Source organism: Petromyzon marinus, chromosome 72 (assembly GCF_048934315.1).
Source record: "Petromyzon marinus isolate PM22_M1 ecotype Great Lakes invasive population chromosome 72, UKy_Petmar_22M1.pri1.0, whole genome shotgun sequence".
NCBI classification, from domain to species: Eukaryota; Metazoa; Chordata; class Hyperoartia; order Petromyzontiformes; family Petromyzontidae; genus Petromyzon; species Petromyzon marinus.
In genome coordinates, this window is record NC_133738.1 from 1,915,546 (window position 1) to 1,986,439 (window position 70,894).

At 54.6% G+C, this 70,894-nt stretch overlaps 1 protein-coding gene and 1 non-coding gene across 2 annotated transcripts; both read left to right on the forward strand.

Moving 5' to 3' along the window:
- Positions 1-13,880: 13,880 nt before the first annotated feature.
- On the forward strand, positions 13,881-23,866 carry LOC116958141 (uncharacterized). The gene is made up of 3 exons (XR_012930557.1): positions 13,881-13,954; positions 15,674-15,733; positions 23,183-23,866. It is a non-coding gene; the product is annotated as an uncharacterized LOC116958141 (transcript).
- A 9,968-nt stretch (positions 23,867-33,834) lies between these two features.
- Positions 33,835-51,903, forward strand: RPL18 (ribosomal protein L18). Its single transcript, XM_032980631.2, has 7 exons — positions 33,835-33,934; positions 34,141-34,227; positions 40,289-40,396; positions 45,970-46,068; positions 46,936-47,059; positions 50,239-50,308; positions 51,689-51,903. The coding sequence occupies exons 1-7, from the start codon at positions 33,932-33,934 to the stop codon at positions 51,762-51,764; spliced, it is 567 nt and encodes a 188-aa protein (XP_032836522.1). The 5' UTR covers positions 33,835-33,931; the 3' UTR covers positions 51,765-51,903.
- Positions 51,904-70,894: the final 18,991 nt, after the last annotated feature.

The window sequence follows — 70,894 nt, forward strand, 5'->3', positions numbered from 1 at the left end:
AGACTCACAGAGCCAGACTGAGGCTCCCATAGGGTTTATTGTTAATCACTGAGACTCACAGAGCCACACTGAGGCTCACACAGGGTTCAGTGTTAATCACTGAGACTCACAGAGCCAGACTGAGGCCCCCACACGGCTAAGTGTTAATCACTGAGACTCACAGAGCCAGACTGAGGCTCCCACAGGGTTCATTGTTAATCACTGAGGCTCACAGATTCAGACTGAGGCTCCCACAGGGTTCAGTGTTCATCATTGAGACTCAAAGAGCCAGACTGAGGCTCCCACAGGGGTCAGTGTTAATCACTGAGGCTCACAGATTCAGACTGAGGCTCCCACAGGGTTCAGTCTTAATCACTGAGACTCATAGAGCCAGACTAAGGCTCCCACAGGGTTCAGTGTTAATCACTGAGGCTTACTGAGCCAGACTGAGGCTCCCACAGGGTTCAGTGTTAATCACTGAGACTCACGGAGCCAGACTGAAGCTCCCACAGGGTTCAGTGTTAATCACTGAGGCTCACAGAGCCAGACTGAGGCTACCACAGGGTTCAGTATTAATCACTGAAGCTCACAGAGCCAGACAGAGGCTCCGACAGGGTTCAGTGTCAATCACTGAGACTCACAGAGCCAGACTGAGGCTCCCACAGGGTTCAGAGTTAATCACTGAGACTCACAGAGCCAGACTGAGGCTCCCACACGACTAAGTGTTAATCAATGAGACTCATAGAGCCAGACTGAGGCTCCCACAGGGTTCAGTGTTAATCACGAGACTCACAGAGCCAGACTGAGGATCACACAGGGTTCAGTGTTAATCATTGAGACTTACAGAGCCAGACTGAGTTCCCACAGGGTTCAGTGTTAATCACTGAGACTCACAGAGCCAGACTGAGGCTCCCACAGGGTTCAGTGTTAATCACTGAGACTCACAGAGCCAGACTAAGGCTCCCACAGGGTTCAGTGTTAATCACTGAGGCTCACAGAGCCAGACTGAGGCTCCCACAGGGTTCAGTGTTAATCACTGAGACTCACAGAGCCAAACTGAGGCTCCCACAGGGTCCAATGTTAATCACTGAGGCTCACAGAGCCAGACTGAGGCTCCCACAGGGTTCAGTGTTAATCACTGTGACTCACAGAGCCAGACTGAGGCTCCCACAGGGCTCAGTGTTAATCAGTGAGACTCACAGAAACAGACTGAGGCTCCCACAGGGTTCCGTGTTAATCACTGAGACTCACAGAAACAGACTGAGGCTCCCACATGGTTCAGTGTTAATCACTGAGACTCACAGAGTCAGCCTGAGGCGCCAACAGGCTTCAGTGTTAATCACCGAGACTCACAGAGCCAGACTGAGGCTTCTACAGGGTTCAGTGTCAATCACTGAGACTCACAGAGCCAGACTGAGGCTCCCACAGGGTTCAATGTTAATTCCTGAAACTCACAGAGCCAGACTGAGGCTCCCACAGGGTTCAGTGTTAATCACTGAGGCTCACTGAGCCAGACTGAGGCTCCCACAGGGTTCAGTGTTAATCACTGAGACTCACGGAGCTAGACTGAAGCTCCCACAGGGTTCAGTGTTAATCACTGAGGCTCACAGAGCCAGACTGAGGCTACCACAGGGTTCAGTATTAATCACTGAAGCTCACAGAGCCAGACTGAGGCTCCGACAAGGTTCAGTGTCAATCACTGAGACTCACAGAGCCAGACTGAGGCTCCCATAGGGTTCACTTTTCATCACTGAGGCTCACAGATTAAGACTGAGGCTCCCACAGGGTTCAATGTTATTCATTGAGGCTCACAGAGCCAGACTGAGGCTACCACAGGGTTCAGTATTAATCACTGAAGCTCACAGAGCCAGACTGAGGCTCCGACAAGGTTCAGTGTCAATCACTGAGACTCACAGAGCCAGACTGAGGCTCCCATAGGGTTCACTTTTCATCACTGAGGCTCACAGATTAAGACTGAGGCTCCCACAGGGTTCAATGTTATTTATTGAGGCTCACTGAGTGAGACTGAGGCTCCCACAGGGTTCAGTGTTAATCACTGAGACTCACAGAGCCAGACTGAGGCTCCCATAGGCTTCAGTTTTCATCACTGAGGCTCACAGATTCAGACTGAGGCTCCCACAGGGTTCAGTGTTATTCACTGAGGCTCACTGAGTCAGACTGAGGCTCCCACAGGGTTCAGTGTTAATCACTGAGACTCGCAGAGCCAGACTAAGGCTCCCACAGGGTTCAGTGTTAATCACTGAGACTCACAGAGCAAGACTGAGGATCCCACAGGGTTCAGTGTTAATCACTGAGACTCACAGAGCAAGACTGAGGATCCCACAGGGTTCAGTGTTAATCACTGAGACTCACCGAGACAGACTGAGGCTCCCACAGGGTTCAGTGTTAATCACTGAGACTCACAGAGCCAGACTGAGGCTCCCACACGGATCAGTGTTAATCACTGAGGCTCACTGAGCCAGACTGAGGCTCCCACAGGGTTCAGTGTTAATAACTGAGGCTCACTGAGCCAGACTGAGACTCCTACAGGGTTCAGTGTTAATCACTCAGACTCACAGAGCCAGATTGAGGCTCCCACAGGGTTCAGTGTCAATCAATGAGACTCACAGAGCCAGACTGAGGCTCCCACAGGGTTCAGTGTCAATCACTGAGACTCACAGAGCCAGACTGAGGCTCCCACACGGTTCAGTGTTAATCACTGAGGCTCACTGAGCCAGACTGAGGCTCCCTCCCACAGGGTTCAGTGTTAATCACTGAGACTCACAGAGCCACACTGAGGCTCCCACAGGGTTCTGTGTTAATCACTGAGACTCACAGAGCCAGACTGAGGCTCCCACAGGGTTCAGTGTTAATCACTGAGGCTCACAGAGCCAGACTAAGGCTCCCACAGGGTTCAGTGTTAATCACTGAGACTCACAGAGCCAGACTGAGGCTCCTACAGGGTTCAGTGTCAATCACTGAGACTCACAGAGCCAGACTGAGGCTCCTACAGGGTTCAGTGTTTATCGCTGTGAGGCTCACCGAGCCAGACTGAGGCTCCCTCCCACAGGGTTCAGTGTTAATCACTGAGAATCACAGAGCCAGACTAAGGCTCCCTCCCATATGGTTCAGTGTTCATCGCTGTGAGGCTCACTGAGCCAGATTAAGGCTCCCTCCCACAGGGTTCAGTGTCAATCACTGAGACTCACAAAGCCAGACTGAGGCTCCCACAGGGTTCAGTGTTAATCACTGAGGCTCACAGACCCAGACTGAGGCTCCCACAGGGTTCAGTATTAACCACCAAAACTCCCAGAGCCAGACTGAGGCTCCCACAGGGTTCAGTGTTAATCACTGTGACTCACAGAGCCAGATTGAGGCTCCCACAGGGCTCAGTGTTAATCAGTGAGACTCACAGAAACAGACTGAGGCTCCCACAGGGTTCCGTGTTAATCACTGAGACTCACAGAGCCAGACTGAGGCTCCCACATGGTTCAGTGTTAATCACTGAGACTCACAGAGTCAGACTGAGGCGCCAACAGGGTTCAGTGTTAATCACCGAGACTCACAGAGCCAGACTGAGGCTTCTACAGGGTTCAGTGTCAATCACTGAGACTCACAGAGCCAGACTGAGGCTCCCACAGGGTTCAATGTTAATTCCTGAAACTCACAGAGCCAGACTGAGGCTCCCACAGGGTTCAGTGTTTATCGCTGAGGCTCATTGAGCCAGACTGAGACTCCCACAGAGTTCAATGTTAATCAATGAGGCTCACTGAGCCAGACTAAGGCTCCCACAGGGTTCAGTGTTAATCAATGAGGCTCACTGAGCCAGACTGAGGCTCCCACATGGTTCATTGTTAATTTCTGAGGCTCACAGAGCCAGACTGAGGCTCCCACAGGGTTTGTTGTTAATCACTGAGACTCACAGAGCCAGACTGAGGCTCCCACAGGGTTCAGTATTAACCACTGAAACTCACAGAGCCAGACTGAGGCTCCCACAGGGTTCAGTGTTAATCACTGTGACTCACAGAGCCAGACTGAGGCTCCCACAGGGCTCAGTGTTAATCAGTGAGACTCACAGAAACAGACTGAGGCTCCCACAGGGTTCCGTGTTAATCACTGAGACTCACAGAGCCAGACTGAGGCTCCCACAGGGTTCAGTGTTAATCACTGAGAATCGCAGAGCCAGACTGAGGCTCCCACAGGGTTCAGTTTTAATCACTGAGACTCACAGAGCCAGAATGAGGCTCCCACAGGGTTCAGTGTTAATCATTGAGACTCACTGAGCCAGACTGAGGCTCCCACAGGGTTCAGTGTTAATCACTGAGTCTCACAGAGCCAGAATGAGGCTCCCACAGGGTTCAGTGTTAATCACTCAGACTCACAGAGCCAGACTGAGGCTCTCACAGGATTCATTGTTAATCACTGAGACTCACTGAGCCAGACTGAGGCTCCCACAGGGTTCAGTGTCAATCACTGAGACTCACAGAGCCAGACTGAGGCTCCCACAGGGTTCAGTTTTAATGAGTGAGACTCACAGAGCCAGACTGAGGCTCCCATAGGGTTCAGTTTTAATCACTGAGACTCACAGAGCCAGACTGAGGCTCCCACAGGGTTCAGTGTCAATCACTGAGACTCACAGAGCCAGACTGAGGATCCCACACGGTTCAGTGTCGATCACTGAGACTCACAGAGCCAGACTGAGGCTCCCACAGGGTTCATTGCTAATTCCTGAAACTCACAGAGCCAGACTGAGGCTCCCACAGGGTTCAGTGTTCATCGCTGAGGCTCATTGAGCCAGACTGAGGCTCCCACAGGGTTCAGTGTTAATCACTGAGACTCACAGAGCCAGACTGAGGCTCCCACAGGGTTCAGTGTCGATCACTTAGACTCACAGAGCCAGACTGAGGCTCCCACAGGGTTTAGAGTTAATCACTGAGACTCACAGAGCCAGACTGAGGCTCCCACAGGGTTCAGTGTCAATCACTGAGACTCACAGAGCCAGACTGAGACTTCCACAGGGTTCAGTGTTAATCACTGAGACTCACAGAGACAGACTAAGGCTCCCACAGGGTTCAGTGTTAATCACTGAGACTCACAGAGCCAGACTGAGGCTCCCACAGGGTTCAGTGTTCATCACTGAGACTCACAGAGCCAGACTGAGGCTCCCAAAGGCTTCAGTCTTAATCACTGAGACTCACAGAGCCAGACTAAGGCTCCCACAGGGTTCAGAATTAATCACTGAGACTCACAGAGCCAGACTGAGGCTCCCACAGGGTTCAGTGTTAATCACTGAGACTCACAGAGCCAGACTGAGGCTCCCACAGGGTTCAGTGTTAATCACTGAGACTCACAGAGCCAGACTGAGGCTCCTACAGAGGTCATTGTCATTCACTGAGACTCACAGAGCCAGACTGAGGCTCGCACAGGGTTCAGTGGTTAATCACTGAGACTCACAGAGCCAGACTGAGGCTCCCACAGGGTTCAGTCTTAATCACTGAGACTCACAGAGCCAGACTGAGGCTCCCATAGGGTTTATTGTTAATCACTGAGACTCACAGAGCCACACTGAGGCTCACACAGGGTTCAGTGTTAATCACTGAGACTCACAGAGCCAGACTGAGGCCCCCACACGGCTAAGTGTTAATCACTGAGACTCACAGAGCCAGACTGAGGCTCCCACAGGGTTCATTGTTAATCACTGAGGCTCACAGATTCAGACTGAGGCTCCCACAGGGTTCAGTGTTCATCATTGAGACTCAAAGAGCCAGACTGAGGCTCCCACAGGGGTCAGTGTTAATCACTGAGGCTCACAGATTCAGACTGAGGCTCCCACAGGGTTCAGTCTTAATCACTGAGACTCATAGAGCCAGACTAAGGCTCCCACAGGGTTCAGTGTTAATCACTGAGGCTTACTGAGCCAGACTGAGGCTCCCACAGGGTTCAGTGTTAATCACTGAGACTCACGGAGCCAGACTGAAGCTCCCACAGGGTTCAGTGTTAATCACTGAGGCTCACAGAGCCAGACTGAGGCTACCACAGGGTTCAGTATTAATCACTGAAGCTCACAGAGCCAGACAGAGGCTCCGACAGGGTTCAGTGTCAATCACTGAGACTCACAGAGCCAGACTGAGGCTCCCACAGGGTTCAGAGTTAATCACTGAGACTCACAGAGCCAGACTGAGGCTCCCACACGACTAAGTGTTAATCAATGAGACTCATAGAGCCAGACTGAGGCTCCCACAGGGTTCAGTGTTAATCACGAGACTCACAGAGCCAGACTGAGGATCACACAGGGTTCAGTGTTAATCATTGAGACTTACAGAGCCAGACTGAGTTCCCACAGGGTTCAGTGTTAATCACTGAGACTCACAGAGCCAGACTGAGGCTCCCACAGGGTTCAGTGTTAATCACTGAGACTCACAGAGCCAGACTAAGGCTCCCACAGGGTTCAGTGTTAATCACTGAGGCTCACAGAGCCAGACTGAGGCTCCCACAGGGTTCAGTGTTAATCACTGAGACTCACAGAGCCAAACTGAGGCTCCCACAGGGTCCAATGTTAATCACTGAGGCTCACAGAGCCAGACTGAGGCTCCCACAGGGTTCAGTGTTAATCACTGTGACTCACAGAGCCAGACTGAGGCTCCCACAGGGCTCAGTGTTAATCAGTGAGACTCACAGAAACAGACTGAGGCTTCCACAGGGTTCCGTGTTAATCACTGAGACTCACAGAAACAGACTGAGGCTCCCACATGGTTCAGTGTTAATCACTGAGACTCACAGAGTCAGCCTGAGGCGCCAACAGGCTTCAGTGTTAATCACCGAGACTCACAGAGCCAGACTGAGGCTTCTACAGGGTTCAGTGTCAATCACTGAGACTCACAGAGCCAGACTGAGGCTCCCACAGGGTTCAATGTTAATTCCTGAAACTCACAGAGCCAGACTGAGGCTCCCACAGGGTTCAGTGTTTATCGCTGAGGCTCATTGAGCCAGACTGAGACTCCCACAGGGTTCAGTGTTAATCAATGAGGCTCATTGAGCCAGACTAAGGCTCCCACAGGGTTCAGTGTTAATCAATGAGGCTCACTCAGCCAGACTGTGGCTCCCACATGGTTCATTGTTAATTACTGAGGCTCACAGAGCCAGACTGAGGCTCCCACAGGGTTTGTTGTTAATCACTGAGACTCACAGAGCCAGACTGAGGCTCCCACAGGGTTCAGTGTTAATCACTGAGAATCGCAGAGCCAGACTGAGGCTCCCACAGGGTTCAGTTTTAATCACTGAGACTCACTGAGCCAGACTGAGACTCCCACAGGGTTCAGTGTTAATCACTGAGACTCACAGAGCCAGAATGAGGCTCCCACAGGGTTCAGTGTTAATCATTGAGACTCACTGAGCCAGACTGAGGCTCCCACAGGGTTCAGTGTTAATCACTGAGTCTCACAGAGCCAGAATGAGGCTCCCACAGGGTTCAGTGTTAATCAATCAGACTCACAGAGCCAGACTGAGGCTCTCACAGGATTCATTGTTAATCACTGAGACTCACTGAGCCAGACTGAGGCTCCCACAGGGTTCAGTGTCAATCACTGAGACTCACAGAGCCAGACTGAGGCTCCCACAGGGTTCAGTCTTAATCAGTGAGACTCACAGAGCCAGACTGAGGCTCCCATAGGGTTCAGTTTTAATCACTGAGACTCACAGAGCCAGACTGAGGCTCCCACAGGGTTCAGTGTCAATCACTGAGACTCACAGAGCCAGACTGAGGATCCCACACGGTTCAGTGTCGATCACTGAGACTCACAGAGCCAGACTGAGGCTCCCACAGGGTTCAGAGTTAATGACTGAGACTCACAGAGCCAGACTGAGGCTCCCACAGGGTTCATTGTTAATTCCTGAAACTCACAGAGCCAGACTGAGGCTCCCACAGGGTTCAGTGTTCATCGCTGAGGCTCATTGAGCCAGACTGAGGCTCCCACAGGGTTCAGTGTTAATCACTGAGACTCACAGAGCCAGACTGAGGCTCCCACAGGGTTCAGTGTCGATCACTTAGACTCACAGAGCCAGACTGAGGCTCCCACAGGGTTCAGTGTTAATCACTGAGACTCACAGAGCCAGACTGAGACTTCCACAGGGTTCAGTGTTAATCACTGAGACTCACAGAGACAGACTAAGGCTCCCACAGGGTTCAGTGTTAATCACTGAGACTCACAGAGCCAGACTGAGGCTCCCACAGGGTTCAGTGTTCATCACTGAGACTCACAGAGCCAGACTGAGGCTCCCAAAGGCTTGAGTCTTAATCACTGAGACTCACAGAGCCAGACTAAGGCTCCCACAGGGTTCAGAGTTAATCACTGAGACTCACAGAGCCAGACTGAGGCTCCCACAGGGTTCAGTGTTAATCACTGAGACTCACAGAGCCAGACTGAGGCTCCCACAGGGTTCAGTGTTAATCACTGAGACTCACAGAGCCAGACTGAGGCTCCTACAGAGGTCATTGTCAATCACTGAGACTCACAGAGCCAGACTGAGGCTCGCACAGGGTTCAGTGGTTAATCACTGAGACTCACAGAGCCAGACTGAGGCTCCCACAGGGTTCAGTGTTCATCACTGAGACTCACAGAGCCAGACTGAGGCTCCCACAGGGCTCAGTCTTAATCACTGAGACTCACAGAGCCAGACTGAGGCTCCCACAGGGTTCAGTGTTAATCACTGAGGCTCACTGAGCCAGACTGAGGCTCCCATAGGGTTTATTGTTAATCACTGAGACTCACAGAGCCAGACTGAGGCCCCCACACGGCTAAGTGTTAATCACTGAGACTCACAGAGCCAGACTGAGGCTCCCACAGGGTTCAGTGTTAATCACTGAGACTCACAGAGCCAGACTGAGGCTCCCACAGGGTTCATTGTTAATCACTGAGGCTCACAGATTCAGACTGAGGCTCCCACAGGGTTCAGTGTTCATCATTGAGACTCAAAGAGCCAGACTGAGGCTCCCACAGGGGTCAGTGTTAATCACTGAGGCTCACAGATTCAGACTGAGGCTCCCACAGGGTTCAGTCTTAATCACTGAGACTCATAGAGCCACACTAAGGCTCCCACAGGGTTCAGTGTTAATCACTGAGGCTTACTGAGCCAGACTGAGGCTCCCACAGGGTTCATTGTTAATCACTGAGACTCACGGAGCCAGACTGAAGCTCCCACAGGGTTCAGTGTTAATCACTGAGGCTCACAGAGCCAGACTGAGGCTACCACAGGGTTCAGTATTAATCACTGAAGCTCACAGAGCCAGACTGAGGCTCCGACAGGGTTCAGTGTCAATCACTGAGACTCACAGAGCCAGACTGAGGCTCCCACAGGGTTCAGAGTTAATCACTGAGACTCACAGAGCCAGACTGAGGCTCCCACACGACTAAGTGTTAATCAATGAGACTCATAGAGCCAGACTGAGGCTCCCACAGGGTTCAGTGTTAATCACGAGACTCACAGAGCCAGACTGAGGATGACACAGGGTTCAGTGTTAATCATTGAGACTTACAGAGCCAGACTGAGGTTCCCACAGGGTTCAGTGTTAATCACTGAGACTCACAGAGCCAGACTGAGGCTCCCACAGGGTTCAGTGTTAATCACTGAGACTCACAGAGCCAGACTAAGGCTCCCACAGGGTTCAGTGTTAATCACTGAGGCTCACAGAGCCAGACTGAGGCTCCCACAGGGTTCAGTGTTAATCACTGAGACTCACAGAGCCAAACTGAGGCTCCCACAGGGTCCAATGTTAATCACTGAGGCTCACAGAGCCAGACTGAGGCTCCCACAGGGTTCAGTGTTAATCACTGAGACTCACAGAGCCAGACTGAGGCTTCCACAGGGTTCATTGTCAATCACTGAGACTCACAGAGCCAGACTAAGCCTCCCACAGGGTTCAGTGTTAATCAAAAAGGCTCACTGAGCCAGACTGAGGCAACCACATGGTTCATTGTTAATTACTGAGGCTCACTGATCCAGACTGAGGCTCCCACAGGGTTCAGTGTTAATCACTGAGACTCACAGAGCCAGGCTGAGGCTCCCAAAGGGCTCAGTGTTAATCACTGAGACTCACAGAGCCAGACTGAGGCTCCCATATGGTTCACTTTTCATCACTGAGGCTCACAGATTAAGACTGAGGCTCCCACAGGGTTCAATGTTATTCATTGAGGCTCACTGAGTGAGACTGAGGCTCCCACAGGGTTCAGTGTTAATCACTGAGACTCACAGAGCCAGACTGAGGCTCCCATAGGCTTCAGTTTTCATCACTGAGGCTCACAGATTCAGACTGAGGCTCCCACAGGGTTCAGTGTTATTCACTGAGGCTCACTGAGTCAGACTGAGGCTCCCACAGGGTTCAGTGTTAATCACTGAGACTCGCAGAGCCAGACTAAGGCTCCCACAGGGTTCAATGTTAATCACTGAGACTCACAGAGCCAGACTAAGGCTCCCTACAGGGTTCAGTGTTAATCACTGAGACTCACAGAGCCAGACTGAGGCTCCCATAGGGTTCAGTGTTCATCACTTAGACTCACAGAGCCAGACTAAGGCTCCCACAGGGTTCAGTGTCCATCGCTGTGAGGCTCACTGAGCCAGACTGAGGCTCCCTCCCATAGGGTTCAGTGTTAATCACTGAGACTCACAGAGCCACACTGAGGCTCCCACAGGGTTCTGTGTTAATCACTGAGACTCACAGAGCCAGACTGAGGCTCCCACAGGGTTCAGTGTTAATCACTGAGGCTCACAGAGCCAGACTAAGGCTCCCACAGGGTTCAGTGTCCATCGCTGTGAGGCTCACTGAGCCAGACTAAGGCTCCCTCCCATAGGGTTCAGTGTTAATCACTGAGACTCACAGAGCCACACTGAGGCTCCCACAGGGTTCTGTGTTAATCACTGAGACTCACAGAGCCAGACTGAGGCTCCCACAGGGTTCAGTGTTAATCACTGAGGCTCACAGAGCCAGACTAAGGCTCCCACAGGGTTCAGTGTTAATCACTGAGACTCACAGAGCCAGACTGAGGCTCCCACAGGGTTCAGTGTCAATCACTGAGACTCACAGAGCCAGACTGAGGCTCCTACAGGGTTCAGTGTTTATCGCTGTGAGGCTCACCGAGCCAGACTGAGGCTCCCTCCCACAGGGTTCAGTGTTAATCACTGAGACTCACAGAGCCAGACTAAGGCTCCCTCCCATATGGTTCAGTGTTCATCGCTGTGAGGCTCACTGAGCCAGATTAAGGCTCCCTCCCACAGGGTTCAGTGTCAATCACTGAGACTCACAGAGCCAGACTGAGGCTCCCACAGGGTTCAGTGTTAATCACTGAGGTTCACAGAGCCAGACTGAGGCTCCCACATGGTTCAGTGTTAATCACTGAGACTCACAGAGCCAGACTAAGGCTCCCACAGGGTTCAGTATTAACCACTGAAACTCACAGAGCCAGACTGAGGCTCCCACAGGGTTCAGTGTTAATCACTGTGACTCACAGAGCCAGACTGAGGCTCCCACAGGGCTCAGTGTTAATCAGTGAGACTCACAGAAACAGACTGAGGCTCCCACAGGGTCCCGTGTTAATCACTGAGACTCACAGAGCCAGACTGAGGCTCCCAGAGGGTTCATTGTTAATCACTGAGACTCACAGAGCCAGACTGAGGCTCCCACATGGTTCAGTGTTAATCACTGAGGCTCACAGAGCCAGACTAAGGCTCCCACAGGGTTCAGTGTTAATCAATAAGGCTCACTGAGCCAGACTGAGGCTCCCACATGGTTCATTGTTAATTAATAAGTCTCACTGATCCAGACTGAGGCTCAGAAATGGTTCAGTGTTAATCACTGAGACTCACAGAGCCAGAATGAGGCTCCCACAGGGTTCAGTGTTAATCATTGAGACTCACTGAGCCAGACTGAGGCTCCCACAGGGTTCAGTGTTAATCACTGAGTCTCACAGAGCCAGACTGAGGCTCCCACAGGGTTCAGTGTCAATCACTGAGACTCACTGAGCCAGACTGAGGCTTCCACATGGTTCAGTGTTAATCACTAACACTCACAGGGCCAGACTGAGGCTCCCACAGGGTTCAGTGTTAATCATTGAGACTCACAGAGCCAGACTGAGGCTCCCACACGGTTCAGTGTTAATCACTGCGACTCACAGAGCCAGATTAAGGCTCCCTCCCACAGGGTTCAGTATTAATCACTGAGACTCACAGAGCCAGACTGAGGCTCCCACAGGGTTCAGTGTTAATCACTGAGGCTCACAGAGCCAGACTGGGGCTCCCACAGGGTTCAGTGTTAATCACTGAGACTCACAGAGCCAGACTGAGGCTCCCACAGGGTTCAGTGTTAATCACTGAGGCTCACAGAGCCAGACTGTGGCTCCCACAGGGTTCAGTGTTAATCACTGAGACTCACAGAGCCAGACTGAGGCTCCCACAGGGTTCAGTGTTAATCACTGAGGCACACAGAGCCAGACTAAGGCTCCCACAGGGTTCAGTGTTAATCACTGAGACTCACAGAGCCAGACTGAGGCTCCCACAGGGTCCAGTGTTAATCACTGAGACTCACAGAGCCAGACTGAGGCTCCCACAGGGTTCAGTGTTAATCACTGAGACTCACAGAGCCAGACTGAGGCTCCCACAGGGTTCAGTGTTAATCACTGAGGCTCACAGAGCCAGACTGAGGCTCCCACAGCGTTCAGTGTTAATCACTGAGGCTCACAGAGCCAGACTGAGGCTCCCACAGGGTTCAGTGTTATTCACTGAGACTCACAGAGCCAGACTAAGGCTCCCACAGGGTTCAGTGTTAATCACTGAGGCTCACAGAGCCAGACTGAGGCTCCCACAGGGTTCAGTGTTAATCACTGAGGCTCACAGAGCCAGACTGAGGCTCCCACATGGTTCAGTGTTAATCACTGAGACTCACAGAGCCATACTGAGGCTCCCACAGGGTTCAGTGTTAATCACTGAGGCACACAGAGCCAGACTAAGGCTCCCACAGGGTTCAGTGTTAATCACTGACACTCACAGAGCCAGACTGAGGCTCCCACAGGGTTCAGTGTTAATCACTGAGACTCACAGAGCCAGACTGAGGCTCCCACTGGGGTGCAATGTTAATTGATACGGATTACATGACGCAATAGACAATTTCACGCCACCTTTATCACCTCTCCAACGCTATTCGATGTGAGCGGACGTCATTGACAAATATGCTAATTACATTTTCTGCGTCACAATAAACCCCGACGGACATGACGTCACCATCAGGCATCCTGCGATGGTGTCATCGGTGACCGTCATCGAATGAAGGACCGCGTAGCTTCGGGGAATGGGGTGGGGGTCCTTGAATTGTCTGAGTGAGGTGGCCAGAGCGGGCATGAGGTAGCCGAAGCGACCTGCCTGATTCAAACGATTGCCTGACAAAACGTATTCGTTAAAACTTTAACATCACATTTTTTTTTGCATGCACATATTAGTTTTTTTTTTATAAATTACCATCGTTGTTGTTGCCGATAAACCACGGCGTGCCTTCAAAAATAAAGTTTAAATGGAATAAAAAATATAAAAAGTACCCGTACAGTATCCACTGTAGGCGTATATAAATAATTAATGGTTTTGCCTCGCTGCTAATGTTCGCGCGTGCGCTGAGTGTTGGAACGCGCAGAGCGATGGCATCATCATCAGCAACATCAACATCAGCAACACCATCAGCATCATCATCAACACCATCAGCATCATCATCAGCAACACCATCAGCATCATCAGCATCATCATCAGCAGCAGCACCATCATCATCAGCACCATCAGCATCATCATCAGCACCATCATCAGCAGCAGCAACATCATCAGCAGCAACATCATCAGCAGCAGCATCAGCAACATCATCAGCAGCAGCAGCATCAGCAGCTGGAACTTATTCTGCTGCTTACGTTACGTGTCCCAGTGAAGATGTTGCCAAGACGATAGCCAGGTGATGGTGGTGGTGATGGTGGTGGTGGTGATGGTGGTGGTGATGGTGGTGGTTGTGGTGATGGTGGTGGTGATGGTGGTGGTGGTGATGGTGGTGGTGGTGGTGGTGATATTGGTGGTGATGGTGGTGGTGGTGGTGATGGTGATGGTGGTGGTGATGGTGGTGATGGTGGTGGTGGTGATGGTGGTGGTGGTGATGGTGATGGTGGTGATGGTGGTGGTGATGGTGGTGGTGGTGATGGTGGTGGTGGTGGTGATGGTGGTGGTGGTGATGGTGGTGATGGTGGTGGTGGTGATGGTGGTGGTGGTGATGGTGGTGATGGTGGTGGTGGTGATGGTGGTAGTGGTGGTGATGGTGGTGGTGGTGATGGTGGTGATGGTGGTGGTGGTGATGGTGGTAGTGGTGGTGGTGATGGTGGTGGTGATGGTGGTGGTGGTGATGGTGGTGGTGGTGGTGATGGTGGTGGTGGTGATGGTGGTGATGGTGATGGTAGTGGTGATGGTGGTGGTGATGGTGGTGATGGTGGTGGTGGTGGTGATGGTGGTGGTGATGGTGGTGGTGATGGTGGTGATGGTGGTGGTGGTGATGGTGGTGGTGGTGATGGTGATGGTGGTGATGGTGGTGGTGATGGTGGTGGTGGTGATGGTGGTGGTGGTGGTGATGGTGGTGGTGGTGATGGTGGTGATGGTGGTGGTGGTGATGGTGGTGGTGGTGATGGTGGTGATGGTGGTGGTGGTGATGGTGGTAGTGGTGGTGATGGTGGTGGTGGTGATGGTGGTGATGGTGGTGGTGGTGATGGTGGTAGTGGTGGTGGTGATGGTGGTGGTGATGGTGGTGGTGGTGATGGTGGTGGTGGTGGTGATGGTGGTGGTGGTGATGGTGGTGATGGTGATGGTAGTGGTGGTGGTGGTGGTGGTGATGGTGGTGATGGTGATGGTGGTGATGGTGGTGGTGGTGATGGTGGTGGTGATGGTGGTGGTGGTGATGGTGATGGTGGTGATGGTGGTGGTGGTGATGGTGGTGGTGATGGTGGTGGTGGTGATGGTGGTGGTGATGGTGGTGGTGGTGATGGTGGTGATGGTGATGGTGGTGATGGTGGTGGTGATGGTGGTGGTGATGGTGGTGGTGGTGATGGTGGTGGTGATGGTGGTGATGGTGGTGGTGATGGTGGTAGTGGTGGTGGTGGTGATGGTGGTAGTGGTGATGGTGGTGGTGGTGATGGTGGTAGTAGTGGTGGTGATGGTGATGGTGGTAGTGGTGGTGGTGATGGTGAAAGTGGTAGTGGTGGTGGTGATGGTGATAGTGGTGGTGGTAATGATGATGATGCTGCTGCTGAAGATGATGGTGGTGGTGATGCTGGTGATGATGATGCTGCTGATGCTGCTGATGGTGATGGTGGTGATGGTGCTGATGATGATGCTGCTGATGATGATTGTGGTGGTGGTGGTGATGCTGGTGATGATGATGCTGATGATGCTGCTGATGATGGTGGCGGTGATGCTGCTGATGCTGCTGCTGATGATGAAGGTGATGATGCTGATGATGGTGATGCTGCTGATGGTGATGATGATGGTGCTGATGATGGTGATGCTGCTGATGAAGGTGATGATGATGATGATGATGCTGCTGATGATGATGATGCTGCTGATGATGGTGATGCTGATGATGGTGATGCTGCTGATGATGATGATGCTGATGATGCTGCTGCTGTTTCTGCAGGGCCCTTGTGCAGATGAAGCTTGCCGCCTGTGTGAACGTGATCCCCCGTGTGACGTCAATGTGAGTGGTGCACCCAGCCTGGCACTGCACCCGCAGTGACGTCACCACGGAGGGATTCCCCCGTGTGACGTCAGTGCGAGTGGTGTGTGTGTCTGTGTGTGTGTGTGTGTCTGTGTGTGTGTCTGTGTGTGTCTGTGTGTGTGTGTATCTGTGTGTGTATCTGTGTGTGTGTCTGTCTGTGTGTGTGTGTATCTGTGTGTGTGTCTGTGTGTGTCTGTGTGTGTGTGTGTGTGTCTGTGCGTGTGTGTGTCTGTGTGGGTGTCTGTGTGTGTGTCTGTGTGTGTCTGTGTGTGTGTGTATGTGTGTGTGTGTCTGTGTGTATGTGTGTGTCTGTGTGTATGTCTCTGTGTGTGTCTGTGTGTGTATGTCTCTGTGTGTGTGTCTGTCTGTCTGTGTGTGTGTGTGTGTCTGTCTGTGTGGGTGTCTGTCTGTGTGTGTGGGTGTCTGTCTGTGTGTGTGTCTGTCTGTGTGTGTGCATCTGTGTGTGTGTCTGTGCGTGTGTGTGTGTGTGTGTTTGTGTCTGTGTGTGTCTGTGTTTGTGTGTGTGTCTGTGTGCCAGGAAAGGTCCTGGCAAGGATTATTCAACATCGCCTTGCCAGGCACGCTGAGGAGAGGCTTGCGGAGCCCCATTGCGGTTTCAGGAAAGGGCGGTCCTGCACAGATGCCATATTTTCTGTCCATCTGCTTCAGCAGAGGTGTAGGGAATTCCAACAAGACCTATATCTCTGCTTTATTGACCTGGTCAAGGCCTATGATAACCATCAGTAGGCCTGGCCTCTGGGTTGTTCTTCGTGCTTTCGGAGTCCCTGACCCTCTGCTCACGATCATTAAGGACCTTCATGATGGTGAGCGGGCCCGGGTAAAACTACGTGGCCGGGAGTCCGAACCATTCCCTGTACACCTTGGGGTGCGACAGGGATGTCCTCTGGCTCCCACATTATTTAACATCTATTTTGACCACGTAGTTCGTGAAGCCTTCAATAGCTGTACCGGCGGAATCTCCATATGGTACAGATATAATGGGAGGCTGATCGATGCCCGGGTGCGGTCAAGGGATGGCTCCCTATTGCTCAACCACGTTATGTATACTGATGATTTGGTAATAGCTGCTCATTCAGAGGAGGAGTTGGAGACGCTGCTGCTGATACTGGAGCGTGCCACTAAGAGGTGGGGCTTTACCATCAGCTCCACCAAAACTAAGCACCTGCCTGGGTATTTTGTACCATCGGACACTCCACCCCCACAACTCCCAATCGGTGATGGGGCAGTTGTGGAGAGAGTGGAGAGTTTCCCATACCTGGGCAGTGTGCTTATGACCGGCTCCAGTTTAACAGCAGAGGTCTCACTCCGAATCAGTGGAGCGGCATTATCTTTTCATCGGTTGCGTAACAGCGTGGAAGCTACCTGGTCTGTCGCTCCGCACTAAGCTTCAGGTCTTCTCGGCCACAGTCATTCCCTTCCTCTACGCTTGCCAAACGTGGACCCCCCTAATGGAACAGCTTCGCCGGTTGTAAACATTTAGGCTGGCCCGCCTACGATCCGTCCTGGGTTTAACCAGGCTGGATTGTGTGAGGAGCTCACAAATCCTTGAAAGATCTGGGCAAGGTCCCATCGGTGAGCTCCTCCGGCAGGCAAGGCTGCGGTGGCTGGGTCATGTAGCCCGCATGCCCAGCCACCGCATGCCCAACAGCTTTTGTTCGGCCAGATCGAGGGGGCTAAACGGGCGCGGCACGGGCTAGAGAAGAGATGGAGTGATGTGGTACAGGAGGACGTGGAGCTGAGTGGACTTGCCGATGATTGGTACCAGCAGTGTCAAGATCGGCCTCTGTGGAGGAGGCTCGTGAAGGACGCTACTGGGCAGTTGGAGGCAGTCGCCCTCCAACAACAACGGAGGGCGGAGGAGCGACGCTCACAACAACGAGCGGAGCGCCAGGTGGCTAAAGCACAGCGGGTTGGCACAGTAGGGGGCACAGGTGGTGCATCAGCCAGTCATCTCAGTCGACCCGTGGCACCTGGGTCTGCCCGGTGACCTCCTGCCAGCGGGCGTTCAACACTTCACGTGGCCTCAAGGTGCACATAGCCTGGCAGAAGCGTCGTGGTGACGTCACCGCCACTTTGTGGCGAATGGCGGTTGTTGTTGTTGTTGTGTATTCCAGTTATTCATGGAAGGGAAACATAGAGGAAGATACAGAAGTCTTATTGGTGAGGACTTGACACACACACACTGACACACACAGACACACACTGACACTGCCACACACACAGACACACACACACAGACACACACAAACACACATAGACACGGCCACACACACAGACACACACAGACACACACACACACAGACACTGCCACACACTGCCACACACAGACACGCACAGACACACATAGACACTGCCACACACAGACACTGCCACACACAGACACAGACAGACAGAGACACACAAACACACACAGACACGCACAGACACACATAGACACTGCCACACACACAGACACTGCCACACAGACACTGCCACACACTGCCACACACTGCCACACACTGCCACACACTGCCACACACAGACACACACAGACACTGCCACACACACACAGACACTGCCACACACTGACACACAGACACACACAGACACACAAACACTGCCACACACAGACACACACACACACACAGACACTGCCACACACAGACACACACACACACACTGACACACACAGACACTGCCACACACACAGACACTGCCACACACAGACACACACACACACACTGACACACACAGACACTGCCAGACACACAGACACTGCCACACACACAGACACTGCCACACACAGACACACACTGACACACACAGACACTGCCACACACAGACACTGCCACACACAGACACACACTGACACACACAGACAGTGCCACACACACACAGACACTGCCACACACACACAGACACACACACAGACACTGCCACACACAGACACACACACACAGACACACACAGACACTGCCACACACAGACACTGCCACACATAGACACAGACTGACACACACAGACACACACACACTGCCACACACACACAGACACACACAGACACTGCCACAAACACACATAGACACTGACACACACTGACACACACAGACACACACAGACACACAAAGACACTGCCACACACAGACACACACAGACACACATAGACACTGACACACACAAAGACACACAAAGACACACACACACAGACACACACAGACACACACTGACACACACAGACACACACAGACACACATAGACACTGCCACACACTGACACACACAGACACACATAGACACACATAGACACACACAGACACACACACACAGACACACACACACAGACACACACACACAGACACACACACACACACAGACACACACAGACACACACACACAGACACACACACACAGACACACAGACACACACAGACACACACAGACACTGCCACACACTGACACACACTGACACACACAGACACACACAGACACACACTGACACACACTGCCACACACTGACACACACAGACACACACAGACACTGCCACACACAGACAAAAGTCTCCTATAAAGTCTTAACAGACTGTTGGGGCAAGTGCTGTTGATGGTGATGATGATGCTGATGATGATGGTGGTGATGATGGTGGTGATGGTGGTGGAGATGGTGGTGGTGATGGTGGTGGTGATGGTGGTGGTGATGGTGGTGGTGATGGTGGTGGTGATGGTGGTGGTGATGGTGGTGGTGATGGTAGTGATGATGATGGTGGTGGTGATGATGATGGTGATGATGGTGATGGTGGTGATGGTGGTGATGGTGGTGATGATGATGGTGATGATGATGGTGATGATGATGGTGATGATGGTGATGATGGTGATGGTGGTGATGATGATGGTGATGGTGGTGATGATGATGATGGTGATGATGTTTCAGATGATCAAGACCAGATCTTCAAAGGTGCCACATCTGGCTGAATACGTCAGGTTTGCTTCATTGCACAGACAAAGCTACCCCAGGTAGCCTCTAGCAGGGCTGTAGGGGCAAGTGCTGTCAGTAGCGAGTAGCAGCAGCAGTGTCTATGTACTACACACACCACACATAAAGCTCCCCCAGGTAGCCTCTAGCAGGGATGTAGGGGCAAGTGCTGTTAGTAGCGAGTAACAGCAGCAGTGTCTATGTACTGCACACACCAAACACAGACAAAGCTCCCCCAGGTAGCCTCTAGCAGGGATGTAGGGGCAAGTGCTGTTAGTAGCGATTAGCAGCAGCAGTGTCTATGTACTACAAACACCACACACAGGCAAAGCTACCCCAGGTAGCCTCTAGCAGGGCTGTAGGGGCAAGTGCTGTTAGTAGCGAGTAGCAGCAGCAGTGTCTATGTACTACACACACCACACACAGACAAAGCTCCCCCAGGTAGCCTCTAGCAGGGCTGTAGGGGCAAGTGCTGTTAGTAGCGAGTAGCAGCAGCAGTGTCTATGTACTGCACACACCACACACAGACACACACACAGACACACACATACATAGACAGACACACAACAACAACGACAACTGCCATTCGCCACTAAGTGGCGGTGACGTCACCACGACGCTTGTGCCAGGCCATGTGCACCTTGAGGCCACGTGAAGTGTCGAACGCCCGCTGGCAGGAGGTCACGGGGCAGACCCAGGTGCCACGGGTCGACTGACTGAGATGACTGGCTGATGCACCACCTGTGCCCCCTACTGTGCCAACCTGCTGTGCTTTAGCCACCCGGTGCTCCGCTCGTTGTTGTAAGCGTCGCTCCTCCGCCCTTCGTTGTTGTTGGAGGGCGACTGCCTCCAACTGCCCAGCAGCATCCTTCACGAGCCTCCTCCACAGAGGCCGATCTTGACACTGCTGGTACCAGTCATCGGCAAGTCCACTCAGCTCCACGTCCTCCTGTACCACATCACTCCATCTCTTCTCTAGCCCGTGCCCCGCCCGTTTAGCCCCCTCGATCCGGCCGAACAAAAGCTGTTTCGGCATGCGGTGGCTGGGCATGCGGGCTACATGACCCAGCCATCGCAGCCTTGCTCGCCGGAGGAGCTCACCGATGGGACCTTCCCAGATCTTTCAAGGATTTGTGAGCTCCTCACACAATCCAGTCTGGTTAAACCCAGGATGGATCGTAGACAGGCCAGCCTAAATGTTTCTAACCGGCGAAGATGTTCCATTAGGGGGGTCCACGTTTCGCAAACGTAGAGAAGGGAGGGAATGACCGTGGCCGAGAAGACCTGAAGCTTAGTGCGGAGCGACAGACCAGGTAGCTTCCACACAGCGTTACGCAACCGATGAAAAGATATTGCCGCTCGACTGATTCGGAGTGAGACCTCTGCTGTTAAACTGGAGCCGGTCATAAGCACACTGCCCAGGTATGGGAAACTCTCCACTCGCTCCACAGCTGCCCCATCACCGATTGGGAGTTGTGGGGGTGGAGTGTCCAATGGTAAAAAATACCCAGGCAGGTGCTTAGTTTTGGTGGATCTGATGGTAAGGCCCCACCTCTTAGTGGCATGCTCCAGTCTCAGCAGCAGCGTCTCCAACTCCTCCTCTGATTGATCAGCTATTACCAAATCATCAGCATACATGACGTGGTTGAGCAATAGGGAGCCAACCCTGGACCGCACCCGGGCATCGATCAGCCTCCCATTATATCTGTACCATATGGAGATTCCCCCGGTACAGCTATTGAAAGCTTCACGAACTACGTGGTCAAAATAGATGTTAAATAATGTGGGAGCCAGAGGACATCCCTGTCGCACCCCAAGGTGTACAGGGAATGGCTCTGACTCCCGACCACGTAGTTTTACCCGGGCTCGCTCACCATCATGAAGGTCCTTAATGATCGTGAGCAGAGGGTCAAGTACTCCAAAAGCACGAAGAATAACCCAGAGCCCAGGCCTACTGATGGTATCATAGGCCTTGACCAGGTCAATAAAACAGAGATGTAGGTCTTGTTGGAATTCCCTACACCTCTGCTGTAGCAAACAGGACTGCCCTTTCCTGAAACAACATTGGGGCTCCGCAAGCCTCTCCTCCGCGTGCCTGGCAAGGCGATGTTGAATAATCCTTGCCAGGACCTTTCCCGGCACACTGAGGAGTGAGATGCCCCTGTAGTTGTTACAGTCTGTGCGGTCCTCCTTCTTAAAGAGGGGGACCACCAGGGCATCCTTCCAATCCTGCGGAACCTGTCCAGTGGTCCAGACTGTTGTTATGATGTCATATAGGGCAGTCTGTGCACAAACGCCACCCTCCCTCAGCATTTCGCTTGAGAGATCATCTCTGCCCGCTGCCTTTCCTGGTCTCAGACTCCAGATCGCCTTCAGTACTTCGTCAACAGATGGCACCTCAGCCAGCCACTCACAGGGGGTGACTTCTTCCAATATTTGAGGCACCGCAGCCTCAGCAGGGTCATCCTCACTTTGTGCCACGATGTTTTCCTGGCTGAGGGATTTTCCCTTCCCCAGGACCTCACAGAAATGCTCAGCAAATCTGCAAACCTGTTCCTGGGGATCGGAGATTGGATTACCGTTTTTTCCCCTAATGATGGTAAAAGGTGTGGCGCTGCAGGTTACTTTTTTGATGGAGTTAAATAGAGATTTGTGATCACGGGCCACTGAGGCAGACTCCATCTCCTCAGCAACCCGCGACCACCACCCATCCTTGCAGCGCCTCACGGCTCTCCGAACCTCCGAGCGAAGGCTGCGGTAAGCCTCCTCATTCTCCGACGTGGGATTCTGTAGCCGATGCCAGTGGGCCTGTCGCTTTTTCTCAACCATCCTGAACACCTCCTCTGTCAGCCAGGGTCTCTGGGGAGGTCTGGACCGCGTACCCAAAGCAGCCATTGCAGCTGCATGAGTGACAGTCCTAAACCTCGCCCATTTTCCCTCGACATCAGGAGGAGTCGGGGACGATGCCAATCCCAGCCGCAAGCGATGATGAAATTCTCGCTAGCAACACAGAGACACACACACAGAGACACACACGGAGACACACACACACGGTGACACACACGGTGACACACGGTGACACGGTAACACAGTGACACACACACACAGTGACACACACAGTGACACACACACAGAGACACACACAGACACACACGGTGACACAAACATGGTGACACACAGTGTGACACACACACAGTGACACACGCACACAGTGTGACACACAGAGACACACACGGTTGACATACACACAGTGACACACACACAGTGACACACACAGTGACACACACACAGTGACACACACAGTGACACACACACAGTGACACACACAGTGACACACACACACAGTGACACACAGAGGTGTCCAAGTTAATATCTTTGTCTCATCCTCCCCGTGTCTCCCTCCCCGTGTCTCCCTCCTCGTGTCTCCCTCCCCGTGTCTCCCTCCCCGTGTCTCCCTAGGTCTGCTCACCCCTACGATGTCCCCGAAGTGATCTCCGTTCCCATTGAGCAGGGGAACCTGGCCTACCTCACCTGGATCGGAGACAGTGTGCCTGAATAGTCGCTCACCCACCCACTCACTCACCCACCCGCTCACTCACCCACCGACCCACCCACTCACACACCCACTCACTCACCAACTCACTCACCCACTCACTCACCCACTCACTCGCTCACCCACCCACCCACCCACTCACTCACTCGCTCACCCACTCACTCACACCCACCATTTCACTCACCCACCCTTTCACTCACCCACTCACTCACCCACTCACCCACTCACTCACCCACCCACTCACTCACCCTCTCACTCACCCTCCCACCCACTCACCCACCCACTCACTCACCCACCCACTCTCTCACTCACTCACCCACTCACTCACCCACTCACTCACCCTCTGACTCAATAAATCACCCACCCACCCACTCGCTTACACACACACCCACTCGCTTACACACCCTCTCACTAACCAACCCACTCAATAAATAATCCACCCACTCAATAAATCACCCACTAACTCACCCGCTCACCCACAAACTCACCCGCTCACTCTGCGTGTGCTGTGATCACGATGCCGAGGCTCACTCACGGATGGGCTCGCCCAGCTTGTATTTCGAGAAACCATTAAATGCATTGTGAATTTATGTGCGTACAGTTGTGGGTGGATGAGTGAGTGGGTGGGTGAGTGTGTGGGTGGATGGGTGGGTGAGTGTGTGGGTGAGTGTGTGGGTGAGTGAGTGGGTGAGTGGGTGGGTGGGTGGGTGAGTGGATGGGTGGATGAGTAGGTGGGTGAGTGGGTGAGTGGTTGGGTGAGTGGGTGGGTGGGAAGTGAATGAGTGTTTGGGTAATTGAGAGAGCGAGTGAGTGGGTGAATGAGTGATCGGGTGAATAAGTGGGTGGGTAAGTGAGTGGTTTGGTGAATGGGTGGGTGAGTGAATGGTAGAGTGAGCTAGTGGGTAGTTGAATGAGTAAATGTGGTACAGGAGGATGTGGAGCTGAGTGGACTTGCCGATGACCGGTACCAGCGGTGTCAAGATCGGCCTCTGTGGAGGAGGCTCGTTAAGGACGCTGCTACTGGGCAGTTGGAGGCAGTCGCCCTCCAACAACAACGGAGGGCGGAGAAGCGACGCTCACAACAACGAGCGGAGCGCCGGGTGGCTAAAGCACAGCAGGTTGGCACAGCAGGGGGCACAGGTGGTGCATCAGCCAGTCATTTCAGTCAGTCGACCCATGGCACCTGCTGGGTCTGCCCCGTGACCTCCTGCCAGCAGGCGTTCGACACTTCACGTGGCCTCAAGGTGCACATAGCCTGGCACAAGCGTCGTGGTGACGTCACCGCCACTTAGTGGTGAATGGTGGTTGTTGTTGTGTCTGTGTATCTGTGTGTGTGTCACTGTGTGTGTGTCACTGTGTGTGTGTGTCACTGTGTGTGTGTCACTGTGTGTGTCTGTGTATCTGTGTGTGTGTCTGTGTGTGTCTGTGTCTGTGTGTGTCCGGCAAAACAACCCCCTACCTCCTCGCGGTGCTGGACGGTCAACTCTGTCGTGGACAATGCTGTGGGGGGAGATCCAATTCCGATTGGCTCGTCCCCTCATGGCGTCTTTAACCACCACAGTGGCTGAACGGGGCTCTGGACGGGTGCGATGGGCTGCTAACCCCTCCACCTTCAATTAATTACCACAAAACCACGAATTAAATATGTAACTAATAAGCTTGTGCCAGAGGCCCTGGGGGGACAGGCGTCTATGACATCTGGCCAAACCCCATTTGGCGGAGCCAGGAGATTGAATCTCTACCCTCGGGGCTCCTCCAGAAACAACGAAAAGCCACTTCGTGTGGCCACATGGAATGTTCAAACGCTCACTGTGGAGGAGAGGCTGCCACTGCTCTGTCGGAAGCTGGACCGGTACCGCCTGGATCTCTGTGGCATTCAGGAGGTCCGGTGGACCGGTTCTTGCTCCTGCCACCATGAGGGGTGGACAGTCCTCTACTCGGGGCAGCAGACTGCCAAACAACAGGGTGTGGCTCTTCTTCTGAACAAAAGAATAAAGGGGGCTTCGGAGCGTAGCGGTGAGGTGTGGGAAGCTGTAAGCCCCAGGCTACTTTGGGCTCGCCTTCCCATCAACCGGAGGCGAGGAGTGGTGGTCATGGTTACCTATGCCCCCAATGAAGACGAACATCCGTGGAGGGATGAGTCAGACGCCTTCTATGACCTCCTGTCACAGGTGCTGGCTAAAGTGGCCCCTCGGGGTAGAGTCATCTTGTTGGGTGACTTCAATGCCCGAGTTGGTCATGATGCTGGCACCTGGTCTGGAGTGATTGGAGGGCAGATCAGCTCAATAACAACGGTAGGAGGCTGCTAAATTTTTGTGCAGCCCATGGGCTTGTAATTACCAACACGCTGTTCCGGCATCGGCGCATCCACACAACATCATGGATGCATGCCGGGTCCAAGCAAGAACATCTGCTGGACTACATAGTGACGGACCAGCGGATGCGGGCCCATGTCCTTGACACCAGGACCTACCGTGGAGCTGATCTGCCCTCTGACCATCGACTTGTCATCTGTAAGATGCGCCTGCCATTCTTCCACTCCGATGGTGGGTGTACACCCAGGACCCCATTCCCACCTAAAGTGGCCTGGTCTCAGTTATCTGATGAAAGTTGCAAGCGAAAATTTCATCATCGCTTGCGGCTGGGGTTGGCATCGTCCCCCACTCCTCCTGATGTCGAGGGTAAATGGGCGAGGTTTAGGACTGTGACTCATGCAGCTGCAATGGCTGCTTTGGGTATGCGGTCCAGACCTCTCCAGAGACCCTGGCTGACAGAGGAGGTGTTCAGGATGGTTGAGAAAAAGCGACAGGCCCACTGTCATCGGCTACAGAATCCCACGTCAGAGAATGCGGAGGCTTACCGCAGCCTTCGCTCGGAGGTTCGGAGAGCCGTGAGGCGCTGCAAGGATGGGTGGTGGTCGCGAGTTGCTGAGGAGATGGAGTCTGCCTCAGTGGCCCGTGATCACAATTCTCTATTTAACTCCATCAAAAAAGTAACCTGCAGTGCCACACCTATTACCATCATTTGGGGAAAATACGGTGATCCAATCTCCGATCCCCAGGAACAGGTTTGCAGATTTGCTGAGCATTTCTGTGAGGTCTTGGGGGAGGGAAAATCCCTCAGCCAGGAAAACATCGTGGCACAAAGTGAGGATGACCCTGCTGAGGCTGCGGTGCCTCAAATATTGGAAGAAGTCACCCCCTGTGAGTGGCTGGCTGAAGTGCCATCTGTTGAGGAAGTACTGAAGGCGATCCGGAGTCTGAGACCAGGAAAGGCAGCGGGCAGAGATGATCTCCCAAGCGAAATGCTGAGGGAGGGTGGCGTTTGTGCACAGACTGTGTTAGGGTCGCCGGCCCCCGGGATCTCCCCTGCCTGCGACCCTGTCCGCGAAGTACCGACGCTCCCAGACTCTCCACTAGTGTGGGAGCTGCCGCCGCCGCACTCCTCCCCTGGCGGGGAAAGGTCGTCGCGCTCCTGTTCCCCCCCCTGTGCCGTCCCCCCCCGAGTCCGGGTCTCCTGCCGGTGGGGCATCACACTCGACCCCCCTGGGACCCGCTAGCGCTTCGCCGGCACCCAAACGCGACGCTCCCCGCCCGCGCAGTCCCACGCACCAATCACACGCGGGTAACAGGGGGTCAAAGGTCGGAGGGTAAGCGACGTCGTTCGTGCTCACTCCGACGCTTGGGGGGATTGGTTTAAACGGGTTTAAAGGGCTATGCGATGGGCATGCGTGCGAGACGGGTATCCGCTCGCAACGCAGGAGTCCGCAGCCGACGGTTCGTAGCGCACACAATCCACGCGGCGCCGCTCCACACACGCGGCGACCACCGAGAACAGCAAGCGAACCCACGCTTCCACTAACTTTCCACACCCTCGCAAAAACCACCACACCAGTCTGTTATGTAACGACCACCGCGACAGCAAGCGCACCCACGCTTCCGCAAAAACCACACCAGTCCGTTATGTAACCGCCGACGATTTATTCCACCGCGTCGGCGAGCCCTTATTTAACCGAGTCAGTCGGGATCAGCGGGGCAGGACCGATCTATCTCTCGATAGTCGGCACTACACTCTACCTGTCCTTCTCCCCTTTACCCTCTCCGGTTTTGCTCTTAAGCTAAGTCCCAACTCCCTCTCTCTCTCTCTTACTCACGGTTCGTCGTCACTGCCGTCTGGTCCTCGCGGCGCGTCGATACGTCCCACGGACGTTCGCGCGGCTGGACTCGGGAGTTGACGGGCCTGGGGTTGACTCGAGTAGCCAGAGAACCTTTCTCCTTCGCCCTGACCCGCTTTATTCTTTCTACATCAAAGGGGCTACCTGGTGCCGACTCGCGGGCCAATCAGCTCGCTGGGATCACCTGCCAATCGGTAGGCCCATCTGTATCCCAGCATCCCCCGGGCCGTTGCTTTCAGCGACGTCCGCATCTAAATTTACCTGCTCAGCGGCCCTCCAGCCAGAGGGCGACCCTGCTTTCCCGCCGCTCGTGGCTCTGCCCTCCTACCTGCCTGCTGACCCGTGTGTGTTGTGTGTGCTGTCTACCCGCGGTGGCTCGGCAGCCCCGTCGTGACCATGTAATTACAACCAAAGTCACGGCGCCGCGGTGGGTGTTAGCGTCGGGGGAGACCGTCCAATTCCCTGGCCGCAGGAAACCGTGAAGATTATCCCTTTACGAGGGCTTCTGGGTGAAAACCTGTCGGCCAGGGTGTCTCCCCACGCGCTCTAATGGTGGGGGGGAGTGCGTGCGTGTGTGTTCCGGTGGGGGGGGGGGTGGGGAGGTGGTGGGGTGGAGCAATGTCGGCCTCGCCGCTCGGAGCGGCGAGATCGCAGGTGGGCCACCCGCCGATCGGCTCCGTGGCGGCGGCATCACAACTGCCCTATATGACATCATAACAACAGTCTGGACCACTGGACAGGTTCCGCAGGATTGGAAGGATGCCCTGGTGGTCCCCCTTTTTTAGAAGGGGGACCGCACAGACTGTAACAACTTCAGGGGAATCTCACTCCTCAGTGTGCCGGGAAAGGTCCTGGCAAGGATTATTCAACATCGCCTTGCCAGGTACGCTGAGGAGAGGCTTGCGAAGCCCCAATGCGGTTTCAGGAAAGGGCGGTCCTGCACAGATGCCATATTTTCTGTCCGTCTGCTACAGCAGAGGTGTAGGGAATTCCAGCAAGACCTACATCTCTGCTTTATTGACCTGGTCAAGGCCTATGATACCATAAGTAGGCCTGGGCTCTGGGTTGTTCTTCGTGCTTTTGGAGTACCTGATCCTCTGCTCACGATCATTAAGGACCTTCACGATGGTGAGCGGGCCCGGGTAAAACTACGTGGCCGGGAGTCAGAGCCATTCCCTGTCCACCTTGGGGTGCGACAGGGATGTCCTCTGGCTCCCACATTATTTAACATCTATTTTGACCACGTAGTTCGTGAAGCCTTCAATAGCTGTACTGGAGGAATCTCCATATGGTACAGATATAATGGGAGGCTGATCGATGCCCGGGTGCGGTCAAGGGATGGCTCCCTATTGCTCAACCACGTTATGTATGCCGATGATTTGGTAATAGCTGCTCATTCAGAGGAGGATTTGGAGATGCTGCTGCTGAGACTGGAGCGTGCCACTAAGAGATGGGGCCTTACCATCAGCCCCACCAAAACTAAGCACCTGCCTGGGCATTTTGTACCATCGGACACTCCACCCCCACAACTCCCAATCGGTGATGGGGCAGTTGTGGAGAGAGTGGAGAGTTTCCCATACCTGGGCAGTGTGCTTATGACTGGCTCCAGTTTAACAGCAGATGTTTCACTCAGAATCAGTCGAGCGGCAATATCTTTTCATCGGTTGCGTAACGCTGTGTGGAAGCTACCTGGTCTGTCGCTCCGCACTAAGCTTCAGGTCTTCTCGGCCATGGTCATTCCCTCCCTTCTCTACGCTTGCGAAACGTGGACCCCCCTAATGGAACATCTTTGCCGGTTAGAAACATTTAGGCTAGCCTGCCTACGATCCATCCTGGGTTTAACCCGCAAGCTGGATTGTGTGAGGAGCTCACAAATCCTTGAAAGATCTGGACAAAGTCCCATCGGTGAGCTCCTCCGGCAGGCAAGGTTGCGTTGGCTGGGTCATGTAGCCCGCATGCCCAGCCACCGCATGCCGAAACAGCTTTTGTTCGGCCGGATCGAGGGAGCTAAATGGGCGCGGCACGGGCTAGAGAAGAGATGGAGTGGTGTGGTACAGGAGGACGTGAAGCTGAGTGGACTTGCCGATGACCGGTACCAGCGGTGTCAAGATCGGCCTCAGTGGAGGAGGCTCGTGAAGGACGCTGCTACTGGGCAGTTGGAGGCAGTCGCCCTCCAACAACAACGGAGGGCGGAGGAGCGACGCTCACAACAACGAGCGGAGCGCCGGGTGGCTAAAGCACAGCAAGTTGGCACAGTAGGGGGCACAGGTGGTGCATCAGCCAGTCATCTCAGTCATCTCAGTCAGTCGACCCGTGGCACCTGGGTCTGCCCCGTGACCTCCTGCCCGCGGGCGTTCGACACTTCACGTGTCCTCAAGGTGCACATGGCCTGGCACAAGCGTCGTGGTGATGTCACCGCCACTTAGTGGCGAATGGCGGTTGTTGTTGTTGTGTGTGGGGAGCGGTAGTGTAGTGGTTAGCGCTACGCTGCGCTACGAACCCGGCGACCTGGGTTCGATTCCCGTTCACGGTCATCACCACCAGTGACGATTATCTGAACCGGTCCTGGGCTACCCCTAGGTCGACTCAGCCTCAAATGAGTACCTGGTGCGGTGTGTGGTAAACATCGCCACTAGGGGAGACAAAGGCGGCCGGGCGTTGTACTGGCCACCCACCCCCTCTGTGTGTGCCACAGTGCCGGTAGCCTTCATAGTCGCTGCTGCTACTCGCTAACAGCACTTGCCTCTACAGTCTGTGACAGGCTACACGGGGGATCTTTGTCTTTTGTGGGGGTGAGTGACTGGGTGAGTGACTGGGTGAGTGACTGTGTGGGTGAGTGACTGGGTGAGTAACTGTGTGGGTGACTGTGTGGGTGAGTGTCTGGGTGAGTGACCGGGTGAGTGACTGTCTGGGTGAGTGACTGGGTGAATGAGTGACTGGGTGAGTGACTGTCTGGGTGAGTGACTGGGTGAGTTACTGGGTGAGTGACTGTCTGGGTGAGTGACTGGGTGAGTGACTGTGTGGGTGAGTGACTGGGTGAGTGACCGTGCTGGTGAGTGACTGGGTGAGTGACTGGGTGAGTGACTGTGTGGGTGAGTGACTGTGTGGGTGAGTGACTGTGTGGGTGAGTGACTGGGTGAGTGAGTAACTGGGTGAATGAGTAACTGGGTGAGTGAGTGACTGGGTGAGTGACTGTGTGGGTGAGTGACTGGGTGAGTGACCGTGCTGGTGAATGACTGGGTGAGTGACTGGGTGAGTGACCGTGCGGGTGAGTGACTGGGTGAGTGACTGGGTGAGTGACTGTGTGGGTGAGTGACTGGGTGAGTGACTGTGTGGGTGAGTGACTGTGTGAATGAGTGACTGTGTGAGTGACTGTGTGAGTGACTGGGTGAGTGACTGTCTGAGTGAGTGACTGGGTGAGTGACCGTGTGGGTGAGTGACTGGGTGAGTGAGTGACTAGATGAGTGACTATGTGGGTGACTGTGTGAGTGACTGGGTGAGTGACTGTCTGAGTGAGTGACTGTGTGAGTGACTGGGTGAGTGACTGTCTGAGTGAGTGACTGGGTGAGTGACCGTGTGGGTGACTGTGTGAGTGACTGGGTGAGTGACCGTGTGGGTGAGTGACTGTGTGAGTGACTAGGTGAGTGACTGGGTGAGTGACTGTCTGAGTGAGTGACTGGGTGAGTGACTATGTGGGTCACTGTGTGAGTGACTGGGTGAGTGACTGTCTGAGTGAGTGACTGGGTGAGTGACTATGTGGGTGACTGGTTGAGTGACTGGGTGAGTGACTGTCTGAGTGAGTGACTGGGTGAGTGACCGTGTGGGTGACTGTGTGAGTGACTGGGTGAGTGACCGTGTGGGTGAGTAACTGTGTGAGTGACTAGGTGAGTGACTGGGTGAGTGACTGTCTGAGTGAGTGACTGGGTGAGTGACCGTGTGGGTGAGTGACTGGTTGAGTGACTGGGTGAGTGACTGTTTGAGTGAGTGACTGGGTGAGTGACCGTGTGGGTGAGTGACTGGGTGAGTGAGTGACTAGATGAGTGATTATGTGGGTGACTGTGTGAGTGACTGTGTGAGTGACTGTCTGAGTGAGTGACTGGGTGAGTGACCGTGTGGGTGACTGAGTGAGTGACTGGGTGAGTGACTGTCTGAGTGAGTGACTGGGTGAGTGACTATGTGGGTCACTGTGTGAGTGACTGGGTGAGTGACTGTCTGAGTGAGTGACTGGGTGAGTGACCGTGTGGGTGACTGTGTGAGTGACTGGGTGAGTGACTGTCTGAGTGAGTGACTGGGTGAGTGACTATGTGGGTGACTGGTTGAGTGACTGGGTGAGTGACTGTCTGAGTGAGTGACTGGGTGAGTGACCGTGTGGGTGACTGTGTGAGTGACTGGGTGAGTGACCGTGTGGGTGAGTAACTGTGTGAGTGACTAGGTGAGTGACTGGGTGAGTGACTGTCTGAGTGAGTGACTGGGTGAGTGACCGTGTGGGTGAGTGACTGGTTGAGTGACTGGGTGAGTGACTGTTTGAGTGAGTGACTGGGTGAGTGACCGTGTGGGTGAGTGACTGGGTGAGTGAGTGACTAGATGAGTGATTATGTGGGTGACTGTGTGAGTGACTGTGTGAGTGACTGTCTGAGTGAGTGACTGGGTGAGTGACCGTGTGGGTGACTGAGTGAGTGACTGGGTGAGTGACTGTCTGAGTGAGTGACTGGGTGAGTTACCGTGTGGGTGACTGGTTGAGTGACTGGGTGAGTGACTGTCTGAGTGAGTGACTGGGTGAGTGACCGTGTGGGTGAGTGACTGTGTGAGTGAGTGACTGGGTGAGTGATTGGGTGAGTGACTGTGTGGGTGAGTGACTGTGTGGGTGAGTGACTGGGTGAGTGACTGTGTGGGTGAGTGACTGTGTGGGTGAGTGACTGGGTGAGTGAGTAACTGGGTGAGTGAGTAACTGGGTGAGTGAGTGACTGGTTGAGTGACTGTGTGGGTGAGTCACTGGGTGAGCGGCTGTGTGGGTGAGTGACTGGGTGAGTGACCGTGTGGGTGAATGACTGGGTGAGTGAGTGACTAGATGAGTGACTATGTGGGTGACTGTGTGAGTTACTGGGTGAGTGACTGTCTGAGTGAGTGACTGGGTGAGTGACCGTGTGGGTGACTGTGTGAGGGACTAGGTGAGTGACTGGGTGAGTGACCGTGTGGGTGACTGGTTGAGTGACTGTGTGAGTGACTGTGTGAGTGACTGTCTGAGTGAGTGACTGGGTGAGTGACCGTGTGGGTGACTGTGTGAGTGACTGGGTGAGTGACTGTCTGAGTGAGTGACTGGGTGAGTGACCGTGTGGGTGACTGTGTGAGTGACTGTGTGAGTGACTGTGTGAGTGACTGTCTGAGTGAGTGACTGGGTGAGTGACCGTGTGGGTGACTGTGTGAGTGACTGGGTGAGTGACCGTGTGGGTGAGTGACTGTGTGAGTGACTGGGTGAGTGACTGTGTGAGTGACTGGGTGAGTGACTGTGTGAGTGTGACTGGGTGAGTGACTGGGTGAGTGACTGTGTGAGTGACTGGGTGAGTGACTGTGTGAGTGAGTGACTGGGTGAGTAACCGTGTGGGTGACTGTGTGAGTGACTGGGTGAGTGACCGTGTGGGTGAGTGACTGTGTGAGTGACTGGGTGAGTGACTGTGTGAGTGAGTGACTGGGTGAGTAACCGTGTGGGTGACTGTGTGAGTGACTGGGTGAGTGACCGTGTGGGTGAGTGATTGTGTGAGTGACTGGGTGAGTAACTGTCTGAGTGAGTGACTGGGTGAGTGACTGTGTGGGTGAGTGACTGTGTGAGTGACTGGGTGAGTGACTGTCTGAGTGATTGACTGGGTGAGTGACTGTGTGGGTGAGTGACTGTGTGAGTGACTGGGTGAGTGACTGTGTGAGTGACTGGGTGAGTGACTGTGTGAGTGACTGTCTGAGTGAGTGACTGGGTGAGTGACTGTCTGAGTGACTGTGTGAGTGACTGGGTAAGTGACTGTGTGAGTGAGTGACTGGGTGAGTGATTGGGTGAGTATCACATTCCGTAACAGCGAGCACGTGTCACTCAGACAGTAGTCGCTCCTCCACCCCTCCCCCGCTCATTCCGAAGGCACGATTTTCACTCTCCGCCCTCCCGCATTGCCGTTCACAACGAGCGACAAAAGCCCTTGCGCGTGGGGTGGTCAACGACCACCCGTCATCTCTTCAGTCTCATCCCCCCCCTCCCAACACACCAAAACCCGAAGTTTAAATTTTCAACCCCTCGACCGCCGGGGTTGGTTTGTGGGCCACCCCTTTTGAGCGTAGCCCGTGGCAAAAAAAAAAATTCTGCTCATACAGACGTTGCGGTACACCCCCAAGCCTCCCCCACCCCGCCCAAACCGTCACTACCCACAAATCCCTCGCTGCGCTCTTCCCCCCCCCTTCCCCCCCACCCCGTTCTCCCTCCCTTTCCCGCGCAGGCAAGATGGTGAGTGCCGGCGGCCTCTCGTCGCTCCTCGCACGCATCCGCCGACATCCGCTTCGCCTCGCGTCGGATGGACGCCCAACGGCGTCTCGGTCGACGCGCGAGATTCCCCCGCGTCGAGCGGCGTCGACGGCGGCGGCGGTCGGGCCGAGGGTTTCACCCGCGGCGTCTTTAACGCGAGCGTCCCCTCGCGATGTGTCCGTGCGCAGGGTATCGACATTCGCCATAACAAGGACCGTAAGGTTCGGCGCACGGAGCCGCGGAGCGAGGACATCTACCTGCGCCTGCTCGTTAAGGTGCGTGGGACGTGCGAGATAATGATGTGTGTGTGTTTTTTTTAATGTTTCCTGTAATTTTTAAATTGCAACGAAAATCGCCTCAGCAAAATTTGGGGGGGGGGGGGCGATTAGGCGAAGCCTTAGGCGCTAGGCCGCGGCCTATGCAATTTGAATGGGGATTTTTTTTTTAAATGTTATTTCGCATTCCCCCTCGAGGTGAATAAAGTTGTAACTTGCGCGCTTGCTAGTCAAGGGACGTGCGACGTTGACTTTTTTTTGCAGTAAAAATGTATTTAAAAAAAAATTCCCTCGGTCGAATAAGAGGGGGGGGTTGGTGATTAGGCAAAGCCTTAGGCGCTAGGCCGCTGCCTGTGTAATTGAATGTGGAATTTTATTTATTTTACATTTCCCCACTGGAATAATTTTAATCTTTGACTTGCGCTCGCTCGTCGAGGTACGTGCGACGTAACTTTGTATTTGATTTTTTTTACAATGTTTATTACAAAACGTATTTAATTTATTTTATATATCTCTCCCACCCCCCACCCACCCCGGCTCTAAAGGCGAATTAAGTCGGTAACTTAAAACGACGAATAATAATGGGGCATTCGTGACGGCTAAACGCCGTGACCTTTCACGTGAAAAGTTAGGGTTGTTTTCTTTTAAAATAAATTAACGAAACATCACTTTGTAAAACAATGTTGTTCCACGTGGGGCTCATCCAGCGGGCGTTCTGCGCCCACTGTACGTAGAGTTCGCGGAAATTATTTTAGCATCGTACGCAAACTATTCGCAACTACGACGAGCATCAGTTCTACAGACAATGTGGTTTAAATGTAGCGTGTAGTGTATAGTTTAGTGTGTATAGCAGTGTATAGTGTGATGTATAGTAGTGTATAGTGTGGTGTGTAGTATTGTAGTGTATAGTCGAGTGTGTATAGCAGTGTATAGTGTAATGTATAGTAGTGTATAGCGTGGTGTAAAGTATTGTAGTGTATAGTCTAGTATATCGTAGTGTATAGTCTAGTGTATAGTGTAATGTATAGTATTGTAGTGTATAGTCTAGTATATCGTAGTGTGTAGTGTATGGTCTAGTGTATAGCAGTGTATAGTGTAATGTATAGTGTGGTGTATAGTCTAGTATATCGTAGTGTATAGTGTAATGTATAGTGTATAGTATTGTAGTGTATAGCAGTGTAGTGTAATGTATAGTAGTGTATAGTGTGGTGTATAGTATTGTAGTGTATAGTCTTAGTATATCGTAGTGTATAGTATTGTGGTGTATAGCAGTGTATAGTGTAATGTATAGTGTGGTGTATAGTCTAGTATATCGTAGTGTATAGTGTAATGTAGTGTATAGTATTGTAGTGTATAGCAGTGTAGTGTATAGTGTGGTGTATAGTATTGTGTATGGTCTAGTATATCGTAGTGTGTAGTGTATGGTCTAGTGTATAGCAGTGTATAGTGTAATGTATAGTAGTGTATAGCGTGGTTTATAGTCTCGTATATCGTAGTGTATAGTCTAGTGTATAGTGTAATGTATAGTAGTGTATTGTAGTGTATAGTCTAGTATATCGTGTGGTCTAGTGTATAGCAGTGTATAGTGTAATATATAGTGTGGTGTATAGTCTAGTATATCGTAGTGTATAGTGTAATGTATAGTGTAGTGTATAATATTGTAGTGTATAGCAGTGTAGTGTAATGTATAGTAGTGTATAGTGTGGTATATCGTAGTGTATAGTGTACTGTATAGTATTGTAGTGTATAGTAGTGTGGTGTGTAGTATATTGTAGTGTATATAGAAGTGTAGTAGTATCATAGTGTGTCGTATAGTAGTGTATATCGTAGTGTAGTGTATATCGTAGTGTGTAGTGTATATCGTAGTGTATAGTGTAGTGTATATCGTAGTGTATAGTGTAGTGTATATCGTGGTGTATAGTGTAGTGTGCTGTATTGTAGTCCGTACGCAGCATAATAATAGGGTTAATCGTAGGTGCCCAGGGGGGAAAGAGAGCAAACTACTCGCAACTACGACGAGGAGCAAGCAGTTCTATAGACGGTGAGTTTAAAATGTAGTGTATAGTGTAGTGGATAGTAGTTGTACAGTAGTGTGGTGTATAGTGTACTGTATGGTAGTATGTACGCAGAACCGTGCTAATCGTAGGTGCTGGTGAAGGACAAACTAGAAAGCTCTTTCATTAACGAGTCACTCACCTAGTCGGGCTCGGGGTGAGCATCTACATCTTGAGACCTCCCTTTGCCAGTACCAAAATATAATAATAATAAATGGGGTTTTCCCCTCTTTTCTGGCCACAAAACTTAAATCTTTTCTTTTTTTATACAAGGAATCACGTCACCGCATTGACCACAATACTTGTGGCATGATACTCTTTGGTTCTATTGGGTAAAGTCACCACGTAAGGTAAAAAATAACAAAAATCACGAGTCACGTTGAAGGGAAACAACAAAATAATAAACTGTGTATAAAACAATAAAAAAAATTCTCACGACGTTTCGACCATAACTCAAACGGCCGTCTTCAGGTGTGTTGGTTCGCATAAATTAATTTTTAAACGGCGCATTTATTTATTTATAAAAATAAACTTATGCAAACCAACACACCTGAAGACGACCGTTTGAGTTATGGTCGAAACGTCGTGAGAATTTTATTGTTTTATATGTATGTTATTATTTTGTTGTTTCCCTTCAATGTGACTTTACCGAAAAAACTAAGAATATGAATTACTGCAGTCACGAAAGCTTTAAATCAAAATTTAAAATAAAAATCACGACGTCTCGGCCACAACACAAGCGGCGGCCTTCATCGGGTGAAGGGACGAGACTGTCTGGTAGGACAGCGCTGGAGTGAGAAAAAGCCACAAGCTCAGATCGCGACCTTTAAGCTGTGTGATCGTGGCATCTTTTGAGTAAGCCCAGCGTCTCGATGAGCTGTGACTTCTCGTCCCGTTGTCTGTTAAAAGCTCTTAACAGATAGGCGAAAGCCCTCCCCATAGAGGTTATCAATTCTAGATTCAAAGCTTTCGTGACTGCTAGGATCCATACTCTTTGGTTCTATTGGGTAAAGTCACCACGTAAGGTAAAAAAAATATAACAAAAATCTCACGACGTTTCGGCCACAACACAAGCGGCCTTCATCAGGTGAAGGGACGAGAACTGTCTGGAGGACAGCGCTGGAGTGAAAAAAAGCCACAAGCTCAGATCGCGACCTCTAAGCTTGTGGCTTTGCCCTTGAAAGAAAAAGCTGTCTCTGGTGTGGACCAATCAGTTTCAAGGACAATGCACAGTTTGTTGCCAGAAAAAAGGGGAAAAACGTATCATTATTATTATTAGAAAGCTGTTATTCTAAAGAAATTAGTTTGGTAATCTATTCCCGTAGTTTAACAGTTTATGGCGGTGGGGTAAAATGTGGGTGACTTCCACATTGTCCTCTTGAGCTCCATCTACTGAGGCTCTCGTAGGGTTCAGTGTTACTTACTGAGGCTCACAGCCAGACTGAGGCTCCCACAGGGGTCAGTGTTAATCACTGAGACTCACAGAGCCAGACTGAGGCTCCCCATAGGGTTCAGTGTTAATCACTGGGACTCACAGAGCCAGACTAAGGCTCCCACAGGGTTCAGTGTTAATCATTGAGGCTCACACAGCCAGACTGAGGCTCACAAAGGGTTCAGTGTTAATCACCGAGGCTCACAGCCAGACTGAGACTCCCACAGGGTTCAGTGTTAATCACTGAGGCTCACAGAGCCAGACTGAGGCTCCCACAGGGTTCAGTGTTAATCACCGAGACTCACAGAGCCAGACTGAGGCTCCCACAGGGTTCAGTGTTAATCACCGAGGCTCGCAGAGCCAGACTAAGGCGCCGATGATGATCCCTATCTCACCTGAGCTCTTGGCTGAGAATGGAAAAGTTGAATTCCTCGTTACTGAGGCGCCTGGCCACGTAGAAGGTTGGAGCCGAGGGTCGCCGGCCTTTAACGAACTCGTCAATTGGCCCATCACAAATGAGTGGCTAAGATCATTTAAATGTTGCATGCGGATGGTGTGTTCACGTGCGTGGCTCTGCCGTGCCTACCTGTCAACGCCTTATCAGTGCCCTACCTTATTGCAGACCAAATCAAGACCCCCCTCAAATTGGTCACCCCGTGCCCATTGTAAATCTCATCGTTCGTCCTACAAAGTCCCACCGTCGCAAGGGAGAAACTCGAAACAAATAGTCGCGGAAAAAAACGTTGCCCTCACTGAAACGGCTGAACGCTATATGGGCTTATATGGACCCGAGCTCAATTTCCCCCGTACAGGAATACGGTGAAAGCGTACGGGCTCACAGGTAATGTGCGTGTGTGGCTGTGGGGAGCGGTGGTGCAGCGGTTAGCGCTACGCTGCGCTATGAACCTGGCGACCCGGGTTCGATTCCCGCTCGCGGCCAACGCCACCAGTGACGATTCTCTGAACCGGTCCCGGGCCTCTCCCCTAGGTCGACTCGGCCTCAAGTGAGTACCTGGTGTAGCGGTGTGTAGTAAACATCGCCACTGGGGAGACAAAGGCGGTCGGGCGTGGTGCTGGCCACCCACCCCCCTCGTGCACCGTTACTGGCCTTCATAGGTGCTGCTCGCTAACAGCACTTGCCCCTACAGTCTGTTAAGGCTATATGGGGGATCTTTGTGTGTGTAGTGTGTGTATGTACGTGTCTATGCGTATGTGCGTGTATGTAAGTGTGTGTATGTACCGTTCCGGCCTTCATAGGTGCTGCTCGCTAACAGCACCTGCCCCTACAGTCTGTTAAAGAGGCTATAGGGGGGTGGGTGTAGTCGTTGTCTTTGTAAGCAAGTGTTGTAATGGTAAGTGTGTTGGTTGTGTGCGCTGCTGGACATCATCGGTTGCCTCCTGGTTAAATTAATACACCTTGATACCGTGTCGGTTGTTACATTAGCGTGTCGGCTGTAGCCTCCCCGCTGCTTGGCCTCTGCGTGCGAGACGTCGTGTTTACCGATTGTGTTGTTGCTGCTACGTGTGATGTTGTGATGTTTGATGTTATTGTGTTGTATTGTTATGCTGTGTTGTTATGGTGTTTTGTTGATGTGGTGTTTGGTGACGTGGTGGTGGTGGTGTTTGTATTGTTGTGATGATATTGTGTTTGATGTTATGTTATTGTGTTGTATTGTTATGCTGTGTTGTTATGGTGTTTTGTTGATGTGGTGTTTGGTGACGTGGTGGAGGTTGTGGTGTTTGTGTTGTGATATTGTGTTTGATGTTATTGTGTTGTATTGTTATGCTGTGTTGTTATGGTGTTTTGTTGATGTGGTGTTTGGTGACGTGGTGGTGGTGTTTGTGTTGTTGTGATGATATTGTGTTTGATGTTATTGTGTTGTATTGTTATGCTGTGTTGTTATGGTGTTTTGTTGATGTGGTGTTTGGTGACGTGGTGGTGGTGTTTGTGTTGTTGTGATGATATTGTGTTTGATGTTATTGTGTTGTATTGTTATGCTGTGTTGTTATGGTGTTTTGTTGATGTGGTGTTTGGTGACGTGGTGGTGGTGGTGTTTGTGTTGTTGTGATGATATTGTGTTTGATGTTATGTTATTGTGTTGTATTGTTATGCTGTGTTATGGTGTTTTGTTGATGTGGTGTTTGGTGACGTGGTGGGGGTGTTTGTGTTGTGATGATATTGTGTTTGATGTTATTGTGTTGTATTGTTATGCTGTGTTGTTATGGTGTTTTGTTGATGTGGTGTTTGGTGACGTGGTGGTGGTGTTTGTGTTGTTGTGATGATATTGCGTTTGATGATATGTCATTGTGTCGTATTATTGTGGTATTTTGGCGCTTGATGATGCGGTGATGCGTTGTGTTTGATGATGTCGTGGTGTTGGTGGTGTTGGTGGTGTTGGTGGTGTTGGTGGTGGTGTTGGTGGTGGTGTTGGTGGTGGTGTTGGTGGTGGTGTTGGTGGTGGTGTTGGTGGTGGTGTTGGTGGTGTTATGGCGTCGACGTGTTGTGACGATGTTGTGGCGTTTGACGTTGCATCGCTGAGCGACGTGTCGCTTGATGTCGCCATTTTGTTCTCAGCTCTACCGCTTCCTTGCTCGCCGCACGAGCTCCCCCTTCAACAAAGTGGTGCTCAAGAGGCTGTTCATGTCTCGTACCAACCGCCCCCCTATCTCCATCGCGCGCCTGGTACGTCGCTGCTACACCACCACCACCGCTGACGTAGCTACCACCATCACCTTCACGTCTCGTACGTGACGTACGTCACTACCTACATCACCACCACCGCTAACGTAGCTACCACCATCGCCTCCGTCACGTCTCGTACGTGACGTAAATCACTACCTACATCACCGCCATCGCTAACGCAGCTACCGCCATCACCTACGTCACGTACGAGACGTGACGTAAGTCACGTCTCGTACGTGACGTACGTCACTGCCTACATCGCTGCTACATCACCACCACTAACGTAGCCACCACCGTCACCTACGCCATGTCTCGTACGTCACTGCCTACATCGCTACTACATCACCACCACCGCTGACGTAGCTACCACCATCGCCTAGTAGTGACGGTAGTTAACGGTGGTAGTGACGATAGTTAACGGTAGTAGTGACGATAGTTTTAATGGTAGTAGTGATGGTGGTAGTGACGGTAGTTAACGGTAGTAGTGACGGTAGTTAACGGTAGTAGTGATGGTAGTTACCGGTAGTAGTGACGGTAGTTAACGGTAGTAGTGACGGTAGTTACCGGTAGTAGTGGCGATAGTTACCGGTAGTAGTGGCGGTAGTTACCGGTAGTAGTGACGGTAGTTACCAGTAGTAGTGACGGTAGTTAACGGTAGTAGTGACGGTAGTTAACGGTAGTAGTGACGGTAGTTACCGGTAGTAGTGACGGTAGTTACCGGTAGTAGTGACGGTAGTTACCGGTAGTAGTGATGGTAGTTGCCGGTAGTAGTGACGGTAGTTACCGGTAGTAGTGACGGTAGTTACCGGTAGTAGTGACGGTAGTTACCGGTAGTAGTGACGGTAGTTACCGGTAGTAGTGACGGTAGTTACCGGTAGTAGTGACGGTAGTTACCGGTAGTAGTGACGGTAGTTGCCGGTAGTAGTGACGGTAGTTACCGGTAGTAGTGACGGTAGTTACCGGTAGTAGTGACGGTAGTTACCGGTAGTAGTGGCGGTAGTTAACGGTAGTAGTGATGGTAGTTATAACGGTAGTAGTGACGGTAGTTACCGGTAGTAGTGACGGTAGTTACCGGTAGTAGTGGTGGTAGTTACCGGTAGTAGTGACGGTAGTTACCGGTAGTAGTGACGGTAGTTACCGGTAGTAGTGACGGTAGTTACCGGTAGTAGTGACGGTAGTTGCCGGTAGTAGTGACGGTAGTTAACGGTAGTAGTGGCGGTAGTTACCGGTAGTAGTGACGGTAGTTACCGGTAGTAGTGACGGTAGTTACCGGTAGTAGTGACGGTAGTTACCGGTAGTAGTGACGGTAGTTACCGGTAGTAGTGGCGGTAGTTACCGGTAGTAGTGGCGGTAGTTGCCGGTAGTAGTGGCGGTAGTTACCGGTAGTAGTGACGGTAGTTACCGGTAGTAGTGACGGTAGTTACCGGTAGTAGTGACGGTAGTTACCGGTAGTAGTGACGGTAGTTACCGGTAGTAGTGACGGTAGTTACCGGTAGTAGTGACGGTAGTTACCGGTAGTAGTGACGGTAGTTACCGGTAGTAGTGACGATAGTTAACGGTAGTAGTGACGGTAGTTACCGGTAGTAGTGACGGTAGTTACCGGTAGTAGTGACGGTAGTTACCGGTAGTAGTGACGGTAGTTACCGGTAGTAGTGACGGTAGTTACCGGTAGTAGTGACGGTAGTTAACGGTAGTAGTGACGGTAGTTAACGGTGGTAGTGACGGTTATAATGATAGTAGTTACCGGTAGTAGTGACGGTTATAATGATAGTAGTTACCGGTGGTAGTGACGGTAGTTACCGGTAGTAGTGGCGGTAGTTACCGGTAGTAGTGGCGGTAGTTACCGGTAGTAGTGGCGGTAGTTACCGGTAGTAGTGGCGGTAGTTACCGGTAGTAGTGGTGGTAGTTACCAGTAGTAGTGACGGTAGTTAACGGTAGTAGTGGCGGTAGTTGCCGGTGGTAGTGGCGGTAGTTACCGGTAGTAGTGACGGTAGTTACCGGTAGTAGTGACGGTAGTTACCGGTAGTAGTGACGGTAGTTACCAGTAGTAGTGACGGTAGTTAACGGTAGTAGTGACGGTAGTTAACGGTAGTAGTGACGGTAGTTGCCGGTAGTAGTGACGGTAGTTACCGGTAGTAGTGACGGTAGTTAACGGTAGTAGTGGCGGTAGTTACCAGTAGTAGTGACGGTAGTTGCCGGTAGTAGTGACGGTAGTTACCAGTAGTAGTGACGGTAGTTACCGGTAGTAGTGACGGTAGTTACCGGTAGTAGTGACGGTAGTTAACGGTAGTAGTGGCGGTAGTTACCAGTAGTAGTGACGGTAGTTGCCGGTAGTAGTGACGGTAGTTACCGGTAGTAGTGACGGTAGTTAACGGTAGTAGTGACGGTAGTTAACGGTAGTAGTGACGGTAGTTAACGGTAGTAGTGACGGTAGTTACCGGTAGTAGTGACGGTAGTTGCCGGTGGTAGTGGCGGTAGTTACCGGTAGTAGTGACGGTAGTTACCGGTAGTAGTGACGGTAGTTACCAGTAGTAGTGGTAGTAGTTACCGGTAGTAGTGACGATAGTTAACGGTAGTAGTGACGGTAGTTACCGGTAGTAGTGACGGTAGTTACCGGTAGTAGTGACGGTAGTTACCGGTAGTAGTGACGGTAGTTACCGGTAGTAGTGGCGGTAGTTACCGGTAGTAGTGACGGTAGTTACCGGTAGTAGTGACGGTAGTTACCGGTAGTAGTGACGGTAGTTACCGGTAGTAGTGACGGTAGTTACCGGTAGTAGTGACGGTAGTTACCGGTAGTAGTGACGGTAGTTACCGGTAGTAGTGACGGTAGTTACCGGTAGTAGTGACGGTAGTTAACGGTAGTAGTGACGGTAGTTACCGGTAGTAGTGACGGTAGCTAATGGTAGTAGTGACGGTAGTTAACGGTAGTAGTGACGGTAGTTAACGGTGGTAGTGGCGGTAGCTACCGGTAGTAGTGACGGTAGCTACCGGTAGTAGTGGCGGTAGTTACCGGTGGTAGTGACGGTAGTTACCGGTAGTAGTGACGGTAGTTAACGGTAGTAGTGACGGTAGTTACCGGTAGTAGTGGCAGTAGTTACCGGTAGTAGTGACAGTAGTTATAACGGTAGTAGTGACAGTAGCTAATGGTAGTAGTGACGGTAGTTACCAGTAGTAGTGACAGTAGCTAATGGTAGTAGTGACGGTAGTTACCGGTAGTTACCGGTAGTAGTGGCGGTAGTTACCGGTAGTAGTGACGGTAGTTACCGGTAGTATTGACGGTAGTTACCGGTAGTAGTGACGGTAGTTACCGGTAGTAGTGGCAGTAGTTAACGGTAGTAGTGACGGTAGTTGCCGGTAGTAGTGGCGGTAGTTACCGGTAGTAGTGACGATAGTTACCAGTAGTACTGACGGTAGTTGCCGGTAGTAGTGGCGGTAGTTACCGGTAGTAGTGGCGGTAGCTACCGGTAGTAGTGGCGGTAGTTACCGGTGGTAGTGGCGGTAGTTGCCGGTAGTACCGGTAGTAGTGACGGTAGTTACCGGTAGTAGTGACGGTAGTTACCGGTAGTAGTGACGGTAGTTACCGGTAGTAGTGACGGTAGTTACCGGTAGTAGTGACGGTAGTTACCGGTAGTAGTGGCGGTAGTTACCGGTAGTAGTGACGGTAGTTACCGGTAGTAGTGACGGTTATAATGATAGTAGTTACCGGTAGTAGTGACTGTAGTTACCGGTAGTAGTGGCGGTAGTTACCGGTAGTAGTGACGGTAGTTACCGGTAGTAGTGACGGTTATAATGATAGTAGTTACCGGTAGTAGTGGCGGTAGTTACCGGTAGTAGTGACGATTATAATGATAGTAGTTACCGGTAGTAGTGACTGTAGTTACCGGTAGTAGTGGCGGTATTTACCGGTAGTAGTGACGGTAGTTACCGGTAGTAGTGACGGTTATAATGATAGTAGTTACCGGTAGTAGTGGCGGTAGTTACCGGTAGTAGTGACGATTATAATGATAGTAGCTACCGGTAGTAGTGACTGTAGCTACCGGTAGTAGTGGCGGTAGCTACCGGTAGTAGTGACGGTAGCTACCGGTAGTAGTGGCGGTAGTTGCCGGTGGTAGTGGCGGTAGCTACCGGTGGTAGTGGCGGTAGCTGCCGGTAGTAACCACGGCAGTGGCTACGCCCGAGAGCGGGGCTGTTTGATGGCCCCAGCGCTCCCCGATGATGAGTCCTTCGTGCGTGTCACCTGACCCTCCTCTCCGCCCCCCCGTGCCGCGTGCCCCCCCCCCAATTGGCGCGTCCTGCGCCGGGGGAGGGGCCTCGCGAGCCGGGGGGGTCTGCGTGGGAGTGGGGGGCTGATCTGATCTAAACGAGGCTGAGGGGAAGCAACACAAGATGCTTGCGTGTGTGTGTGTCTGTGTGTGTGTGCGTGTGTCTGTGTGCGTGCGTGTCTGTGTGTGTCTGTGTGTGTGTGTGTGTGCGTGTGTGTCTGTCTGCCAGTGTGTGTGTCTGTCTGCCAGTGTGTGTGTCTGCCAGTGTGTGTGTCTGCCAGTGTGTGTGTGTGTGTCTGCCAGTGTGTGTGTCTGTCTGCCAGTGTGTGTGTGTGTGTGTCTGCCAATGTGTGCGTGTGTCTGCACATGGCCTGGCACAAGCGCCGTGGTGACGTTACCGCCACTTAGTGGCGAATTTCGGTTGTTTTCCGCTAGTATCTGTATGTGTCTGCTTGTGTGTGTGGATCTGCTAGTGTGTGTGTGTGGATCTGCTAGTGTGTGTCTGCTAGTATCTGCGTGTCTGCTCTTGTTTGTGGATCTGCTAGTGTGTGTGTGGATCTGCTAGTATGTGTGTGGATCTGCTAGTGTGTGTGTGGATCTGCTAGTATGTGTGTGGATCTGCTCGTGTGTGTGTGGATCTGCTAGTGTGTGTCTGGATTTGCTCTTGTTTGTGTGGATTTGCTAGTGTGTGTGTGGATTTGCTAGTGTGTGTGTGGATTTGCTAGTGTGTGTGTGGATCTGCTAGTGTGTGTGGATCTGCTAGTGTGTGTGGATCTGCTAGTGTGTGTGTGTGGATCTGCTAGTGTGTGTGTGTGGATCTGCTAGTGTGTGTGTGTGGATCTGCTAGTGTGTGTGTGTGGATTTGCTAGTGTGTGTGTGTGGATCTGCTAGTGTGTGTGGATCTGCTAGTGTATGTGTGTGCACCAGTGTCTGTCTGCTAGTGGCTCAATATGTGTCTGTCTGCTGGTGTGTGTGTGGTGTCTGCGATTGTGTGTCTGTGTGTGTGTGCTGGTGTGTCTCTCTGCTGGTGTGTGTGGTGCCCGTCTGCTCGTGCGTGTCTGCTCGTGCGTGTCTGCTAGTGCGTGCGTGTGCCTGCCTCTCCTTGTGCGTGTGTCTGTCTGCCTGTGCGTGTGTCTGTCTGCCTGTGTGTGTGTGTCTGTCTGCCTGTGTGTGTGGACATGCCTGGTGCTGACCAACCCTCACCCCCTCGTGTGCCACGGTGCCAGCCTACATCGGCGCTGTTGCTCGCTACGGACGCCACTTGCCCCAGCGGCCTGTCAACGGCTATACGGGCGACCTTTGTCTTTGTAGGTACGCAAGATGAAGATGGGCGGTCGAGAGGGGAAGGTTGCCGTGGTGATTGGTACCATCACCGATGACCCCAGGATCTTCACCATTCCCAAGATCAAGGTGCGATGCTCACCGCTCGCTCGCTCACCGCTCGCTCACCACTCGCTCGCTCACCACTTCTACTCCCACTCACCAACACTCACCCACTCAATAACTCATTCACACACCTACCCACCCACTCACGAACTCAATCATACACCCACCCACTGAGCCACTCTGTCGCTCGCTGTTGGTGTGCCCTCTGCTCCTGTGGTTAATGTTGTGGTGATGGTGATGGTGGTGTGTTGTAGGTGTGAGCTCTGCTACTGTTGTTGATGATGTTGTGGTTGTTGTTGTGGTGGTGACGGTGGTGTGTTGTTGTAGGTGTGAGCTCTGCTACTGTTGTTGATGATGTGGTGGTTGTTGTGGTGGTGGTGGTGGTGGTGACGGTGGTGTGTTGTTGTAGCTGTGAGCTCTGCTACTGTTGTTGATGATGTGGTTGTGGTGGTTGTTGTGGTGGTGGTGACGGTGGTGTGTTGTTGTAGCTGTGTGCTCTGCTACTGTGGTTGTTGTGGTTGTGGTGGTGGTGGTGACGGTGGTGTGTTGTTGTAGCTGTGAGCTCTGCTACTGTTGTTGATGATGTGGTTGTGGTGGTTGTTGTGGTGGTGGTGACGGTGGTGTGTTGTTGTAGCTGTGCGCTCTGCTACTGTGGTTGTTGTGGTTGTGGTGGTTGTTGTGGTGGTGGTTGTTGTGGCGGTGACGACGGCGGTGTGTTGCCTGTAGCTGTGCGCTCTGCTCCTGTGATTGATGATGTTGTGGTGGGTGTTGTTGTTGCTGTGACGACGTCGGTGTGTTGCTGTAGCTGTGCGCTCTGTGGTTGATGATGTTGTTGTGGTGGTGGTTGTTGTTGCCGTGACGACGCCACTGGCGGCGGCCTGTTGCCTGCAGGTGTGCGCCCTGCGGGTGACGGCGAAGGCGAGAGACCGAATTCTGAGAGCCGGCGGGGAGGTCCTCACGCTGGACCAGCTCGCCCTGCTGTCCCCTCGCGGCCAGAACACTGTGCTCCTGTCCGGTGAGTCCAGCCGGGCCTCCTCCTTCACCGCGAGACCATCGCCGGTGTTCACGGCTGAGCCTCGGGCTGCCACAGACGATCGTAGCCTCGCCCGGAGACGGGGCCGTTCAAAGTTTCCGTCGCCATTCGAACCTCCTTAATGTGGTGATGATGATGATGATGGTGATTTCGATTTGAAGCTTTCGTGACTGCAATGATTCATCTTCTTTGGTTCTTTCGGTAAAGTCACCACCACCACCACCACGTAGAATGAGAATAAAATAATAAATTGATAAAATAACACAATAACACGACAATAATAATATTCTCACACGACGTTTCGGGCCACAACACAAGCGGCCTTCATCAGGTGAAGGGAGGCGAGGACTGTCTGGTAGGACAGCGCTGGAGTGAAAGAGCCACGTTCAGATCACGGCCTTTAAGCTGTGTGAGAGGAACAAAGCACCTTAGAGTCGCGGAATTGTTCCTCTCACACAGCTTAAAGGCCGTGATCTGAACGGCCTTTAGGCCGTGATCTGAACGTGGCTCTTTCACTCCAGCGCTGTCCTACCAGACAGTTCTCGCCCCCCTTCACCTGATGAAGGCCGCTTGCGTTGTGGCCGAAACGTCGTGTGAGAATATTATTATCGTGTTATTGTGTTATTTTATTTTAATATTCTCACACGACGTTTCGGGCCACAACGCAAGCGGCCTTCATCAGGTGAAGGGAGGCGAGAACTGTCTGGTAGGACAGCGCTGGAGTGAGAGAGCCACGTTCAGATCACGGCCTAAAGGCCGTTCAGATCACGGCCTTTAAGCTGTGTGAGAGGAACAATTCCGCGACTCTAAGGCGCTTTGTTCAGATCACACAGCTTAAAGGCCGTGATCTGAACGTGGCTCTCTCACTCCAGCGCTGTCCTACCAGACAGTTCTCGCCTCCCTTCACCTGATGAAGGCCGCTTGCGTTGTGGCCGAAACGTCGTGTGAGAATATTATTATCGTGTTATTGTGTTATTTTATCAATTTATTATTTTATTCTCATTCTACGTGGTGGTGGTGGTGACTTTACCGAAAGGACCAAAGATGATGATGATGATGATAAACGTTTCTCCCATTTTTTGCGGCAGCGAAACTGAAACACATTTATTTTTTTGTCACACACACAAGGATTCCTGTTACTGCATTAACCGCGATCAATAGCGCGCAATCAAAATGCAGACAGAAAAAACAAAAACACGTTCTACGGGAATGTGATGCCTTGTTTATTGGTTCTTTCCGTAGGGGCTGGGTGGGGAGTGAGGTGGTGGGTGGGGTGGGAGGGGCTGGGTGGGGTGGGAGGGGCTGGGTGGAGAGGGAGGGAGGGGCTGGGTGGGGTGGGAGGGAGGGGCTGGGTGGGGAGGGAGGGGCTGGGTGGGGAGGGAGGGGCTGGGTGGGGAGGGAGGTGCTGGGTGGGGAGGGAGGGGCTGGGTGGGGAGGGAGGGAGGGGCTTGGTGGGTGGGGAGGGAGGGGCTGGGTGGGGAGGGAGGGGCTGGGTGGGGAGGGAGGGAGGGGCTGGGTGGGGAGGGAGGGGCTGGGTGGGGAGGGAGGGAGGGGCTAGGTGGGGAAGGTGACATATTGGCTCTTTGACGTACGGGCGCTTTGACGTACGAGCTCTTTGGATTACAAAACACGTTTCCGGAAGGAGTTGTTGCTCGCAATCCCAAGGTTTTTTAACTGTGCACACCCCTGGAAACAAATGGCGTCCCCGAAATGAAATGTTTTAATTGCCTCGGTCATTTTGTGTTATTTGGTGCCTCGGGGGGGTACCCCGCCGTAAGGATCGGGTGTCAGTGAGCATTGCTGTACCTCCTGTACCCCTGTGTCTCTCCTCCTGTACCCCCGTGTCTCTCCTCCTGTACCCCTGTGTCTCTCCTCCTGTACCCCCGTGTCTCTCCTCCTGTACCTCACCCCCCGTGTCTCTCCTCCTGTACCTCACCCACCGTGTCTCCTGTACCTCCTGTACCTCCTGTACCTCCGTGTCTCTCCTCCTGTACCTCCGTGTCTCTCCTCCTGTACCTCCGTGTCTCTCCTCCTGTACCTCCGTGTCTCTCCTCCTGTACCTCCGTGTCTCTCCTCCTGTACCTCCGTGTCTCTCCTCCTGTACCTCCGTGTCTCTCCTCCTGTCCCCCTGTGTCTCTCCTCCTGTACCCCCGTGTCTCTCCTCCTGTACCCCTGTGTCTCTCCTCCTGTCCCCCCGTGTCTCTCCTCCTGTACCCCCGTGTCTCTCCTCCTGTACCCCTGTCTCTCCTCCTGTCCCCCTGTGTCTCTCCTCCTGTCCCCCTGTGTCTCTCCTCCTGTCCCCCCGTGTCTCTCCTCCTGTACCCCCGTGTCTCTCCTCCTGTCCCCCTGTGTCTCTCCTCCTGTACCCCCGTGTCTCTCCTCCTGTACCCCCGTGTCTCTCCTCCTGTCCCCCCGTGTCTCTCCTCCTGTACCCCCGTGTCTCTCCTCCTGTCCCCCTGTGTCTCTCCTCCTGTACCCCCGTGTCTCTCCTCCTGTACCCCCTGTGTCTCTCCTCCTGTCCCCCCGTGTCTTTCCTCCTGTCCCCCTGTGTCTCTCCTCCTGTCCCCCTGTGTCTCTCCTCCTGTCCCCCCGTGTCTCTCCTCCTGTACCCCCGTGTCTCCTCCTGTACCTCACCCCCCGTGTCTCTCCTCCTGTACCTCACCCACCGTGTCTCTTGTACCTCCTGTACCCCCGTGTCTCTCCTCCTGTACCCCCGTGTCTCTCCTCCTGTACCCCCGTGTCTCTCCTCCTGTCCCCCCGTGTCTCCTCCTGTACCTCACCCCCCGTGTCTCTCGTCCTGTACCTCCTGTGTCTCCTCCTGTACCTCACCCACCATGTCTCCTGTACCTCCTGTCCCCCTGTGTCTCTCCTGTCCCTCCTGTGTCTCTCCTCCTGTACCCCCGTGTCTCTCCTCCAGTACCCCCGTGTCTCTCCTCCTGTCCCCCCGTGTCTCCTCCTGTACCTCACCCCCCGTGTCTCTCGTCCTGTACCTCCTGTGTCTCCTCCTGTACCTCACCCACCATGTCTCCTGTACCTCCTGTCCCCCTGTGTCTCTCCTGTCCCTCCTGTGTCTCTCCTCCTGTACCCCCGTGTCTCTCCTCCTGTACCCCCGTGTCTCTTCCTGTACCTCACCCCCCGTGTCTCCTCCTGTACCTCACCAGGACCCCGTAAAGGCCGTGAAGCCTACCGCCACTTTGGACCGGCACCCGGCGTTCCACACTCGCACACAAAGTGAGTTTACTCGTGCACACACTCGCACACACTCGCACACTCTCGCACACACACACACTCGCACACACTCACACACACTCACACACACACTCACACACACACTCACATACACACACAGACACACACACACTCACAGACACACACAGACACTCACACACTCACACAAACACAGACACACTCACACAGACACTCACACAGACACTCACACTCACACAGACACACACACACAGACACACACACACAGACACGCACACACAGACACTCACACACACAGACACTCACACACACACTCACACACACTCACACAGACACTCACACAGACACACACACAGACACACACACAGACACTCACACTCTCACACAGACACTCACACTCACACAGACACTCACACTCACACAGACACTCACACTCACACAGACACTCACACTCACACAGACACACACACTCACACAGACACACACACACACTCACACACTCTCACACACTCACACTCACACAGACACACACACTCACACAGACACACACACACACTCACACACTCTCACACACTCACACACTCACACACAGACACTCACACACACTCACACAGACACTCACACAGACACTCACACAGACACACAGACACTCACACAGACACTCACACGGACACTCACACGGACACTCACACGGACACTCACACGGACACTCACACGGACACTCACACGGACACTCACACGGACACTCACACGGACACTCACACGGACACTCACACAGACACTCGCACACACACACTCTCACAGACACTCACACAGACACTCACACACTCACACACACACTCACACAGACACTCACACACACACTCGCACACACTCACACAGACACTCACACACTCACACAGACACTCACACACTCACACAGACACTCACACACACACACAGACACTCGCACACACACACTCTCACAGACACTCGCACACACAGACACTCACACACACACAGACACTCACTCACACAGACACTCACTCACTCACACAGACACTCACACACTCACACAGACACTCACACACACACACAGACACTCGCACACACTCACACAGACACTCGCACACACAGACACTCACACACACACAGACACTCACTCACACACACAGACACTCACACACACTCACACAGACACTCACTCACACAGACACTCACTCACACACACAGACACTCACTCACACACACAGACACTCACTCACACACTCACTCACACACACACACACACACGGGGCTACACACACGGGGCTCACACCACCACCTCACCACCACCCTCACCACCTCACCACCAACCTCACCACCACCTCACCACCACCACCCTCCTCACCTCACCACCACCGTCTCTCTCCCCGCCCCATGCAGGCCGTACGTTCGCTCCAAGGGCCGCAAGTTTGAGAGGGCTCGGGGTCGCAGGGCGAGCAGAGGCTACAAGAACTGAGCGCTGTGTGGGGGCGGTGACGGTGGCAGTGTGGTGGCGGTGGTGACGGTGGCGGTGTGGTGGTGGTGGTGGGCCCTGCTGCTGCTGCTGCTGTCTCCTGCTGCACCGCCCAACAATAAAGACGTTCCGGTTCACAACAGCAGCAGGCTGCTTTGCGTCGCTGTCTGGGGTTTGAGTGTGAGTGTGTGGGTGTGTGTGTGTGGGTGCCTGTGTGTGTGTGTGTGGGTGCTGTGTGTGTGTGTGTGGGCACTGTGTGTGTGTGGGTGGGCACGTGTGTGTGTGGGTGGGCGCCTGTGTGTGTGTGTGTGTGGGCGCCTGTGTGTGTGTGGGCGCCTGTGTGTGTGTGTGGGCGCCTGTGTGTGTGTGTGTGGGCGCCTGTGTGTGTGTGTGTGGGCGCCTGTGTGTGTGTGTGTGTGGGTGCCTGTGTGTGTGTGTGTGTGGGCGCCTGTGTGTGTGTGTGTGGGCACTGTGTGTGTGTGGGCGCCTGTGTGTGAGTGTGTGTGTGTGGGTGCCTGTGTGTGTGGGTGTGTGTGTGGGCGCTGTGGGTGTGTGTGTCTGTGTGTGTGTGTGGGCGCTGTGTGAGTGTGTGGGCGCCTGTGTGTGTGGGCGCTGTGCCTCCCCCTAGGTCCACTCGGCCTCAAATGAGTACCTGATGGGGTGGAAAAACGTCGCCACTGGGGGGGAGACAAAGGCGGCCGGGTGTGGTGGTGTCCACCACCCCACCAATCCCCTTGTGTTGCCACGGTGCCGGTCCTCAGGTGCTGCTACTCGCTACCGATAGCTCTTGTCCCCAACAGTCTGTTGAGGTTCTGTGGGGAGGGATCTTTGTACGAGTGGTCATTCAGCAGCCTCCACATGCTCAGCCACCCCGTGCCCAGCCACCGCATTCCCAGCCTCAGCATGCCCAGCCACCGCATGCTCAGCCTCAGCATGCTCAGCCACCGCATACCCAGACACCGCTTGCCCAGCCACCGCATACCCATGCCGCGTCTGTTTGGCTGGATAGAGGGGGATAAACGAGCGTGGCACGGGCTGTAGAAGAGATGGGCTGGTGGGTGAGTGGCACGGGCTGTAGAAGAGATGGGCTGGTGGGTGAGTGGCACGGGCTGTAGAGATGGGTGAGTGTGGGTGAGTGTCACGGGCTGTGGAAGAGATGGGTGAGTGTGGGTGAGTGGCACGGGCTTAAGAAGAGATGGGTGAGTGGCACGGGCTGTAGAGATGGGTGAGTGGCGCGGGCTGTAGAAGAGATGGGTGAGTGTGGATGAGTGGCACGGGCTGTAGAAGAGATGGGTGAGTGGCACGGGCTGTAGAAGAGATGGGCTGGTGGGTGAGTGGCACGGGCTGTAGAAGAGATGGGTGAGTGGCACGGGCTGGAGAAGAGATGTGGGTGAGTGGCACGGGCTTTGGAAGAGATGGGTGAGTGGCACGGGCTGGAAAAGAGATGGGTGAGTGGGTGAGTGGCACGGGCTGTGGAAGAGATGGGTGTGTGTGGGTGACTGGCACGTGCTGTAGAAGACATGGGTGAGTGGCACGGGCTGTAGAAGAGATGGGTGAATGTGGATGAGTGGCACGAGCTGGACGAGATGTGTGGGTGAGTGGCATGGGCGGGAGAAGAGATGGGCTGGTGGGTGAATGGCACGGGCTGTAGAAGAGGTGGGTGTGGGTGAGTGGCACGGGCTGTATAAGAGATGGGTGGGTGTGGGTGAGTGGCACGGGCTGGAGAAGAGATGGGTGGGTGAGTGGCACGGGCTGTAGAAGAGATGGGTGAGTGGCACGGGCTGTAGAAGAGATGGGCTGGTGGGTGAGTGGCACGGGCTGTAGAAGAGATGGGTGAGTGGCACGGGCTGGAGAAGAGATGTGGGTGAGTGGCACGGGCTTTGGAAGAGATGGGTGAGTGGCACGGGCTGGAAAAGAGATGGGTGAGTGTGGGTGAGTGGCACGGGCTGTGGAAGAGATGGGTGGGTGTGGGTGACTGGCACGTGCTGTAGAAGAGATGGGTGAGTGGCACGGGCTGTAGAAGAGATGGGTGAATGTGGATGAGTGGCACGAGCTGGACGAGATGTGTGGGTGAGTGGCATGGGCGGGAGAAGAGATGGGCTGGTGGGTGAATGGCACGGGCTGTAGAAGAGGTGGGTGTGGGTGAGTGGCACGGGCTGTATAAGAGATGGGTGGGTGTGGGTGAGTGGCACGGGCTGGAGAAGAGATGGGTGGGTGAGTGGCACGGGCTGTAGAAGAGATGGGTGAGTGGCACGGGCTGGAGAAGAGATGGGTGGGTGAGTGGCACGGGCTGTAGAAGAGATGGGTGAGTGGCACGGGCTGGAGAAGAGATGGGTGAGTGGCACGGGCTGGAGAAGAGATGGGTGAGTGGCACGGAATGTACAAGAGATGGGTGAGTGGCACGGGCTGTAGAAGAGATGGGTGAGTGTGGGTGAGTGGCACGGGCTGTACAAGAGATGGGTGAGTGGCACGGGCTGTAGAAGAGATGGGTGAGTGGCACGGGCTGGAGAAGATATGGGTGAGTGGCATGGGCTGTAGAAGAGATGGGTGGGTGAGTGGCACGGGCTCGAAGAGATGGGTGAGTGGCACATGCTGTGGAAGAGATGGGTGAGTGAGTGGCACGGGCTGTAGAAGAGATCGGTGGGTGTGGGTGAGTGGCACGGGCTGTAGAGATGGATGAGTGTAGGTGAGTGGCACGGGCTGCCAAAGAGATGGGTGAGTGTGGTTGAGTGGCACGGGCAGTAGAAGAGATGGGTGAGTGAGGGGCACGGGCGGTAGAAGATATTGGTGAGTGTGGGTGAGTTGCACGGGCTGGCGAAGAGATGAGTGGGTGTGGGTGAGTGGCACGGGCTGGATAAGACATGGGTGGGTGAGTGGCACGGGCTGTAGAAGAGGTGGGTGTGGGTGAGTGGCACGGGCTGTAGAAGAGATGGGTGGGTGTGGGTGAGTGGCACGGGCTGGAGAAGAGATGGGTGAGTGGCACGGGCTGGAGAAGATATGGGTGAGTGGCATGGGCTGTAGAAGAGATGGGTGGGTGAGTGGCACGGGCTCGAAGAGATGGGTGAGTGGCACGGGCTGTAGAAGAGATGGGTGAGTGAGTGGCACGGGCTGTAGAAGAAATCGGTGGGTGTGGGTGAGTGGCACGGGCTGTAGAGATGGATGAGTGTAGGTGAGTGGCACGGGCTGCCAAAGAGATGGGTGAGTGTGGTTGAGTGGCACGGGCAGTAGAAGAGATGGGTGAGTGAGGGGCACGGGCTGTAGAAGATATTGGTGAGTGTAGGTGAGTTGCACGGGCTGGCGAAGAGATGAGTGGGTGTGGGTGAGTTGCACGGGCTGGATAAGAGATGGGTGGGTGAGTGGCACGGGCTGTAGAAGAGGTGGGTGAGTGGCACGGGCTCTAGAAGAGATGTGAGTGGCACGGGCTGGAGAAGAGATGAGTGAATGGCACGGGCTGTAGAAGAGATGGGTGAGTGTGGGTGAGTGGCACGGGCTGTAGAAGAGATGGGTGAGTGGCACGGGCTGTAGAAGAGATGGGTGAGTGGCACGGGCTGGAGAAGAGATGGGTGAGTGGCACGGGCTGTACAAGAGATGGGTGAGTGGCACGGGCTGTAGAAGAGATGGGTGGGTGTGGGTGAGTGGCACGGGCTTAAGAAGAGATGGGTGAGTGGCACGGGCTGTAGAGATGGGTGAGTGGCACGGGCTGTAGAAGAGATGGGTGAGTGTGGATGAGTGGCATGGGCTGTAGAAGAGATGGGCTGGTGGGTGAGTGGCACGGGCTGTAGAAGAGCCTGTGTGTGTGGGCGCCTGTGTGTGTGTGTGTGTGGGCGCTGTGCCTCCCCCTAGGTCCACTCGGCCTCAAATGAGTACCTGATGGGGTGGAAAAACGTCGCCACTGGGGGGGAGACAAAGGCGGCCGGGTGTGGTGGTGTCCACCCCCCCCCCCCCATCCCCTTGTGTTGCCACGGTGCCGGTCCTCAGGTGCTGCTACTCGCTGCCGACAGCTCTTGTCCCCAACAGTCTGTTGAGGTTCTGTGGGGAGGGATCTTTGTACGAGTGGTCATTCAGCAGCCTCCACATGCTCAGCCACCGCATACCCATGCCGCGTCTGTTTGGCCGGATAGAGGGGGATAAACGAGCGTGGCACGGGCTGTAGAAGAGATGGGCTGGTGGGTGAGTGGCACGGGCTGTAGAGATGGGTGTGGGTGAGTGGCACGGGCTGTAGAGATGGGTGAGTGTGGGTGAGTGTCACGGGCTGTGGAAGAGATGGGTGAGTGTGGGTGAGTGGCACGGGCTTAAGAAGAGATGGGTGAGTGGCACGGGCTGTAGAGATGGGTGAGTGGCACGGGCTGTAGAAGAGATGGGTGAGTGTGGATGAGTGGCACGGGCTGTAGAAGAGATGGGTGAGTGGCACGGGCTGTAGAAGAGATGGGCTGGTGGGTGAGTGGCACGGGCTGTGGAAGAGATGGGTGAGTGGCACGGGCTGGAGAAGAGATGTGGGTGAGTGGCACGGGCTTTGGAAGAGATGGGTGAGTGGCACGGGCTGGAAAAGAGATGGGTGAGTGTGGGTGAGTGGCACGGGCTGTGGAAGAGATGGGTGGGTGTGGGTGACTGGCACGTGCTGTAGAAGAGATGGGTGAGTGGCACGGGCTGTAGAAGAGATGGGTGAATGTGGATGAGTGGCACGAGCTGGACGAGATGTGTGGGTGAGTGGCATGGGCGGGAGAAGAAATGGGCTGGTGGGTGAATGGCACGGGCTGTATAAGAGGTGGGTGTGGGTGAGTGGCACGGGCTGTAGAAGAGATGGGTGGGTGTGGGTGAGTGGCACGGGCTGGAGAAGAGATGGGTGGGTGAGTGGCATGGGCTGTAGAAGAGATGGGTGAGTGGCACGGGCTGGAGAAGAGATGTGGGTGAGTGGCACGGGCTTTAGAAGAGATGGGTGGGTGGCACGGGCTGTGGAAGAGATGTGTGGGTGACTGGCACGGGCTGTAGAAGAGATGGGTGAGTGAGTGGCACGGGCTGTAGAAGAGATGGGTGGATGTGGGTGAGTGGCACGGGCTGTAGAAGAGATGGGTGAGTGGCACGGGCTGGATAAGAGATGGGTGGGTGAGTGGTACGGGCTGTAGAAGAGGTGGGTGAGTGGCACGGGCTGTAGAAGAGATTGGTGGGTGAGTGGCACGGGCTCTAGAAGAGATGTGAGTGGCACGGGCTGGAGAAGAGATGAGTGAATGGCACGGGCTGTGGAAGAGGTGGGTGAGTGGCACGGGCTGTGGAAGAGATGGGTGAGTGGCACGGGCTGTAGAGATGGGTGAGTGGCACGGGCTGTAGAAGAGATGGGTGAGTGTGGATGAGTGGCATGGGCTGTAGAAGAGATTGGCTGGTGGGTGAGTGGCACGGGCTGTAGAAGAGCCTGTGTGTGTGGGAGCCTGTGTGTGTGTGTGGGCACTGTGCCTCCCCCTAGGTCCACTCGGCCTCAAATGAGTACCTGATGGGGTGGAAAAACGTCGCCACTGGGGGGGAGACAAAGGCGGCCGGGTGTGGTGGTGTCCACCCCCCCCCCCCCCATCCCCTTGTGTTGCCACGGTGCCGGTCCTCAGGTGCTGCTACTCGCTGCCGACAGCTCTTGTCCCCAACAGTCTGTTGAGGTTCTGTGGGGAGGGATCTTTGTACGAGTGGTCATTCAGCAGCCTCCACATGCTCAGCCACCGCATACCCATGCCGCGTCTGTTTGGCCGGATAGAGGGGGATAAACGAGCGTGGCACGGGCTGTAGAAGAGATGGGCTGGTGGGTGAGTGGCACGGGCTGTAGAGATGGGTGTGGGTGAGTGGCACGGGCTGTAGAGATGGGTGAGTGTGGGTGAATGGCACGGGCTGTAGAAGAGATGGGCTGGTGGGTGAGTGGCACGGGCTGTAGAGATGGGTGTGGGTGAGTGGCACGGGCTGTAGAGATGGGTGAGTGTGGGTGAATGGCACGGGCTGTAGAAGAGATGGGCTGGTGGGTGAGTGGCACGGGCTGTAGAGATGGGTGTGGGTGAGTGGCACGGGCTGTAGAGATGGGTGAGTGTGGGTGAGTGTCACGGGCTGTGGAAGAGATGGGTGAGTGTGGGTGAGTGGCACGGGCTTAAGAAGAGATGGGTGAGTGGCACGGGCTGTAGAAGAGATGGGTGAGTGTGGATGAGTGGCACGGGCTGTAGAAGAGATGGGTGAGTGGCACGGGCTGTAGAAGAGATGGGCTGGTGGGTGAGTGGCACGGGCTGTAGAAGAGATGGGTGAGTGGCACGGGCTGGAGAAGAGATGTGGGTGAGTGGCACGGGCTTTGGAAGAGATGGGTGAGTGGCACAGGCTGGAAAAGAGATGGGTGAGTGTGGGTGAGTGGCACGGGCTGTGGAAGAGATGGGTGGGTGTGGGTGACTGGCACGTGCTGTAGAAGAGATGGGTGAGTGGCACGGGCTGTAGAAGAGATGGGTGAATGTGGATGAGTGGCACGAGCTGGACGAGATGTGTGGGTGAGTGGCATGGGCGGGAGAAGAGATGGGCTGGTGGGTGAATGGCACGGGCTGTAGAAGAGGTGGGTGTGGGTGAGTGGCACGGGCTGTATAAGAGATGGGTGGGTGTGGGTGAGTGGCACGGGCTGGAGAAGAGATGGGTGGGTGAGTGGCACGGGCTGTAGAAGAGATGGGTGAGTGGCACGGGCTGGAGAAGAGATGGGTGGGTGAGTGGCACGGGCTGTAGAAGAGATGGGTGAGTGGCACGGGCTGGAGAAGAGATGGGTGAGTGGCACGGGCTGGAGAAGAGATGGGTGAGTGGCACGGAATGTACAAGAGATGGGTGAGTGGCACGGGCTGTAGAAGAGATGGGTGAGTGTGGGTGAGTGGCACGGGCTGTACAAGAGATGGGTGAGTGGCACGGGCTGTAGAAGAGATGGGTGAGTGGCACGGGCTGGAGAAGATATGGGTGAGTGGCATGGGCTGTAGAAGAGATGGGTGGGTGAGTGGCACGGGCTCGAAGAGATGGGTGAGTGGCACATGCTGTGGAAGAGATGGGTGAGTGAGTGGCACGGGCTGTAGAAGAGATCGGTGGGTGTGGGTGAGTGGCACGGGCTGTAGAGATGGATGAGTGTAGGTGAGTGGCACGGGCTGCCAAAGAGATGGGTGAGTGTGGTTGAGTGGCACGGGCAGTAGAAGAGATGGGTGAGTGAGGGGCACGGGCTGTAGAAGATATTGGTGAGTGTGGGTGAGTTGCACGGGCTGGCGAAGAGATGAGTGGGTGTGGGTGAGTGGCACGGGCTGGATAAGACATGGGTGGGTGAGTGGCACGGGCTGTAGAAGAGGTGGGTGTGGGTGAGTGGCACGGGCTGTAGAAGAGATGGGTGGGTGTGGGTGAGTGGCACGGGCTGGAGAAGAGATGGGTGAGTGGCACGGGCTGGAGAAGATATGGGTGAGTGGCATGGGCTGTAGAAGAGATGGGTGGGTGAGTGGCACGGGCTCGAAGAGATGGGTGAGTGGCACGGGCTGTAGAAGAGATGGGTGAGTGAGTGGCACGGGCTGTAGAAGAAATCGGTGGGTGTGGGTGAGTGGCACGGGCTGTAGAGATGGATGAGTGTAGGTGAGTGGCACGGGCTGCCAAAGAGATGGGTGAGTGTGGTTGAGTGGCACGGGCAGTAGAAGAGATGGGTGAGTGAGGGGCACGGGCTGTAGAAGATATTGGTGAGTGTAGGTGAGTTGCACGGGCTGGCGAAGAGATGAGTGGGTGTGGGTGAGTTGCACGGGCTGGATAAGAGATGGGTGGGTGAGTGGCACGGGCTGTAGAAGAGGTGGGTGAGTGTGGGTGAGTGGCACGGGCTCTAGAAGAGATGTGAGTGGCACGGGCTGGAGAAGAGATGAGTGAATGGCACGGGCTGTAGAAGAGATGGGTGAGTGTGGGTGAGTGGCACGGGCTGTAGAAGAGATGGGTGAGTGGCACGGGCTGTAGAAGAGATGGGTGAGTGGCACGGGCTGGAGAAGAGATGGGTGAGTGGCACGGGCTGTACAAGAGATGGGTGAGTGGCACGGGCTGTAGAAGAGATGGGTGGGTGTGGGTGAGTGGCACGGGCTTAAGAAGAGATGGGTGAGTGGCACGGGCTGTAGAGATGGGTGAGTGGCACGGGCTGTAGAAGAGATGGGTGAGTGTGGATGAGTGGCATGGGCTGTAGAAGAGATGGGCTGGTGGGTGAGTGGCACGGGCTGTAGAAGAGCCTGTGTGTGTGGGCGCCTGTGTGTGTGTGTGTTTGTGGGCGCTGTGCCTCCCCCTAGGTCCACTCGGCCTCAAATGAGTACCTGATGGGGTGGAAAAACGTCGCCACTGGGGGGGAGACAAAGGCGGCCGGGTGTGGTGGTGTCCACCCCCCCCCCCCCCATCCCCTTGTGTTGCCACGGTGCCGGTCCTCAGGTGCTGCTACTCGCTGCCGACAGCTCTTGTCCCCAACAGTCTGTTGAGGTTCTGTGGGGAGGGATCTTTGTACGAGTGGTCATTCAGCAGCCTCCACATGCTCAGCCACCGCATACCCATGCCGCGTCTGTTTGGCCGGATAGAGGGGGATAAACGAGCGTGGCACGGGCTGTAGAAGAGATGGGCTGGTGGGTGAGTGGCACGGGCTGTAGAGATGGGTGTGGGTGAGTGGCACGGGCTGTAGAGATGGGTGAGTGTGGGTGAGTGTCACGGGCTGTGGAAGAGATGGGTGAGTGTGGGTGAGTGGCACGGGCTTAAGAAGAGATGGGTGAGTGGCACGGGCTGTAGAGACGGGTGAGTGGCACGGGCTGTAGAAGAGATGGGTGAGTGTGGATGAGTGGCACGGGCTGTAGAAGAGATGGGTGAGTGGCACGGGCTGTAGAAGAGATGGGCTGGTGGGTGAGTGGCACGGGCTGTGGAAGAGATGGGTGAGTGGCACGGGCTGGAGAAGAGATGTGGGTGAGTGGCACGGGCTTTGGAAGAGATGGGTGAGTGGCACGGGCTGGAAAAGAGATGGGTGAGTGTGGGTGAGTGGCACGGGCTGTGGAAGAGATGGGTGGGTGTGGGTGACTGGCACGTGCTGTAGAAGAGATGGGTGAGTGGCACGGGCTGTAGAAGAGATGGGTGAATGTGGATGAGTGGCACGAGCTGGACGAGATGTGTGGGTGAGTGGCATGGGCGGGAGAAGAAATGGGCTGGTGGGTGAATGGCACGGGCTGTAGAAGAGGTGGGTGTGGGTGAGTGGCACGGGCTGTAGAAGAGATGGGTGGGTGTGGGTGAGTGGCACGGGCTGGAGAAGAGATGGGTGGGTGAGTGGCATGGGCTGTAGAAGAGATGGGTGAGTGGCACGGGCTGGAGAAGAGATGGGTGGGTGAGTGGCACGGGCTGTAGAAGAGATGGGTGAGTGGCACGGGCTGGAGAAGAGATGGGTGAGTGGCACGGGCTGGAGAAGAGATGGGTGAGTGGCACGGAATGTACAAGAGATGGGTGAGTGGCACGGGCTGTAGAAGAGATGGGTGAGTGTGGGTGAGTGGCACGGGCTGTACAAGAGATGGGTGAGTGGCACGGGCTGTAGAAGAGATGGGTGAGTGGCACGGGCTGGAGAAGATATGGGTGAGTGGCATGGGCTGTAGAAGAGATGGGTGGGTGAGTGGCACGGGCTCGAAGAGATGGGTGAGTGGCACGGGCTGTAGAAAAGATGGGTGAGTGAGTGGCACGGGCTGTAGAAGAGATCGGTGGGTGTGGGTGAGTGGCACGGGCTGTAGAGATGGATGAGTGTAGGTGAGTGGCACGGGCTGCCAAAGAGATGGGTGAGTGTGGTTGAGTGGCACGGGCAGTAGAAAAGATGGGTGAGTGAGGGGCACGGGCTGTAGAAGATATTGGTGAGTGTGGGTGAGTTGCACGGGCTGGCGAAGAGATGAGTGGGTGTGGGTGAGTGGCACGGGCTGGAGAAGAGATGGGTGAGTGGCACGGGCTGTACAAGAGATGGGTGAGTGGCACGGGCTGGAGAAGAGATGGGTGAGTGGCACGGGCTGGAGAAGAGATGGGTGAGTGGCACGGGCTGGAGAAGAGATGGGTGAGTGGCACGGAATGTACAAGAGATGGGTGAGTGGCACGGGCTGTAGAAGAGATGGGTGAGTGTGGGTGAGTGGCACGGGCTGTACAAGAGATGGGTGAGTGGCAGGGGCTGTAGAAGAGATGGGTGAGTGGCACGGGCTGGAGAAGAGATGGGTGAGTGGAATGGGCTGTAGAAGAGATGGGTGGGTGAGTGGCACGGGCTCGAAGAGATGGGTGAGTGGCACGGGCTGTAGAAGAGATGGGTGAGTGAGTGGCACGGGCTGTAGAAGAGATTGGTGAGTGTGGGTGAGTGGCACGGGCTGGCAAAGAGATGGGTGTGTGTGGGTGAGTGGCACGGGCTGTAGAAGAGATGGGTGGGTGAGTGGCACGGGCTGGAGAAGAGATGTGTGGGTGAGTGGCACGGGCTGTAGAAGAGATGGGTGAGTGAGGGTGAGTGGCACGGGCTGTAGAAGAGATGGGTGAGTGAGGGTGAGTGGCACGGGCTGAACAAGAGATGGGTGGGTATGGGTGAGTGGCACGGGCTGTAGAAGAGGTGGGTGAGTGGCACGGGCTGTAGAAGAGATGGGTGGTGTGGTTGAGTGGCACGGGCTGTAGAAGAGATGGGTGAGTGGCACGGGCTGGAGAAGAGATGGGTGAGTGGCACGGGCTGGAGAAGAGATGGGTGGGTGAGTGGCACGGGCTGTAGAAGAGATGGGTGAGTGGCACGGGCTAGAGAAGAGATGGGTGAGTGGCACGGGCTGGAGAAGAGATGGGTGAGTGGCACGGGCTGTACAAGAGATGGGTGAGTGGCACGGGCTGTAGAAGAGATGGGTGAGTGTGGGTGAGTGGCACGGGCTGTACAAGAGATGGGTGAGTGGCACGGGCTGTAGAAGAGATGGGTGAGTGGCACGGGCTGGAGAAGATATGGGTGAGTGGCATGGGCTGTAGAAGAGATGGGTGGGTGAGAGGCACGGGCTCGAAGAGATGGGTGAGTGGCACGGGCTGTAGAAGAGATGGGTGAGTGAGTGGCACGGGCTGTAGAAGCGATCGGTGGGTGTGGGTGAGTGGCACGGGCTGTAGAGATGGATGAGTGTAGGTGAGTGGCACGGGCTGCCAAAGAGATGGGTGAGTGTGGTTGAGTGGCACGGGCAGTAGAAGAGATTGGTGAGTGTGGGTGAGTTGCACGGGCTGGCGAAGAGATGGGTGTGGGTGAGTGGCACGGGCTGTATAAGAGATGGGTGGGTGAGTGGCACGGGCTGTAGAAGAGGTGGGTGTGGGTGAGTGGCACGGGCTGTAGAAGAGATGGGTGGTTGTGGGTGAGTGGCACGGGCTGGAGAAGAGATGGGTGAGTGGCAGGGCTGTACAAGAGATGGGTGAGTGGCACGGGCTGTAGAAGAGATTGGTGAGTGTGGGTGAGTGGCACGGGCTGTACAAGAGATGGGTGAGTGGCACGGGCTGTAGAAGAGATGGGTGAGTGGCACGGTCTGGAGAAGAGATGGGTGAGTGGAATGGGCTGTAGAAGAGATGGGTGGGTGAGTGGCACGGGCTCGAAGAGATGGGTGAGTGGCACGGGCTGTAGAAGAGGTGAGTGAGTGGCACGGGTTGTAGAAGAGTTGGGTGAGTGGCACGGGCTGTAGAAGAGATTGGTGAGTGTGGGTGAGTGGCACGGGCTGGCGAAGAGATGGGTGTGTGTGGGTGAGTGGCACGGGCTGTAGAAGAGATGGGTGGGTGAGTGGAACGGGCTGTACAAGAGATGGGTGAGTGGCACGGGCTGTAGAAGAGATGGGTGAGTGAGGGTGAGTGGCACGGGCTGTAGAAGAGATGGGTGAGTGAGGGTGAGTGGCACGGGCTGAACAAGAGATGGGTGGGTGTGGGTGAGTGGCACGGGCTGTAGAAGAGGTGGGTGAGTGGCACGGGCTGTAGAAGAGATGGGTGGTGCGGGTGAGTTGCACGGGCTGTAGAAGAGATTGTTGGGTGAGTGTGAGTGGCACGGGCTCTAGAAGAGATGTGAGTGGCACGTACTGGAGAAGAGATGGGTGAGTGTGGGTGAGTGGCACGGGCTGTACAATAGATGGGTGAGTGGTACGGGCTGTAGAAAAGATGGGTGAGTGTGGGTAAATGGCACAGGCTGTAGAAGAGATGGGTGAGTGGGTGAGTGGCACGGGCTGGAGAAGATATGGGTAAGTGTGGGTGAGTGGCACGGGCTGGAGAAGAGATGGGTGAGTGGGTGAGTGGCACGGGCTGGAGAAGAGATGTGTGGGTGAGTGGCACGGGCTGTAGAAGAGATGGGTGAGTGAGGGTGAGTGGCACGGGCTGTAGAAGAGATGGGTGAGTGAGGGTGAGTGGCACGGGCTGAACAAGAGATGTGTGGGTGAGTGGCACGGGCTGTAGAAGAGGTGGGTGAGTGGCACGGGCTGTAGAAGAGATGGGTGGTGCGGGTGAGTGGCACGGGCTGTGGAAGAGATGGGTGAGTGGCACGGGCTGGAGAAGAGATGGGTGAGTGGCACGGGCTGGAGAAGAGATGGGTGGGTGAGTGGCACGGGCTGCAGAAGAGATGGGTGAGTGGCACGGGCTAGAGAAGAGATGGGTGAGTGGCACGGGCTGGAGAAGAGATGGGTGAGTGGCACGGGCTGTACAAGAGATGGGTGAGTGGCACGGGCTGTAGAAGAGATGGGTGAGTGGCACGGGCTGTAGAAGAGATGGGTGAGTGGCACGGGCTGGAGAAGATATGGGTGAGTGGCATGGGCTGTAGAAGAGATGGGTGGGTGAGTGGCACGGGCTCGAAGAGATGGGTGAGTGGCACGGGATGTAGAAGAGATGGGTGAGTGAGTGGCACGGGCTGTAGAAGAGATCGGTGGGTGTGGGTGAGTGGCACGGGCTGTAGAGATGGATGAGTGTAGGTGAGTGGCACGGGCTGCCAAAGAGATGGGTGAGTGTGGTTGAGTGGCACGGGCAGTGGAAGAGATGGGTGAGTGAGGGGCACGGGCTGTAGAAGATATTGGTGAGTGTGGGTGAGTTGCACGGGCTGGCGAAGAGATGAGTGGGTGTGGGTGAGTGGCACGGGCTGGATAAGACATGGGTGGGTGAGTGGCACGGGCTGTAGAAGAGGTGGGTGTGGGTGAGTGGCACGGGCTGTAGAAGAGATGGGTGGGTGTGGGTGAGTGGCACGGGCTGGAGAAGAGATGGGTGAGTGGCACGGGCTGTACAAGAGATGGGTGAGTGGCACGGGCTGGAGAAGAGATGGGTGAGTGGCACGGGCTGGAGAAGAGATGGGTGAGTGGCACGGGCTGGAGAAGAGATGGGTGAGTGGCACGGGCTGTACAAGAGATGGGTGAGTGGCACGGGCTGTAGAAGAGATGGGTGAGTGTGGGTGAGTGGCACGGGCTGTACAAGAGATGGGTGAGTGGCAGGGGCTGTAGAAGAGATGGGTGAGTGGCACGGGCTGGAGAAGAGATGGGTGAGTGGAATGGGCTGTAGAAGAGATGGGTGGGTGAGTGGCACGGGCTCGAAGAGATGGGTGAGTGGCACGGGCTGTAGAAGAGATGGGTGAGTGAGTGGCACGGGCTGTAGAAGAGATTGGTGAGTGTGGGTGAGTGGCACGGGCTGGCAAAGAGATGGGTGTGTGTGGGTGAGTGGCACGGGCTGTAGAAGAGATGGGTGGGTGAGTGGCACGGGCTGGAGAAGAGATGTGTGGGTGAGTGGCACGGGCTGTAGAAGAGATGGGTGAGTGAGGGTGAGTGGCACGGGCTGTAGAAGGGATGGGTGAGTGAGGGTGAGTGGCACGGGCTGAACAAGAGATGGGTGGGTGTGGCTGAGTGGCACGGGCTGTAGAAGAGGTGGGTGAGTGGCACGGGCTGTAGAAGAGATGGGTGGTGTGGGTGAGTGGCACGGGCTGTAGAAGAGATGGGTGAGTGGCACGGGCTGGAGAAGAGATGGGTGAGTGGCACGGGCTGGAGAAGAGATGGGTGGGTGATTGGCACGGGCTGTAGAAGAGATGGGTGAGTGGCACGGGCTAGAGAAGAGATGGGTGAGTGGCACGGGCTGGAGAAGAGATGGGTGAGTGGCACGGGCTGTACAAGAGATGGGTGAGTGGCACGGGCTGTAGAAGAGATGGGTGAGTGTGGGTGAGTGGCACGGGCTGCCAAAGAGATGGGTGAGTGTGGTTGAGTGGCACGGGCAGTAGAAGAGATGGGTGAGTGAGGGGCACGGGCTGTAGAAGATATTGGTGAGTGTAGGTGAGTTGCACGGGCTGGCGAAGAGATGAGTGGGTGTGGGTGAGTTGCACGGGCTGGATAAGAGATGGGTGGGTGAGTGGCACGGGCTGTAGAAGAGGTGGGTGAGTGTGGGTGAGTGGCACGGGCTCTAGAAGAGATGTGAGTGGCACGGGCTGGAGAAGAGATGAGTGAATGGCACGGGCTGTAGAAGAGATGGGTGAGTGTGGGTGAGTGGCACGGGCTGTAGAAGAGATGGGTGAGTGGCACGGGCTGTAGAAGAGATGGGTGAGTGGCACGGGCTGGAGAAGAGATGGGTGAGTGGCACGGGCTGTACAAGAGATGGGTGAGTGGCACGGGCTGTAGAAGAGATGGGTGGGTGTGGGTGAGTGGCACGGGCTTAAGAAGAGATGGGTGAGTGGCACGGGCTGTAGAGATGGGTGAGTGGCACGGGCTGTAGAAGAGATGGGTGAGTGTGGATGAGTGGCATGGGCTGTAGAAGAGATGGGCTGGTGGGTGAGTGGCACGGGCTGTAGAAGAGCCTGTGTGTGTGGGCGCCTGTGTGTGTGTGTGTTTGTGGGCGCTGTGCCTCCCCCTAGGTCCACTCGGCCTCAAATGAGTACCTGATGGGGTGGAAAAACGTCGCCACTGGGGGGGAGACAAAGGCGGCCGGGTGTGGTGGTGTCCACCCCCCCCCCCCCATCCCCTTGTGTTGCCACGGTGCCGGTCCTCAGGTGCTGCTACTCGCTGCCGACAGCTCTTGTCCCCAACAGTCTGTTGAGGTTCTGTGGGGAGGGATCTTTGTACGAGTGGTCATTCAGCAGCCTCCACATGCTCAGCCACCGCATACCCATGCCGCGTCTGTTTGGCCGGATAGAGGGGGATAAACGAGCGTGGCACGGGCTGTAGAAGAGATGGGCTGGTGGGTGAGTGGCACGGGCTGTAGAGATGGGTGTGGGTGAGTGGCACGGGCTGTAGAGATGGGTGAGTGTGGGTGAGTGTCACGGGCTGTGGAAGAGATGGGTGAGTGTGGGTGAGTGGCACGGGCTTAAGAAGAGATGGGTGAGTGGCACGGGCTGTAGAGACGGGTGAGTGGCACGGGCTGTAGAAGAGATGGGTGAGTGTGGATGAGTGGCACGGGCTGTAGAAGAGATGGGTGAGTGGCACGGGCTGTAGAAGAGATGGGCTGGTGGGTGAGTGGCACGGGCTGTGGAAGAGATGGGTGAGTGGCACGGGCTGGAGAAGAGATGTGGGTGAGTGGCACGGGCTTTGGAAGAGATGGGTGAGTGGCACGGGCTGGAAAAGAGATGGGTGAGTGTGGGTGAGTGGCACGGGCTGTGGAAGAGATGGGTGGGTGTGGGTGACTGGCACGTGCTGTAGAAGAGATGGGTGAGTGGCACGGGCTGTAGAAGAGATGGGTGAATGTGGATGAGTGGCACGAGCTGGACGAGATGTGTGGGTGAGTGGCATGGGCGGGAGAAGAAATGGGCTGGTGGGTGAATGGCACGGGCTGTAGAAGAGGTGGGTGTGGGTGAGTGGCACGGGCTGTAGAAGAGATGGGTGGGTGTGGGTGAGTGGCACGGGCTGGAGAAGAGATGGGTGGGTGAGTGGCATGGGCTGTAGAAGAGATGGGTGAGTGGCACGGGCTGGAGAAGAGATGGGTGGGTGAGTGGCACGGGCTGTAGAAGAGATGGGTGAGTGGCACGGGCTGGAGAAGAGATGGGTGAGTGGCACGGGCTGGAGAAGAGATGGGTGAGTGGCACGGAATGTACAAGAGATGGGTGAGTGGCACGGGCTGTAGAAGAGATGGGTGAGTGTGGGTGAGTGGCACGGGCTGTACAAGAGATGGGTGAGTGGCACGGGCTGTAGAAGAGATGGGTGAGTGGCACGGGCTGGAGAAGATATGGGTGAGTGGCATGGGCTGTAGAAGAGATGGGTGGGTGAGTGGCACGGGCTCGAAGAGATGGGTGAGTGGCACGGGCTGTAGAAAAGATAGGTGAGTGAGTGGCACGGGCTGTAGAAGAGATCGGTGGGTGTGGGTGAGTGGCACGGGCTGTAGAGATGGATGAGTGTAGGTGAGTGGCACGGGCTGCCAAAGAGATGGGTGAGTGTGGTTGAGTGGCACGGGCAGTAGAAAAGATGGGTGAGTGAGGGGCACGGGCTGTAGAAGATATTGGTGAGTGTGGGTGAGTTGCACGGGCTGGCGAAGAGATGAGTGGGTGTGGGTGAGTGGCACGGGCTGGAGAAGAGATGGGTGAGTGGCACGGGCTGTACAAGAGATGGGTGAGTGGCACGGGCTGGAGAAGAGATGGGTGAGTGGCACGGGCTGGAGAAGAGATGGGTGAGTGGCACGGGCTGGAGAAGAGATGGGTGAGTGGCACGGAATGTACAAGAGATGGGTGAGTGGCACGGGCTGTAGAAGAGATGGGTGAGTGTGGGTGAGTGGCACGGGCTGTACAAGAGATGGGTGAGTGGCAGGGGCTGTAGAAGAGATGGGTGAGTGGCACGGGCTGGAGAAGAGATGGGTGAGTGGAATGGGCTGTAGAAGAGATGGGTGGGTGAGTGGCACGGGCTCGAAGAGATGGGTGAGTGGCACGGGCTGTAGAAGAGATGGGTGAGTGAGTGGCACGGGCTGTAGAAGAGATTGGTGAGTGTGGGTGAGTGGCACGGGCTGGCAAAGAGATGGGTGTGTGTGGGTGAGTGGCACGGGCTGTAGAAGAGATGGGTGGGTGAGTGGCACGGGCTGGAGAAGAGATGTGTGGGTGAGTGGCACGGGCTGTAGAAGAGATGGGTGAGTGAGGGTGAGTGGCACGGGCTGTAGAAGAGATGGGTGAGTGAGGGTGAGTGGCACGGGCTGAACAAGAGATGGGTGGGTATGGGTGAGTGGCACGGGCTGTAGAAGAGGTGGGTGAGTGGCACGGGCTGTAGAAGAGATGGGTGGTGTGGTTGAGTGGCACGGGCTGTAGAAGAGATGGGTGAGTGGCACGGGCTGGAGAAGAGATGGGTGAGTGGCACGGGCTGGAGAAGAGATGGGTGGGTGAGTGGCACGGGCTGTAGAAGAGATGGGTGAGTGGCACGGGCTAGAGAAGAGATGGGTGAGTGGCACGGGCTGGAGAAGAGATGGGTGAGTGGCACGGGCTGTACAAGAGATGGGTGAGTGGCACGGGCTGTAGAAGAGATGGGTGAGTGTGGGTGAGTGGCACGGGCTGTACAAGAGATGGGTGAGTGGCACGGGCTGTAGAAGAGATGGGTGAGTGGCACGGGCTGGAGAAGATATGGGTGAGTGGCATGGGCTGTAGAAGAGATGGGTGGGTGAGAGGCACGGGCTCGAAGAGATGGGTGAGTGGCACGGGCTGTAGAAGAGATGGGTGAGTGAGTGGCACGGGCTGTAGAAGCGATCGGTGGGTGTGGGTGAGTGGCACGGGCTGTAGAGATGGATGAGTGTAGGTGAGTGGCACGGGCTGCCAAAGAGATGGGTGAGTGTGGTTGAGTGGCACGGGCAGTAGAAGAGATTGGTGAGTGTGGGTGAGTTGCACGGGCTGGCGAAGAGATGGGTGTGGGTGAGTGGCACGGGCTGTATAAGAGATGGGTGGGTGAGTGGCACGGGCTGTAGAAGAGGTGGGTGTGGGTGAGTGGCACGGGCTGTAGAAGAGATGGGTGGTTGTGGGTGAGTGGCACGGGCTGGAGAAGAGATGGGTGAGTGGCAGGGCTGTACAAGAGATGGGTGAGTGGCACGGGCTGTAGAAGAGATTGGTGAGTGTGGGTGAGTGGCACGGGCTGTACAAGAGATGGGTGAGTGGCACGGGCTGTAGAAGAGATGGGTGAGTGGCACGGTCTGGAGAAGAGATGGGTGAGTGGAATGGGCTGTAGAAGAGATGAGTGGGTGAGTGGCACGGGCTCGAAGAGATGGGTGAGTGGCACGGGCTGTAGAAGAGGTGAGTGAGTGGCACGGGTTGTAGAAGAGTTGGGTGAGTGGCACGGGCTGTAGAAGAGATTGGTGAGTGTGGGTGAGTGGCACGGGCTGGCGAAGAGATGGGTGTGTGTGGGTGAGTGGCACGGGCTGTAGAAGAGATGGGTGGGTGAGTGGAACGGGCTGTACAAGAGATGGGTGAGTGGCACGGGCTGTAGAAGAGATGGGTGAGTGAGGGTGAGTGGCACGGGCTGTAGAAGAGATGGGTGAGTGAGGGTGAGTGGCACGGGCTGAACAAGAGATGGGTGGGTGTGGGTGAGTGGCACGGGCTGTAGAAGAGGTGGGTGAGTGGCACGGGCTGTAGAAGAGATGGGTGGTGCGGGTGAGTTGCACGGGCTGTAGAAGAGATTGTTGGGTGAGTGTGAGTGGCACGGGCTCTAGAAGAGATGTGAGTGGCACGTACTGGAGAAGAGATGGGTGAGTGTGGGTGAGTGGCACGGGCTGTACAATAGATGGGTGAGTGGTACGGGCTGTAGAAAAGATGGGTGAGTGTGGGTAAGTGGCACAGGCTGTAGAAGAGATGGGTGAGTGGGTGAGTGGCACGGGCTGGAGAAGATATGGGTAAGTGTGGGTGAGTGGCACGGGCTGGAGAAGAGATGGGTGAGTGGGTGAGTGGCACGGGCTGGAGAAGAGATGTGTGGGTGAGTGGCACGGGCTGTAGAAGAGATGGGTGAGTGAGGGTGAGTGGCACGGGCTGTAGAAGAGATGGGTGAGTGAGGGTGAGTGGCACGGGCTGAACAAGAGATGTGTGGGTGAGTGGCACGGGCTGTAGAAGAGGTGGGTGAGTGGCACGGGCTGTAGAAGAGATGGGTGGTGCGGGTGAGTGGCACGGGCTGTAGAAGAGATGGGTGAGTGGCACGGGCTGGAGAAGAGATGGGTGAGTGGCACGGGCTGGAGAAGAGATGGGTGGG

What these genes read in the sequence shown, in the direction of transcription:
- RPL18 (XM_032980631.2), top strand. An exon ending in GAACACTGTGCTCCTGTCCG is followed by an intron (nt 47,060 to 50,238) that starts GTGAGTCCAGCC and finishes GTACCTCACCAG; the next exon opens with GACCCCGTAAAGGCCGTGAA. An exon ending in GTTCCACACTCGCACACAAA is followed by an intron (nt 50,309 to 51,688) that starts GTGAGTTTACTC and finishes CGCCCCATGCAG; the next exon opens with GCCGTACGTTCGCTCCAAGG.